We start from the raw sequence: 52,056 nt of genomic DNA on the forward strand, positions 1-52,056 counted from the left end.
TTTGTTACCCAAATTACTTAAAGCTACATAGAAGGAATTAAATCACCACGTGGAGGCTTTCAAATTGGATTTCCTTTAGGGTCCCACAAATGATTTCAAATTAGATTTCATTGACATGCTTCCAACGACTCCACTTAATTTGGAATTTCCAATCAACTTTCCAATCTGATTCCAATTTGGAATTCAAATTGGAAAGTCTAGTATGTTGGAATCGGAGCCGATTTAGTATCGGTTCTAGCAGTCAAACTCAAGATTTACACACACCGTTGTGTTCGTCTCGTCGAGCTCTTCAATTTAGAATAAAAAATCGTTCAATTCCGATTCCGGATGAATGAGATATGCTCGATCGAAGTTTGATAGAGTTATGACTTGATTTAGGCGCTAGGTGGGCACAATTCGGGATCATCCAACGGATGAGGTTCATCCCGCCCTTTGCACTCTCAATCCAACGGATCTTGATGAACCGTCACTTCTATAGTGTAAGCCGTCACCAATAGTGTCCCAAATCCAACAGACACGTCCCTAAAGCATGTATCCATTCAATTCCTATTTATATGACCCAATACAACTCCGAATTTAATTCTGTTTTTTCCTATGAATTTCTCATTAGTAAGAGTATGTTCCAGAGTACTTTAGGCAAAATATTTCATCCAAATTCATGGGTCAATTCATCAAAGAAGTTTATAATACTTGGTTAAGTTCGCCCGCTTTCAGACATTCGAAGTACCTTCATCGTCAAACTGAAAGGTAAAGCCGTTGTATCCTGGGAGACAAACACCGTACTGGTTTCGGTACTAATACCAGGGTGTTCACTGTCTTAAGGAAAAAGACAACTTGCCTCGGCTATTTCTATCATACATCTAAGTTTGCATTTTGATATACGGTAATCATTTCTGTTTAATTTTATTGTGTTAGATACCCTATAAACAACATAGTATACCTTACCCATGAAGCCGTGAGGTATATTTTACAGAGATCACAGAGAAGGAAAAAAAAAATCGCTAAAGAAGGAGATTAATGAGAGAGAGACGGTCCACTGAATATTTTAGTGAGAGAGAGTTTGGCTGAAAATGGTAGGAAAGATATGTGATTGAAGAGGGATAGCTGGAGATCTTGGTCAACATGAGAGAGATATTCTCTCGGAAAAATGAATGGTTGCGGCTTATAAAAAAAACAGAGAAGGAGACGTGAAGGGATACTTTTTAGACGGCAACAGTCAGGGGGGTTGAGCTCCATTTTTGAACTGAACTTCTCTCTGTTCTTCTTCTTCTCTGAGTCATACCGAAATATTAGAGAGAGAATGAGAAGAACAAGAGCATCTCGGATTGAAACAAAAGAATTCAAGAGACATCCTTGAAGAAAAACAGAGAACAACTTATCTCCATTATTTTTTTATCTTTGTGAGAGAGAGAAGAGGGTATTTGTAGAGTGAGAGAAAGAGATTAAACAGTGTAATATCAAGGAGTCAATATTATTTTCTTCACATTCTTTATCAAAGGTTCTTTATTTTTCTAATAGTTTTGAGAGAGAGAGAGAGAGAGGGAGAGAGAGAGAGAGATTGAAGAAGAACAAATCAGTAGAGAGAGAGGAATTTTCTGTTGGAGAAGAAGACCTTGTTTGGTTTAGAATTGCTACTGGAAAATAATTTTCTCCAGGGGAATGTTTGGTTCACAGAAGGAAAATAATTTTTCTGCGAGAAAAAGTTTAGTTGTTCTTCCCTTTTCCTCTCTTATTTGTCATATTTGTTTTAATCTCGTATTATGATTAGCTAATCTCTCTAGTTTAGGGTTTTGATGAAGTTTTGATCATGTTTAACGTATATCTCTTTTTCATCATAATATCGTTGATTAAACTCTTATCGTAGTTTTAGTGATCTTCTTTCATTGTTTATACTTCTAACTTGATCCATCATGATTACATTAGGTTCTATTATGATTGATGTTTGATAAGTTGATATGCAATAGTTAGAAATCCGTGATTTGATAAATGAGTTCACTTTTGTCGATGATATAATTTTCATTAGTTATGCCTCCGACTTGATCTATCATTATTAGGTTAAATTCTTTTATGGTTGATACTTATCAGGTGTAACTCAATAGTTGATTTATCATCATTCGAGAAAGCCGGTTACATAAAGCCATTGATGATTAGGCTGGTATTTGACCATGATTAGGCGGATTCGAAACCCTAGGCCTTTCCCCCATTGACCTGTTTACTGTTATTATTTGTCTTTATTATTTAATATCTATCACCAAAAACAATTTTGAAAAGAAAACACTTTTAGTTCTAGGTTTAGAATAGGTTTCACTTAGTCCCTGCGGATCGACCCGGTCTTACCGAAATTATCACTTGACGCCCGTATACTTGCGGGTGGTGACCTTCTAGGGTAACCTTCTAGGCCCATCAAGTTTTTGGCGCCGCTACCGGATAAAATTTGGAACCTTTTTGTAGATATTCGTATTTTCTTTCCCTTGAATTTCCTTTGAGCTGCTCCTTTCAAACTTATGGATCCACTTTGATTTTCAGACTTTATTGTAATTGGGGAAAAATTCATCATTTTCTCTATCTTGGGTCTTTGGCAAATGATCTAGATTATGTTGATATCCACCATGAGTTGTAAGTACAATTTCCGAAGAGCAAAGGATTTTGATAGGTTTCATTTTGCAATTTGGGTATGGTTGCTATTGTAGCTGCCTACTTGATCTTTGTTTTATGTTTGACTAATGTAAATCTCTGTGTAATACTAAAATAGATGTATTTTTCACTGAAGTTCACAATGAATGTAATCTTATTTCTTACTTGAAAGTCTCACATATAACGGATTTTACAATCTTCAAAATATCGTATATGAATGGTAAGTGGTCTCATTTTTAGACACCAAAGTTTCGAACTCTTTGGTATGGCATTAAGATACTACGCTAAGCACTCTCCATCAAACAAAAGGAAGTGTTCACCCATACTTTTTAAACTTTATTCCTTTAGCATTGGAGGTTGCATTCATGGTACATGACCATTCTTCTTTTTTCTTGCCCCATGACATGTATTTTTGTGAGGAGGATATGTAATAGAAAATATAGTTTCTATAAGCTTTTTGTGCCATTAATAAGTTCATCGAAATTGAAAACCATCTTTATTTATATGTTGCTTGATGGTTAGTATGTTTGTTGAGAGAAACTTTAGAGTTCATGTATTGTATGGATAATCACTTGAGTTCTTTTGGTAACACTTTAATATGGAGTTTCGTAAGTCCGAACCTATGAGATTTTTAATGGATTGCAGAAAGATATTGTTGCTTTATTTATTAGACATCAATATTTGTTGACTTCAATATTATTATTGTTAGAGGCCTGCAAGTTCCTTGATTAGAGGTGGAAACCTAAGTTCACTGTGATGGTTGCCATTGCACAAAAATATATCACACTAAATTCTCCTAGCCTGGATATCTTGAAAATGTTCGGCTACGGTAGTCCACTCACAAATTACATAATAAAATAAAAGTTCCTTCCTGCTTAAACTTTGTTCTTCGTTTTCACTTTTACAAGCATTGTTGTCTATGTATGCTTTAATAAGTTTCCCAGTTACTAATCCCCTCATTCATATCCATTTTTAAATTTCTTCGGTTTTGGTTAGTATTCTTAGTCGATCTCCATCTGTACAATAACCATCACTTTCTCTTATTGCATCCTCATCTCCATAGATACATGTATGTTCTTCGATTTATTTTGTAAATTTTAGTCCAAATAACTTCATTGAGAAATTTTACTGTTAAGTTTCAATAGTCGCCTATTTTCTTATGCGATGTTGAGAAATTTGAATTTTTTTTTGTTTACTAAAAGTATTCAGAATGTGTTTTTTATGCGATACATTGTACGATTAATGATTTCATTCAAGGATTTGTTTGCTAATTCTATGTATGTGAGTATGTCGATTCGACTTTTCATCCAACTACTTCAATCACCTTGGATTGAATGTCTTCATCTTGTGACCTTGTAATATGGTCATAGACAACTGAAAAAAGTAAAATACTATCATTGATGTTTGCAACTTACTAGCAATTTGACAAAATAAAGATTAAAAAGGAGGACATGAAGCTGGACTGCTAAATCATGCAAGATTTCGAATACTTAATAACGTTAACCTGCACAACTGGAAAAAAAAAAAAAAAAAAAAAAAGTAAAATGTTACTATTGATTGAAACTTCTTAGCATTTTGACAAAATAAAACTACAGATTAAAAAAGAGAACATGAAGCTGAACTGCTAAATCATGCAAGATTTCGAGCACTTAAAAACGTTAACCTAAATCAAGTTGAAAGAATTTATGAATTTAGGAAGGGTCGGAACGTCTAGAATTTATGCATAAATGATGTACAATAGTACCTATATGTATATGAGCTAGGTTGATTTGTGAACTGTTGTTGTCATTTATTGGGTGTAAGCGTTTTATTCTCATCACCATGAGTCCTCTTAGAACTACATCCCTACCCCTAACCCAAGAGGTTACTTACTGGAGACTTTAGATACAACTTTGATGTACATCGTATACGGACCCAGTAAGTTTCTCAATCACATAAAAATTCATATTACTTTACTTCGAGTATATTCTAACATGTGGTTTAACATACGAGACACAAAAGTAATTAAGAAATTTTCTTTCACTCAAGGACTTCAATAGCCAAAACAACCAAGAAGTACATAAGTGTACATTTTCTTTTACTGTTACCATTCTTCATGAGACATGCAAAGATTATCGGTTCATAAGATACATTAATCTCTCGTGTAAAGGGTAATTCGTCAATTTTCACTTGATACCGCCAGTGATTGACAGATTATACCAGAAAAGGAAAATCAAATATATTCACATCAAATGAATATATATATCCAAAGCAAGACGATGTCCATGAATGAAATTCAAGCACAAAAGTTATTTGGAAACCAAACATCATAGGATCTCACATATAAATTTCTGAAATTCCTCCTATGTTCATAGTAGCACAATTCGTAATAAAATTACTGAAATTCAACATAAATAAGACAACCCAAATCCAATTAAATTAAGAGTGACAAAATTACACAGAGAGAAAGTGTCTACAAAATTCCTGGAAAGATGATGAGGATGAAAGATGGAGAATTATTTAATGGAGAAGATGAAGATGATGAGGATGAAAGATGGTTAATGGAGACAGGGGATTAACGAGAGTAATCGAAAGATTGAAAATGAAGAAGTTGGAGAGGTTTGTTTTTTTTTTTTGTATCTTGTTGAGGGAAAACAAACATATATAGACCATACAAGCGAATCTCGTGAAAAAAGTTTTAGGGAGATGTATCTAAAGGTCATGATTTCTCGTGCAATGAAAGGGACGGCTGGATACAGTTGGAAATGTATCTCTATAGTTGGACTTGTTGATATTCATGGACCTGTTGATAGGGGTGAGCAGAAACCGAACCAATTGGCCGAACCAAACCAAGTCGAACCGTACCGACCGATTTTTAGGCCGAACCGATCACCGTTCGACTCGGTTCGGCCGAAAAACCGAACAACCCTAATTCGGCTTGGTTTGGCCTCGACTTGAGTTTCTAGAAACCGCCCAAACCGAACCGACCGAACCCTAAGGAAAAATGAAATAATAATTTTGTAAAGTTAGAAAGTGCTAAACTAAAAAGTAAAAAAAATTAGAAAACCCCTAATCGAATCTTCCATACTACTATCCGTCCTCCTCCCTAGTTGTTGTTGTCGGCTTCATCAACCACCTATTCAACTTGATTGAAAAGTTTTGAAGGTAAGTCTTCACTGATTTTCTATTTACCACAACTTATTCTTAGTTAATAACTTACAATTATAGATTTTCTATTCGTACTTCTATTTATTTATTTATTTATTTTTGTAATCGTGGAAAAGTACGATGAATTTTTAATTTTTATTTTCAGCATATGTAATGGTGGAAAAGTATGATAAGTTCTTAATTTTTATTTTCGGTGTATGCAATGAAATGAATGACATTAGTTTACAATTTTCTCTAAATTGTGATCGGTTAAACCGATCAATCGAACTCAACCGAGCCGAACCAAACCGAGTCGAACCATGTCGGCCGGCCGAATGTTCGGCTCGACTTCGGCCGAAGATTTAGTCAAACCGTCACTTATTGGTTCGGCTTCGGCTCGAGCCAAAACCGAAAAAAACCGACCGTTGCGGGGAATAAAGAAAAATCTTTATTCCCCGTACTTTTCCTGACTCCTTATCTCTGTACTTTTTCTTTATTCATGACATTAAAGTCCTCGGGACCTCAACCTTATCTCTGTACGTTAATTTTCATGAGTTTTTATTGGTGGGGACTGCGGGGAATAAAGAAAAATCTTTAGGGAGTAAAGACATAGTCAACCATGATTGACTTAAGGAGTCATACTGTATTTATTTTTTGATCTAAAAATTAACTAATATGTTCTTACCCCTAATCTTCATCTTCCTCAAACCTCATCCCACCACAGATAAACTTTTACATATTCTGATTTTAATTCTTGCACTATAGATTGGGAAGTCCCTAGAAGTGAAACCATAATACTATTAGTTATGTTGGGATTCTTAGGTAATTAAATACCCCAACATGAAATGGTAGTCTGATATCTATACTGCCCTTATGATAAGGAGATAACTTTCCTGTTGGGTTGAGTACCCAATCGACAAATGTTTGGATAATAGATAACTTTAATACGACAGTGAATACATCATTATCTTCGAAGCAAGAATCTGAATCGCTTTCCTGTCAAAAGAGGGGGGAGATTCTCAATTTTTTTTACAAATAGATCTACAGAGATCATGTAATAAGGCGTTGACATTAAATACCACTTTGATACTTGGGTTTCTCTCAGATTTCTAATTCTTGTAAGAGTTTATCTTGTTTTCTTTGAGAATGTTGAAGAGAGAGAAAGCTCCCTAAAGAAAGAAGACAGGGATGTTGGAAGGGGTTTCGTTCGCCGTCCATTAATAGAAGACCCTTCATCTTCTTCAACTCATATCTGAGTTGAAGGAATAAGTTTTAGAGAGAGAAAGAAAGGAAAAAGAGGAGGAAGAGAGAAGAAGAAGGGAGAGAGAGAGAGAAAAAAAAAAGAAGGTGAGAGATGAAGGCATAGGCACGAATTTGTGGTGGGATGAAGTTTGAGGAAGATGAAAATTAGGGGGCAACAGACAAGTTAATTAATTTTTGGATCAAAAAAAAATATGCCCCTTACTAAATCTTTATTCTCTAGAGATTTTTCTTTATTCCCCAAAACCGCGGCCTTTTTATATGACCAACGCTTCGGTAAAATCAAAATAGTTTTTGGGTTGTGAAGACTTTGTCAAAAACTGGTCAATTTTGGTTGATCAGTATATTTTCTAAGGCTAACGTTTTGGGGAAATCAAAATAGTTTCTGGGGTGTGAAAACTTTGTCAAAAACTGGCCAACTTTAGTTGGCCAGTATTTTCTAATTGTCAGGGGAAAGGAAAGTTTTTGGCCATTTCTTCTCCGGAAATTATTCCCTTTAAAATTTCTAAAATTTCAGATATTTCCTTTAAAATTTAACACCCCGAAATTATTTTGCTTTCCCCAAAGCGCTCGCATTTTATATTTGTTAAGAAAACTCAATCAAACTTGGGTTTTCCAATTAGCACATAATTTGCAAATCCATTTTGTGGCAATGGACGAAATTTCTACAACAATTTCATAGGTGTCTCACGAACAAGGACATCTTTTCGATTTAGGTGTTTGAATGAAACGTTAGAAATCGAATAATCAACAAAGAAAACTAATCCGCTGCAGCCTCGTAATAGAGGTCATGAAGTTCAAATTATGGATTTGTCCGATCCAGTTAACTAATAGGACGATTTTGGAAAACAAATTTGACGAAAAACCATAAAATTCAAAAAGAAAATACACCCCTTTTTGTGATGTATCGTAGACAGCGGATTGTTTCCCTTTCTTTGCTGTAGTCATGTTCAATAGAAACAACATAAATTTTTTTCAAAACAATCATGAAATTCAACAAAATCTTATAAACTAGTGGCCTTTAAATAGTTGAAAACTTCTGTGTAAACACTTCTCTTGAGATGGAAAAGAAGGAAAGAGTACAATTCATTTGTAAGAAGAAATATAGTATGTTTGATTTCTTGTGACTACTAACTCAACAATATGAGAAATTCACCGATGTTCATTGCGCATTTTAACACTCACCGACATAAATATCGTCCGTAAAATCATCTCAATCGGGGAAAAAAGTAAAAGAAAAAAATGAAGCACAATACAATTCAAAACTAATAATATCGTTTCTCTTGAGAAGATAACAAGCTGAATACTTAAGCAGTAGCAGGTTTGTACGTCTTCAACACCATCTTCCTATATTCTGCAATACAAAACGAAAAAATTTATAACATTAGAAATAACATTTTCAAACACGAAAAATTGAACGAATATCAAAACAGAAATGAAACCCATCTCTCTACCTTCTTGGTTGCTCCAGAGTTGTGCGGCTTGAGTGTTTAGAGGTGAGCTTGTGTTTGGTTCTATAAAGCAACAAAATAGAATAAGAATTAACTCATACTCTTTCTCTAATTACTTACTGATAGAACAGAACAGAAGATTCTTGATATCTATATAAAATTACCTCCGAGTAGACTTTGGATAGATAGCAGTATAGTTCTCACATCATATGCCGATGACCATTTATCCTATAAATGAAGAAAAATACATAGTTTCTTCGGGTTAGATTAACAAGCGAAAAACAGAAAAACCCAAACTATTAAACTAAAAGATATTATATATTCTGCTAGCAGAGGCAGGACTTAGGAATTTCTTAGACGGAAATGAATAGCTACTCGGTATAAACAGGTGAAAAAGTCAACCTAATGCCGCCTTAGAGGAAAACATCCTGTCAATACTTAGCACTACCGATTTATATATAATCTTCTCCCTGATCAGAATTACATACAAAGTCAACAAATGATAAAGCTAGATCATATTCTAGCTAGGTCATATTCGAGCTTGATCATATTTGAGCTAGATCCCTCCTAGTAATATTGCTACTACAAGTCTATATCTTTATGAATATCAATACTAACCCAAGAAAGCCAAGAGATATACTTAAGTTCATCTTCACTGTTAGATTTAAAATGAAAACCGAACACACACAAACTAGTAAAAGAAAGAAACCTTGATCCCCTTTATAACTAAAGTTTTACCTGAAGTATGTCCAAGCAAATGTTTCCATGGAGATCTACATTAGGATGAAAGCATAGAGTTTCGAATTTCACAGTCGGAGATTTGAACGGGTAATCATTAGGGAACTGAAGAGAGAGCTTGTATTCTGTTCCTTCGAATACGGTTTCTTTGCTTCCACAGATGGTTCCTTTCCAACATAATATATTATCTCCATCTGGGAAAGCAGAAATTCCTGGATCTCCACTCATCTGTGATTACCCATAATTCATATTGTTAATTGCAAGAAATAAAGAACTAATTTTTATCAATAAATGAAACAAAACCCTAATCCAAATCATGTTTGCTTACCATAAGAGACATCAGTTCAGATTGTAACCTGTTTTCAGTGACCAAGAAAAACTACATTAGGAACTTTCACCATTATTTGACCTAAAAGAATGCATTTATTGAAAAAAAAACCTAATTGAACAATAAAATTCATTTCAGTGGAAATCGTCAAATTATCTAAACAGTCTTTTATTCTTTCTAAATGTAAATCCAAAATCAGACAAAACCCTAAAACAACCAACTGAAGAATCAAATCTCAATTCAGGACAAAACCCTAATTGAACAATAAAACTCGTTTCAATGGAAACCCTCAAATTATCCAAACAATCTTTATTTCTTTCTAGATCGAAATCCAAATTAAAACAAAACCCTAAAACAACCAAATGAAAATCAAATCTCAATTTAGTAAAAACCCTAAAGAAAGGGCATACCTTTTAAGAACAGATTGAGTATCGACGGTCTTAGCAAGAGAGAGAGGATTCTTTGAGGAAGCTGTAACAGTAGGTGCCATGGCAGCAGGTGTGTTGTCTTGAGTTTCTGAATAACCATTGATGGTAGCCATCTTAACTTTCAGAATGAATGAATTGAAATCAAGAAACAAGAACTGAGATTGAGAAGAATACAGAAGAAGAAGATCTGAGATGGAATCTTCTTCTTTGCAGAAAATTGAGAAATAGAAAATCAAAACCCTAGACAGAGAGAGAGAGAGAGAGAGATGAATTTGTGTTTGATGTGAAAGGGCTGAACAGGAGGAGAGGGGTTGATATAAGGCGATTATTTCCGTAAAGCAACAAATAAGTGGGCGGAATTCAAAATCTTTTGAATCGTCTTTATCTCCAACGGCTAGTTACACTCAGATTCCTTTTCTTGATTTCAGATTCAATATTACCAAATCCAAGTAGGGGCCATGTGTCTTTAGTGGTGGGAAGATGCCAGAGGAGGACTCTTTGGTACATTGCCCCATATAGAACAAGGGGTATTTTCGTCTTTCCACCGTATGGAGAAAAGACAAAAATGTTCTCTATCTTATTAGCCACTTAAGCAAGGGAATGTACCACGTAGTCTACCGAGTAGGGTCATATAGCATTTTCCTTAGTGGTGTGAGTTAAGATGGTCGACCCTTTGAACACGGGACACGCCCCGCTTCACCAAAGAACCGACATGGCGTGTCATGTGTAATCACTGGAAATTCCAGGAAATATGCCTGGTGTGCATGTCGTTTTTGGATGTTTTAAGAGATAAGCACGACAGGACAGGCTCGGTGAAACATGACAACATGTTCTGCGTAGTGTTGGACCGATGACACGACACAACGCAGAAACGTTGTGTTTGAGGAAAAATGGGGTCCGAATATAGTGCTCATGTCCTGTTGGATGTGATGGGAGACTAAATATAAATAGTAACCTCTTTTTAAATTTTATAAGAATCCCCGAAATACACTTTATATATTTTCATGATTGTGAGTACCAGTCGCAACCGCCAATGACAGTAAAACGACTAGTAAGGGTACTTTTGGAAAATCTCTTTTAAATTACAAAAATAAAATAAAATTTAGGTGAATAAATTTCCATCCAAATGAGTGTCAAATTGAGGGGGTCGGTGGCCAAAGGGGAGGGAACAGTGCATATACCTCCCTCACTTTTTCTTAATAGTTAGCATTTGTAATAAAAAAAATAATTATACGCTTATACTTAAAGGAGATGTCCTTCGACCAAAGATGCAATGCGATAAATTTATCGGATAGGACAATTGATGAAGAAGATCATCAAGTCCGGATGATTTAGGGGTCATAGTGTTTAGCTAGAAACCAACTACGATCGTCGAATCACGAAGCGATTCGCGGCTAACTTCGTCCGGATCCTTCAACGAATTACACCAAAGAGTGTCAACTTGATCAGAAGATATGACTTGAGGGATGAGACACATATGAATGGGTAAGACTAATAGATATTTCCAAAAATCCCAAAAGAAGTTTAGGTAAAGATAGTACAAAAAGACCAAAAAAGGAAATTTGGGTCGGGGCACCAAAAGAAGATTTTTTTACCCAAAAGAGGACCGGTCATGCTTGGCCGTGTGCCCCTATAGGGGCCAAAAGAGAGAGGGAATGGGAAAATAGCAACTAGTTGCTATTTTTGACTATTTCCTAAATCTTATTCAAAAAGGTTTTTCGGAGAACCTAATTAGGATTTTACTCTAACTTAGGGTTCTATATAATGCCTCTTGAGACTTAAATAAGGTGTGGGAAAATTCTCAAGAAGCTTTCTAGCTCTACAACATCAAGTAGAGAAAGAAAGAGAGATAATTCCTAATACTATCTATCTAGTCAAAAAAGAAGTATTCTTCAATCTACCCAACAATGGAGTTCTAGCTAGCAACAAGGTGGGAGATCAAGGTGATTGCTCGGTGTCCCAAGTAGAGGAGCTACAAATGGAGCTCTTGGTCTTCTCAAAAGTGACTGGAAAGGTTCGGGGGAAAACTAGCGATTAAGGTAATCTTCAAACTAGTTAACTTAGTTATAACCATTAACTTATGCATGAGATCCTGGGATACTAGTGTTAGACATTAGATGTCTGAGATTAGGGGTGTGCTCGAGTCGAACCGAGCCGAGTAGTAAGATGTTCAAACTCGGTTCGTGTATTTGACTGTCGAGCTCGAGCTCTAGCTCGTTCGAGTAATTGTCCACTTGTTCAAGCTCGGTTCGTATAAATTTCAAAGAGCTCGAGCTCGAGCTCGCATTCTTTTACACTCGCTTATCAAAATACTTCAAATTAAAACTTTCTAAATTATCAAAATACTTCAATGATCATTTGTCACATACAATAATAATGATTAATGGTTAATATTCCGATAAGTTTTTAATAGTTGATATTTCATGTACAAGTTTCAATACTAATACATAATTATGTACTACAATATTATAAGAATATGTTAAACGAGTTGTTCACTTGTAGCTCGCGATACACTAAAGAATGATCAAGCTCGGCTCGTTTACATAAACGAGCATGATTTTGGGCTCGTGTTAAGCTCGTGCTCGTTAATATTCGAGTCGAGCACGAGCAATAGTCGAGTCGAGCTCGAGCAACTCGTTAAGAGCTCGGCTCGTGTACACCCCTATCTGAGATTCCGCTACCAATACTAGGAGACTCCATAACTCCAACAGTGGTATCAGAGCCTCTTGCACATAGCTAGTTATTTGCTAAGTTTCGGACCAATCAATGCTTGTTTAGATAGATAGTTGTGTCTAAAAGTGTTTTAGGCATCTCAATTTGATTGATTTTTTAATATGATTTAAAGTTATTCAAGTTGATTTCAAAGTTGATCATTGAAAGCTTTCAAAAAGTTCAATTTTGATCTATTTTGGTTTTTGAAAAGAGTTGTTTTTATCAATTTTAGAAGTTGTTTAAAAACAAAATTTGGGGTTTTTAGAAGTTTCTAAACCATTGGAACAACATCTTATGGAAGTTTCACAGTTTACCCAACCTAAGTCCTAACCTGAACTGACTTCTAGGGCAGATAACTCAACTAAATGGGCACAGTTTGTTCGAGCTTTAAGTAAAGCCTAAATACGTAATTTCTGGAAGTGAAAACTCTTAAAAGCTTGAAAGCTCGACTTTTGTAGTATGATTTGTGGTTGAGACTTACAATATTTTCACCTAACCCAAACATGGGATTTACCCTTGTAAAGACAGAGTATGTAATTCCTTAAATTTGAAAATCCTTAAAGCTTGAGAGCTGGACTTTTGTAGCTTTTTGACATATATTAAACCATTTCACGTTATTATATTCATGCATATGTTTGGGTATTCTTTGAATTGTTATTGAAGGAGGCAGCGTTAGATCTGTCTGAGATAGGGAGCTCAAAATTATTAAATTTTTCATATTTTCTTGCGTGCAATGTATTTTCTGCTTTTTTTCCACGTGCAGTAGCTTTCTCGTAATTATGTAAAAATATTTATTTTGTCCGTAATTATGTCAAAATCTGGCCAGGATGCTTCCGGGATGCATCTCAGTCTTTCTGACCGAGACCTCTATGAAGCTTCATGGACGCGTCCCAAGACAGACGAGCATTTCTCGATCTTAGAGATCGAGACGTTGTGATCTCGGACTCGACCAGATGCATCCTAGACGCGTCTGGGATGTCTAATGGTGTCTCGGTCTTAACCGAGACACCCAAATTAGACTAGGTCTTTGACCAAACGCATTTGCGCCAAAGACCAACATCCTAGTTGAGCCGTCACGGATCAGAACATGTCGGCCTATGACAGTGCCATGCCCGACCTGTGCCGAAGGCCTTCTTTGGCCTAGGGCGTGACAAGTCCTTGGGCCTTGACTAAGACTTGTCTCGGGCCGTTTTGAGCTATTTTATGGGTCTTAATTCGAGTGGGAGTTTTTGCGTCTAAAATTCGATTTTACTCCCGGTTCCACCCAAAATTTTCCGAAATTCACCTGGGCCATCCGAAGGCCCAAACGGATTTTTTCTTAAAATTGATTTTGGAAATCATAAAAGATAAAACCGATACGCACCATTAGTTAAATCCTTTGAATATAGACTTAAGGTCTGTATGTGACATAGAGATGTCGACAAAAGTATCTCCCAGATTATCATGCATATATCATTGATAATATTGAATATTATGTGAATGCATGTGATGTGAATACGGAAACTAGTATGGCCACAGAAGTTATTTTCTTTTATTCTTGTTTTAAGCACGGATGGGTGCAAATTGTAATAATTTTAATTTCAAGTTTATACGATCTGTGCATCGTTCGAGTCTTGTAATTAGAGTTTAGGGTCTATGGGTCCATTGAAGAAGCTCAAGACTGCGATCCAAGTTCGAGTGGGAGAATTCAATGGAGGTTCGAGTATGGTGATCTAGGCAAACTAAGGCGAAAACAAGACGAATCCTAAGAAGATTAGATCTTTTAGGACTAGGGGTCATACTAGGATCCATATGTGTTTGATTTATTTTCTCGCGCGCATTTACATATTTATTTACGTTTATGTCATGGACGATTAGTTTTTAGTTCACTATAATGCATGCAAAACAAAATGTGGAAGTCCCTAAAAGTAAGTTTTCTTCAGATTGTCAATCGAATAATATACATGAAAAATTGATCTCTGCCAAACTTACTTCTAGCCAAACCAAACAATAACAAGATTTTGCGATTACGAAGAATTACGTTACCAGAATGTTATTATTGGTAATCTTGTGTTTATTTTCGTGCTCCAAACAACTTTAGAGTTTACTCAAAGTTTGACTTAGAATCTAAGGTATATCGTTAATTATAGTACTTTTTAAAGTTTGCGCAGTCGATGAATTAAGCCATTAGGTAAAACTCTAAAAATGATTGTGGCACTCCTCGAAAGATATTGGCTAAAAGATGTTTTGAAAATTTGGTAGTGAAGAAAATTTGTGTCAAATAGGTTTTGACTAAATCTATCTTATTTATAAAAGTTGCGACTTTGCGACATCTAACATAGTCTCCGCGAAATAAATATTGACTTAGTGGACGTCTATATTTTCAGTCTAAAATGAACTTGATTATATTTTAGCCTCTCACTTTCATCTTCACCTTACCTCCACCATCACAACTTCAAATTATGGAATCTGTACTTGATTCAAATCTCAGCTCATCTTCTATTAAGTAGAAGAGTTTGAGAGTTAAGTTAAGATTGAAGAAGAGAAAACACCGAAAGAGTTAGAATTGAAGAGAAAAAACTCAATCAAATTCATAAACCACCAATACCCATGTCTTCAAAGTAAGAAGAAATTATCAATTCAAATTCATTCTCTAATTGATCCAAATCTCACAAAACTGCCTCTAAGTAGCTCTCTCGTCTCTTCCTTTATCTTCCTTTACCAGTATATCTCTCTGTAAAAATCTTGGATACGCTGGAGTACATCATCTCTAACTAAAAGAAGAAAAAGAAAAGAGAAAAAAATGGTGGTGGTCGGAAGCTGTGGTGGTGGAGGGAGATGAATATGACGATGAAGATTAGATCCAAAATGTAGATGATTTTATGATGTAGATTGTTGCGGAAGCGTAAAAGTAATGGAATCCACCATTATAACAATGATAAAATACGTAAATAAACTGATAAAGTAAAGAACAAAACGATAAACCTGATTAATAATAAACTCGATTGATAATATTCTCTGATCTGAATAACAAGGACAAACCTGACTTCCTTTTATAGGAACTTAGAAACTTCTAGATAGACTCAAATTAGGATTCCTAAATATCAAAGATACTCAAATATAGAAACTTCTAAACCTAGACTTAGTAGGAAATACTAAAACATGGAAACTCCTAAACTCTAACCCTAATGGACTCGGCTATGAGGCCCTCTAACTAGTTCGGCCGTGAGGCCCATCTTGATGGTCTCCATCATACTCCCCGACCGAGAACGAACTTGCCCTCAAGTGAGACTCAACAATGCAATCCTTAATTCCCACTTCGAGCGAACGGTGCATTGGGGTCGAAGGACACCCACTTGGACGAAATCACTAGCTTCAATCTCATAGTGCAAAGAATCTTGCAAAAATAAATGTAGGAAAGAAACTTCCAACAAATTGCAACATCTCCCGTCATCTTTTAATTTGATGAAGAAGACCACAAACACCACATAATATTTTATGGAAAAATCAACCTGGAATTTCTTCACTTGAACGATCTTCCCACATTCATCTTCGTGTTGCTTATAAACCAAACTCGAATATGGCTTAATCAAATCTAAACTAGAATGAACTGACCTTTTCAAGCTAAAAGAGGATAATTCACTTTGTTCTTCTTGTTCCTCCGTCATTGAGAAAAATTTATTTTTTTGTCAAGAACTTCTTCAATACCATCGAACACGGTAACCGAAGTAACATTCGAGAACTGTCTACTGGATTCAATCTTTGTCTCCACATATGAAAAATATTCATCTAAAGGAAGAAAAACATACCTAAAGATGCTTTTCAATGTAGTCCAATCGTCGACGAATTTTTTTCCTTGATCAATGAGTCTCCATTGCATCTCGTTGAATTTTTCATAGACTCTTTTAGACAAGTGTTGTTCGATGACAAAAACTTTATCTTCGTCATGGACTTCTTGGTTTATAAACCAATCTTCCATCTGTTGAATCCAAAAATCTATATGATATTAATAATCAAACATAGGAATTTTGGAATCGACATTAATTTTGTTTTGATCTTTTCGATCAACATAGAGTTGTTGTGCATCTCTGAAAGGATCCCAACCTAAACGCGGAAGATTATTCCAACATTCAAGATGAGAAGTATTTAAAAAAAATTATCTGTTCCCAGATTCTTAAAGCTCTGAATACCAGCTGATGTAGATTGTTGCGGAAGCGTAAAAGTAATAGAATCCACCATTATAACAATGATCAAATACGTAAATAAACTGATAAAATACTTAAATAAACTGATAAAGTAAAGAACAAAACGATAAACCTGATTAATAATAAACTCGATTGATAATATTCTCTGATCTGAATAACAATGACAGACCTGACTTCCTTTTATAGGAACTTAGAAACTTCTAGATAGACTCAAATTAGGATTCCTAAATATCAAAGATACTCAAATATAGAAACTTCTAAACCTAGACTTAGTAGGAAATACTAAAACATGGAAACTCCTAAACTCTAACCCTAATGGACTCGGCCATGAGGCCCTCTAACTAGTTCGGCCGTGAGGCCCATCTTGATGATCTCCATCATTTTATTTTTGGAACTAAGTATAAAAGGATTTTTTGATGAAAGCCCAAAAAAGCAGACCCAAATAGGAAATTAGGCCCACCGAAAAAAAAAGATTTAAGAACACCCGTTTTTTTTTTAAATTACCTAAAATCATGCCAAAACACGGTTGTGTTGTTGTTCCTGTCTCGAGATCGTTCCATTTTTTCTTAATCTCTTTTCTACCCTTCTATTTTGTTCTAGTTTGTTATAAATTGTTGACAACATATATAATTATATTGTTAACAAGACTGAATACGTTAACTGTTTTTACTGTTTTTACAGTGTTTGTCAAACTGTTGTTTTGACTTGTTATAAATTGTTGACACATATATAACTATGTTGTTATCAGTTGATAACACAATTATGCCTTGGCTTGTTATAAATGGTTGACAACATATATAATTATGTTGTTACTAACATGTATATTGCATTAGCCAAAATATTATTTGTCCATTAATGGATTTGTCAATTCAAAGTTTAATATGCATAAAATTTTAGTTTTTGCAAAAGATAAATAAAAGAATGCATCAGTCTAAATTTTTATGTCGAAAACAAAACAAAAAATGCGAAAGTCATTTGTTTCTTTACAAGACAAATCGAGAAAATTTTAGTCATAATGCTAGTGTCAGTCAATGTGTTTGTCAAACGCAACAGTTTTTTTACAAAATAATTTTTGAGCAAAAACGAATTTGTTTAGAAATTTACAAAATTATTGAGAGTAAACTAAGATTTTGTTCAGAAATTCTCAAAAATGTTTTTCACGTTGATTTGCAGGAATTGTAGTAAGGACGATTTCGACCGCAAATTTTATTTGGTAAAGTTGTACTTTTACAAAATAGATTTTTTTTCAAATATTATTCAAGATTGGGTCTAATTTTCTAGTACTTTCCAAATTTTGGGTTTTTAGATTATGGACCCAAAATAAAGTGCCCCTTAATTTATTTTTTATTTTTTTGAGAAGTCGACTACAATCTACGTCAATCATTACAAGACACTGATGCATTATCAAAATGTGATAAGCACGATAATTGCCTAAGTTAAACCAATAATTAAAAAAGGCCTAAACCCCAACAACATATAGCCGAAAATCCGATAAACTTATTACATTATTTATATCTTAATAACCCAAATTCCTAAACCATGGATTTCAAATCCACTGAGAAACGGACGTTGAATCTCATGAGTTTTTTAGTTTATGTCAACACTATCAACCACTTGGGCAACCAAGTGTTTACCTCTAATTCAATCTTGACTGTTTTTATTCATAGAGACTATTTTAGAAGTGTCAAAATCGAGACTATTTTATAAAGGGTTATTTCTCAAATAGCCCCCTAATTTGTAACCAGCTTCTCGCGCAACTCCTTAGTTTATTCAAGAATGCCGTGATGATCCCCTTTTTTACGTCACCGTCCAATGACCGTTAACTTTTTTTATTCTCTTCCAAAGCTACCTTTTCTCTTATTCTCTGACATACCCAACTTTCTCTTTCACTCTCTTTAAAACCTTTCTTTGTCTAAAAACAACATCATCGAACACTTCAACCATCAAAGAATCATCATCATCATCTAACACTTCAACTATCAAAAACATCATCATTATCATCATCATCTAACACTTTTCTCTCTAAAAACATCAGTATCATCATCTAACACTTCAACCATCAATATCATCATCATCATATTAACACTTTAACCTTAACAAACATTAACATCATCTAACACTTCAACAGTAACTCAAGAAAGACACTTTCGATCACTCTCTAAAATATTTCAACAATGGCGTTTCTAATCTGAGATTAATGTTGTTTCATGATTGAAAACGGAATCAACAAACACATTAGAATAAACCCTCATCTGGTTCTGACCACAACCTTCATTTAAGTCAGATTTTGATAAAAAAAAATTCATTTTGGTATAGATCTGTCAATATCCCAGATGTCATCATCAACAATAGGGATTAAATCCTATAAATTCATCATCATCAAAAATGAACCCGATATGTTCATCATCAGAAATGAACCCGAGATGTTCATCATCAAAAATTTATCATCACAAAAAGTTCATCATCAACATTCATCATCGTTAACATTCATCATCATTAACATTCATCATCAACAACAAACAAAATTTAGGAATTGAATCCCAACATCATCATTCGTCATCAACAACAAACAAAATTTAGGGATTACATTAGTACACTAGCACTAGCCTTTAGATCTGAAGAAAAAGCTATCACTTAGCGTTATCTTAAGTTAGTGATTTTAGAGAGAGAGAAACAACACGGAATACTTTAGAGAGAGAAATAAATGGTGGGTTGGTTTTATATCTTTCTCTCTTTACATTTCATTTTTCAATCTCCAAATCCTTAGGCCTAAAGATTTTATCAACATACTGAGGTGTTTTGATGAGAGAGAAAGAAAGTGTTTTAATGATGAAAATATGGATTAATGAGAGAGAGAGAAAAAGTTTTTAGAAAGAGAGATAATTTGGGGAAGATGAACCATAAAGGGTTTTTAGAGGAGAGAGAGAGAGAGAGAAGAGAATTAAAAGAAAGGTAACTTAAGAAGAAAAAAATATGACTTTAAAGGTCAATAGACGGTATTTTCGATAAACTAGGGGTTATGCGGTGACCTGGTCATAAACTAGAGGACTATTTGGGAAATAACCCTTTATAAAACTTCTATTCTTCCATCGAAAAACAACAGAGGAAGCATGGCGGGAAAAAGAAAGCGCCTTTCGTCTTCGTCTCTCCAACACTTCCCAATCGGTATCACCACTGAACCCTAACTCTAAAAAAAATAACTAGAAACCCTAATTACTTCTCCCATCTTCACTTATACATTTCATCTTCTTCTCTCTCTCTCTTGTAGGAAATTGTAAGGTTGAGGTTGAAGGAGGCAAATTCATTTACGAATCATCGAACCAAAATACTCTCCAAATCTCAGTCAATCAAGCCGCCAAGATCAAAATTACAGGTATGCTCTCTTCTCTCTCTCTCTCTCTCTCTCTCTCTCTCTCTCTCTACATATATGATAGCAATCTCCATCATTTCTATTTATACTGTGAATATCAAATGATCCGTCGTTAGTTCAGGCGGTACTTATATTGATTTCAAGTGAGAGATCTCAAGCAAGCAGCCATGATTTGAACAAATCCTACAAATGTAGGTTCTTTCAAGGTTTTTTGTTTTGGATTTGAACATTTCTTTTGTTTTCAGTTGATGAAGGGGGGGATAAAGATTCCAATTTTGGAGATCACTCGGTCTTGGTTATTAATCCGAAAGACATAGATAGCAGTCAGAAGTCACTTCTTCAGGTATATTCTCAGTTTCTCTCTCTAATTAGGTTTTTTTGGTTTTGGACCATGTGATCATGTAAAAGAGAGACTATTTGGGATAGTATGGAGTCGTGTTAATAATTGGGGGGTATAATGAAATCATATCAAGTATCTGTCATAACAATTAATTAAGGTAGAGTCGAATTGGGAATATGATAGCCGGTAACCTAGATATGAATCATATTTTGGCGTTTCTGATGCTTTTCGTGAAACGATTTGATGATGGCGATAAAGTTAGTTGTTCCATTGGTTAAACCAGTCTCGTATTAAGTGTTTTTCCAATACAGTGATTCAACCAACACGAATCTGATCGAGCTCGAGGGTAAGTAGTTATTATGATGGAATCCATTACCAATACGTAGAATCCATATCCACAGGGTTTGACGTAAACTCTTTCACTGAAGCTTATAAGGAGATTTACTTCAACTAATTATGAGATAAGCTCAACTTCAATTTCGTACAGAAGATACCTAATAAGCTTAGGATTTTTTTTTTCTGTAGATATAAAATAAATTAAAAATGGCGTCATGAACTTAGCACTATTTGTAAATGTAACTTGACTTAAACATAGCGACTAGCGAGCTATCTTTAAACAACCCCTAACAACTATTACGCAAATTGGAGTTTCAAAAAAAAAAAACTATCATTAAAATTGTTAAATACCAATGCCTGTTTAAGAATATAGATACAACAAAGAAAATAGATACTGGTATATGAGATATTAGAGATAAATGAGGCATAATGTCGTCAAGGGTTTGTGGCTGTGGACCCATCACCGACGTGTATACATCTTATTCCCGTGATGGAGTCAAAATTATTGAGTAGCGAACTGTTAAACTGAACCTATAACTATCCTCTTTAAGAATATTGCAAATTTTCTTTACTCGGTTTGATAAATTGTCGATCAACTCTCGTTTAAACCGGTAACTTTCAGGAAGTGCTAAGAATTTATGAACAAGAGCTACCTGCGATGAATTATGCTGCTAATACTGGAAAGCAATCACGGTTCCTTGAAAAATGCGTATTTAACGGGTAAAGAAAAACCCTTTCTGGTTTCACTATTTTTCTTCGGAATCAAATTTCTGAAAGTTCTGAATTCATCATATATTGGAATATTAATTTCCAAGAAAATTCCCGAAATTAACTCAAGTTATCTGATTAGATGTAAAAAAAATTCTCTTGTTATTGCAATCTATTAGAATGTTAAGAATGCTGTTTGCTTAGTTAGACGCTATTGTGCTCATCATCTTTGCAGGAAATATTGTACGTTACTGTTAAAATCAAATGCCAGAGAAGGAACTGGACAGGTTAGTTGGCTCTTTTGTTCTTCTTGATTTGTATTTTTTCTAGTCTTTGAGGGATTCTTGCTATCTGATTTTAACGCCATAAGGCTAAAAGATGCACATTGATGTGGACACTTGAATAATGAATGCGTAGTTCTTTGCTTGCTAAAGACCAGCTCATGCGGACAAAGCAAAAGCTGCTGCCTTCTTTTGAAAAAGGGGGTGAGGGTATGGGTATCTGGGATATGCATAGAGATTGAATTGTTATGTATGTTCACTTTGAAACTGCGACCCGCTATAAATGTGTGGATGTCCGTCTCTGGAGTAGGATCTGCAACTCAAATAAAGCCATGAAATACCGCAATTGGACAACTAGGATGATATGTTACTCAGGCAATGTGTATCCAAAGGCTTATGTTGCAAGTCAGCATAGTACTTTCTAAACTTTCCTGAATGTACTACATCCGCTGGCCGAAGGATGTTGGATCGAGAATGAACAGGGTTTGGTTGTAATGGTTCCTCAGTCACACCTTGTTCGACAATTCAACATCTAATTGTGAACTTGAAGAATTGCAATTTTGTGGATATCACACCCATCTACCACTATTTTGTTGAGAAAGTGCGGATGTTGTTTCATCTTCTGCTGTTTGATACATGTCCAGCTTGACATCAAAGGTAAAAAAAACAGCCCTGTTGTGACTCATGCCTCTAATTGGGTTTCTTTTCTTCTTGTTTGTCCCCATGCAGGTAGTTGCTGCAGTAACTTATCAGATACTCCCTGCCGATACTCAATATGCCGAAATTCCTCTTGCTGCTGTCTGTTCAAACTACCAGCATAAGGTGTACTGGAGTTTCAAACTTTTCTTTTTTTTAGAAAGTACAAACTCTGAACAAGGCAACAAACACTATGTCTAGTTGTTCTTTAAACTTGATAATAATGTATTAGGTTTTGAACCATGTTAAACTGATAAATGTGATGATCGGAGAGGCAAACTGAAATACTGAAGAAGTATTTATGTGGTTTGGTTGGAGGATCGCGTCCTACATCGATTTCAAATTCATGGAGGCTACATATATTGTTATGTACAACTTTGGGATCGATCGGTTATAACTAAATGAACCCTATGAGTAATTAAATAGAACTAGCTCATATTTATAGGGTATTGGTGTCTTAGCTGCATAAGATCTCTATGTAGTCTAGGAAAAGAGATCTATATTTATTATTTTTGGAATTGTCAGCGTGCCTCGAATCCCTGACTTCTAAAGTGGAGGACTAAAGAGATCTATATTCAACTCCAATTTGGTAACTACGAATAAGTCCTCAATATCTGGGAACGATATCTACACAAGGTTTCCACTTATCTAGGAAAACAGAACTTTTTGCAGTTTTTATATATATTTCTCTCATTTGAAGTATTAATTGTGACGTGTAAATCCGACTGACATTTCTAGAAATGTTATGTCCAAGTTATTTATGCCTATATGAATCATTATGATTTTCAGGGAATAGGTATCTTCCTTTACGTCGAGTTGAGAAGAAGGCTTCAAAATATTGGTATTTGTACAATATTTTGTTGGGGAGACAAGGAATCCGAAGGTTTTTGGCTTAAGCAGGTACATCAAATGGAGCTTGAGATGATGGAACTTATTTATATTGATGTGTTGATCTTTTTGGATTTTGTATGATAGCGGATAGCCTTTATGTTGTAAACTATAAGGCAATTAGCGTGCAAATCTACTCAAATGAATCTATTTTCTCCATGTCAGAAAGAAATCACTTTCGTCATTTTCTTTCTGGAGTCTGATAACCTTTAGCATGTCGAAGTGGGGTTTGAAACTGGAACGGAAATATGGGTAGTCACAGCATGATTACCTTTGTTTCTCAATCAGTTCTTGGGGGGCTTTCATTACTCTCTTGTAATTCTTTTTTGTGCCTTTTCTCTTTCTTTTCACTGTGTAAATTCTCATTCTCCTTTCAATTTAATCAAATTATTCAAAAAAAAAATAATCAGTTCTGATGGATCTACGTAAGAATGACAGTATGACACTTCGAGAACGGGCTAATGGAGGCCCATCTGAAGTTGTTGGTGCTTCAGTGAACTGAAGTTTTACGATTTCTTGTCACTTTTTGTCTTAATGAAGCTACATATTGCTACTACGTTTGTTATAACAGAGTGTTTCTTTGGAATTTGATGATAATGTACTGCAATGCAGGGTTTTTTGCCAATAGCAGAGGTAGACAGCAATGGTAAAGCTTGCAGACTAAAACTAAAAGCTAGCATTCGGAAAGCCTTATGCTTTCCAGGGGGTTCAACTCTCATGGTTTCTCATTTGAATAATGATATTGGCTGTCTGAAGAGCTCTTCAAATAATTCAAATGGGTGCTTCCCTTTAACAGTTCAAATGCACTTGCCAAAATTTACACCTTCCAGAAGCCAAGAACTACAGGGTACCCGAAATTCTTATGAGATTCTGCACAATAGTTCTGTCAAGGAAGGAGCATTGTTGAACGTAACTGTTGCCCAAAGGCGACAGACTGAAAATCCTAGACCCCTAACGGTAATCAAGGATGGATGCCCACAAAATGATAATAAATTTGACGGTATGTTCAGTGTATATATTACCAGCTTTTTGTATTCTTATTTCTTTCGATTGTAACGAATAGTAGAATTAGCATGTCAGGTGAAGTCACTTCACGAACCAGTTTGCTCTTGTTTATCATATGTCGTTGTACCAACTGTCCCACTTTCGCTGTTTGGCAGGCTTTTGTCCTGATTCGGTAGATGTTTGTGAAACTTTGTACGTAGATGGGGCTGAGAGTGATAGGAAAGCCACTGTTGTGGGATTAACAAACAATGCTAATGATGCTGATGGAAAAGGTGGTTCTTGTTCCGGACAAGGTGTACAAAAGAGGATATTGGAGGCTTCGTTGTCCTCGCTGAAGTCTAAAAAAATAAGAGCTGGTCATAGTAATGACTGTCAGGTAGATTATAGTTGTGATCGTAGTTTGGAATGTGACCAGGCAAACAATTCTTGCTTTAAGACTCATTCCTTAGGCACTTCAAACAATTCTTGCTTTAAGACTTGTTCCTTAGGCGCTTCTAGAGACAGGTCCATTATGAAACTTACTTCTAGAGATACATGGGGAAATAGCTGTCTAGCAATCTATTCTGCAGACAGTGGATCAATTCATAGCATGTTAAACACAAATCATGTTAAGGAGGTGCAAAAAGGAGAGCGCCCTCAAATTATGTTAATGAATATTGCCGACGATGCTAAGAAGACATTTCTTACCAAGGTATGTGATTTTCTCCCCGATGCTGTGTGAACATTTTTTTTTCAGCAGTAGTTTGTAACCCTATTGCCAGATTTAAAGAAACTTGGCTATTATAATTTTGTGCTAGTTTGGAAGAAACAGTGCTAATTACAGTAGGTTGAAACAACCAGAAAGCGGTTTCTTTTGTTTTGTAATTTTTTAGGGTTTCCATGTGTCATTAAATGTCAAAGCATAAATTTTTACTTATATAATATCTTACCAAGGTGGATCACGGTTTCTACTTTTCTAAGAGCAAGCAATACTAAATTGGTATTTATCACATTTAGCTGATTATTGCCAGGCTGGAATTTTTCTGGCCATGCTTAGCTGCGGCTGGTGGTCCCAAGGGATCCATGCCTATATGTTCATAGGAAACGAGAATATTCTCATTTTATTAGGCAGTCATAGTTTCTTGACATCAGTGATGTGCCTTTGTCTATTTGGCCTGTACCTGGTTGTTTCTTTGACGCTACGCCAATTTTTTTTACGGTTTTCAGAGCTCCACATATCTTGGAACATTGCAGTGTTAAATGGTCTTTTAATACATGGTTCTTTTTAATAAACCAGTTTTTTTTTTCACGACAAGCAAGAATCGATTTAATGTACTGTCTGTTGGGTTTTGAGTTTTTTCCCCTTATATATGTTGCCTTCTGGTGCTTCTAGTTTATGACCTTTTAATTGGTTTTGATGTCAAGAACAGATAATTGAAGATCTTGGTGGTTCTGTTACTTCGGATGGAAGCTTATGTACACATGTTGTCACGGGAAAGGCAAGAAGGACAATGAATTTCTGCACAGCTCTGTGCTCTGGGTTAGTTAGATATTATATTTTTCCTGCTCCGAAACAGATACTATTCCATTTATGAGAATTAAAGAATTAAGAAATTCCTTCTTGGCTGTTGCTCTGTTGTATTCATTTTCGAGTTATTCATATTTTACCTCCTGTTTTGGTGTTTCTAGGTGATTAGCTCAAGCCTGGTAGTTTATATATGTTGGTCTTGGTTGCATAGATGTTTACCATCTTGTTTCTTTACTTTTTATTTCCTCATCTTTCATCTACAGTAATTTATTAACCTAGTCGTCTTCATCAACCAAATTTGTGTGATAACGTGTCGTTCGCTCATATTCATCATTAAATAACATAATGTGTAAAAGTAAACTGCTTTAAAGTATTTACAAATTTGGAGGTATATGCGCATAAGTTCTGAACTTTTATAGGATAAAAATGATATAGGAATTTATAGAAGTAAAACAATGTTTATTTGGTATCTACAATGACACCATATGGCATATTCTCTAGTCCTTCCGTTTTGTGTATTTCTCGTCCTTTTTTCTATCATTCTTTTTTTTACCATAATTTACTAACGGGACAAGTTGCTTTTACGTACAACGATATTTACCTTTTATAACAAATTATTGCATGCCATGCAGAGCTTGGGTGCTATCTACGACTTGGTTAAAAACAAGCTTTAGGGAAGGGATATTTGTTGGTGAGTAAAAGACATCCAGATACCATAATATTTTGCAATACCTTCCCAAGTAAATTTTCTAAGCTTGCTGCTTTCTCACTTGTGCCACAGATGAATTTCCATTTCTTTTGCAAGACGAGGATTATTTGTCTAAATACAAGTCAGATCTGAAAGACGCTGTTCTTAGAGCAAAGGCTCATCCTCAAAGTCTGTTAAAAGGTTATGAAATTTGTCTTGCCAAACATGTTCAACCCCCCAAGGACGTTTTATCAGCCATTATCAAGTCCGCTGGTGGACAAGTAAGTTAACAGAATTTCAGCTTTTAACTTTCAGGTCCTCTTTTTTCTTTTGAAAATCGGATACGATGGTCATTACAAGGCATTGATACATCAGGAAGCGATAATACAAAGATACATCAAGATTATTAATAGAATATGCACTATAACTGCATGGCATGCGCATCATCGTATTTAAATGGAACGACGTACATTCGTGTGTTCCTTCGTATGCTAACATTTTTTGCGCGCATATGACAACCGATTAGTCAAATGGAAGAAGTTTCTTACTCTGGTAAAGTACAGCACTATATTTGAGCATAAATTTTGTATTGCCAGGTTCTTCATCGACTTAGTGAAGTAAAAGAATCATCAAGAACGATCTTTGTGTCCTGTGAAGAAGACATGGAGGACGCACTGGTAGCTGCGAAGAGAGGGATATGGACTTACAGTAGTGACTGGTTTATGGGTTGTGTCATGAAACAGGAACTTGATCTCGAAGCCCCTCAGTTCGCAGAGTCGCTATAGCCTATAGTGGTAATCGACTTTGTAGTTTTCCATGCACCACTCTATATGTTACAGAAGGAAACTGAATTTTCTTATGTGTATATACCATCTTCCAATGCAAATATCATGTTATGACTTCTAAATTATGAAGCAATAAATGTCATTAATTTTGATTTACTGATTGTCCACAAGTAAATTTTGGTTTTTCGCCCTAGAAAATCCTCCTTTTAGCTTTCACATTCATCTCACTAATACACGAAAAGTAGGGTTGAGCTGAATGCATTTTAGGTAGATAAAGATTCAATCAAGGAAAGGTTGGACATTCCAGTAAGGTTTACACAGTTCACACATAATTTGCACTCAGGTTTGCAGAAGTTTGTATGGATTTGCAAATGTCTCAAAGGTGTTTGCAGGGCTAAGCCTAAAAATTAATGTACATAAAGCCCTACCAAAAAGATATTGAAATGACTTCTTGATGAAGATTGACAAGACGAAATATACTATCGGCCTACTTCCCTCCTACTTCCCTCTTTTATGTTATAATTGCTTGGATCAATTTATATTACGAACAATAGCTAAAACAGAAAATCTATTCGGTCGAGCTAATACCTAAGCTTGGCCCGAGCGATGAGGTGGCTCACTATATTGAGAGGGAGTCAGAAAATACCTAAGCTTAGCCCGAGCCATGAGGTGGCTCGCTATATTGAGAGGGAGTGGAAGATGTATGGCGCCAGTGTGCCTTGGTTTTTCTTTCATGATGAACTGACAAGGACCCGAGCAGTACTAGGTTGTCACACAGAACTTACAGACCCAAAGCAACAAGGTAGAAAGGGAAAGGCAGTCAGCCTAGAGTAGCAGCCAACGAGGGCGAAGTTATAACTAGGTGATAGCAGCCTAGAGTAGCAGCCAACAAGGGAGGGCGAAGTTATAACTAGGTGATAGCAGCCTAGAGTAGCAGCCAACAAGGGAGGGCGAAGTTATAACTAGGTGATAGCGATGTCATTAACTCAGGCAGTTAAGACTTTCGGTAGCTAATATGGAGTTATTTCAATAAACCAAGATCTCACACACCTCTAAAAGGCTAAAAGCTGTTAACATGCTGTAAAAGAGAGAACAAGTGAAGCAGACAGAGGGAGGGAGGGAGAGAGAGAGAAGCATATTTCAGCAACCAAGAATAGAACTAGATAATTGAAACTCAGACAAAAGAAAAAACTGAGTTCTACCATCTGACAAAACTGTTTAATATATAAATGAAGGAAAATAGTACTATATGATTGGATGAAGAGAGAAAGAATCCTAAAAACCCAAAATGAATCTTTGTCCATCTCTATTTAACATCTTCACACAACCTGGGGTTGTACCCCACGACTCATTTCTTCGCAGATAAACAATGTTTTGTCTTAAATAAACCACAGAACGGCTTCGCCTTTACTCCACAAACTCACCCCAAAATGTACTTGAAAATGGTCTTCCTAAGCAATTACAAATAACGATAATGGAAGCTCAATAAGACCATTTGTAGTTCACCTGAGTAGAATCATCTTTCAAGGCTTCTACTGTATAAAACTCTCCAGATAACCATAACACTAATACGGCTTTCTTCCTATTTTTACAAGATGAGTGATGTATAGCCGCATAGAACAATAAATAATCTCCTGGTGCCATATTTAGACTTGTTTGTAGAAAAGAAGATAGGCCTGGTCGTGCAAGACTTTGTTAGTACCCACAGCAGTGACAGAAGCATCGTCGTAACGCAACCACTGGCCATCAGTATAGCGAGTATCAGCTGTATAATGGCCCTTAAAAGGGTCCCTCCCATGATGAGTTATTGTAGCAACTAGTTCATATCTTCGACCCTGCAATAATGAGTGGTTAGTAAAAAAAACATATAACACAAGCAGTTCATGATCAGAGCACTAACTGTTTGTATCTTCTGATATTTTAAGCTTAATTAGTGTTTAAGAATTATCCGCATAAATGGACACCAAACCAGAGCCCAAGGATCAGAGAAATGAAGAGAAAAACAAAGCTAACCTCGGATGACGGAGAAACAAGCAACTCACGTCCCAAAACCAGCTCAAGAGGAAACCACACAGACTTATGTAGTTTGGTGCTACCACGACTTCCATAGCTAAACCTCATAAGGTGCAATATCATTATCTTGGGAAGTGTTTCTATCTTGATAGATTTGCTAGCACTCACTGATGCAACCTGAAAATGTCACACGTTATTAATAAAGATGAAATAAATTTTTTGCATCAAAACAATGTTCTTTTTGTTAATCCATCCTTGCATGGAAAAGAAAACAGAAACCCGCGGTACAACCGATGAAGTAACCAAGTGAAGTACCTTTCCAGCTGCAGATGGTTTGTAACCTTCCAGTGTTTCTGGGGCAGAAAACAGATGAAGTGCATCCTCAACATTACGAACAGCATCTGGGAAAATATCGAGGTGGAGCAAGAGATATGGCTGAATAGTTGCAGATGGCGTGTTACCTGCTTTTCAAAACGGAAATTGATAACTAAGGACTTCATTGAATAAATCAAGCCACAAAACAAGAATTCAACTAATTGAATACATTTGCATTATACCAATGAAAACTGGTCATATTTTTTCCAACTCCCAGAGTGGATTAATTACAAAATTGTATGAACTACAAAGTAGACAGATATTCTTTACAAACAGGTCCAATTCAATTCAAAAGGATACTATGTCACAAGCACATAGATAAACTCTTTTTTGGAGTTCAACTATTTACCAGCAATTCATATTCTTTCTTGTAACTTCTGCATGAAACCCATATTACTCACACATTATTGAACTTTTCTCTTCATTTCTCGAAAATCTGGTATAAGCATATAACTTCATTGATTTTTTTCTTCTAATTTTAGCCACAGCCATTTTGGTGAAAACATATAAAAAGGAAAATTGCAGGTAAGATTTTCTGCTCATTGAGTCTCAGTGGACACTGTATGTTAGCTAAAATTACTTAAAGGAAATGGGAACACATAGATTGTCCAACCATATTATATTTTCTGTTCTATTGAATTGAGATGCTGAAAAAGTTAATCAGGCATGGACAAAAACACATTAAAGTAATATATTGCTAGTATGCAACTAGGTATGCATTAAAGGTGTAAAGTGATAAACTATGTTTATAATATAACTTCACAGAATTGCAAAAATATCCCCTACCTCTTGCCTTCACAACGCTTTTCAGTTTTCCTCCAAATATATCGCTTAATTTTGAGGGAGTGAAGCTTTGTGTTCTGGTCACTGCAGATTTGTTCTTCGGCCCCACAGTTACCCACCCGTCATCTTCTGAAGATGAAATCGTAGCTAAGTTTCCCCCATTTGAGCTTGAAGAATTCCCATCACCCTTGAGTGATTCATTATGCATTTGATCCATGACAAAACTCAGAAACTCCTGAGCATCTTCTTGCCTAGAAAAGAACAGGAAGTTCATCGCCAATTAGCCAACCTTGACTAAGTATTTTAAAACAACATAAATAGAAGTTGTCCGCACAATAACCAAAACTTTATAACACGTGTCATTCAAAAACAGAAATAACAACATGCAACAAAACGGATAATTCTTAAGAAGAAAATTTGAAAACAATACTGTGGTCTGGAAATGGACAGTAGATGCGAAGATAATTGTAGAAATCAGTCACAAACCTTGGTCTGCCAGATATGCTATTCGGTAAATCTGGAGTGAACTTTCTCAGAATTGGTTCAAACATGGCAGGAAGGAAGGAAATTCCAGTCTCATGAACCACCATCCGGGTCTTCTTTGAGTTTGAATCAGCAGGCATGTCAAACTGGGATATAAACTCAACAAATGCATGTAATGTTGGATTTTCCATCTGGAAAAAGATATCAAAATCAATAATATGCAAATTGGTGAGATAAATCATAGATATTCTGGTCCAGGTACTAATACATATACACTCTATGTTGAATCATTGAGCTTAATACCAGAAACCATATGAAATAAAGAACCAGTTCAAGAGGATCAAACCTTTGGAAGATCACGGGTTCTGAGCTCTTGTAAAAGTTGAACAAATGGAGAGCAAGAGAGAAGAGCCTGCAGTGTTGCATTGAGAAAGCATAAGTTCCCCGGGTTGATTAAACCTCGTGGCAGTAGACCTTTGACAGCTAGAGTTCCCCCATTTGATGCCTTGTGAAGATCTTTTACTGAGGTCGTAACATCCGACTTATGAAGTGTCTGCTTTGGTAGAGCGTTAGAAGTTAATATTCCATTCCCAAGGCCTGTCCATACAGACTGCTTAGGAGCAGCATTATTTTGAGCAATATGTGATGAAGGTAAGTCCCCAGAGGTCCTCTTAAGATCAGTTACTCCATTACCAATGGAAGAACCATTGGGGTAACCAATGACACTTCCATTCTCCTTCATAGTTGCCGAGACACTCTGGAGATCATCATTTGCCGTCTTTACAGCTGCCTCTTCATCTCTGGTCAACTTTGGCGCGCGGTCACTCTTTGAACCTTCGGAAACACCATTCTTCTTGGGATCAACACTCAAGTCAGTCAAGGCTCTAATAGTTGCAACATCTAAGGAACCAAATTGTAATTCTTTCTTTTCTGGAGACTGACTAGTGCTTCGCGGTGACTGGTTTTGGATTTTCTTGATTTCATCTTTGGTGAATGACCCGAATACTAGTACCTGCTTACACCATTAAAAAAACAATTAGAATAGAACAAGCGTAAAAGAGTAAAATACTCGGTCAATCAGAAAAACAATGCCCTTGATATCCTACTAAACTCGATTTTTTAGGCAAATCTTTATTAGTCGAAATGCATCATCCAGAAATCCTGTAAGCAGGTCCGAAAGATACGCCCACCAGAAAAAAAAAATGGCATACATTTGCATATTGCAATCAAGTAAGGTGTATTGAAGGTCCAATACTATAACTACATCACATTGAACTTATATTTGTACTTATAAAAAGAAAGCATATTCTCGATGACCACGCACTAAAGGGAAATAAAAAGGAAGGCCTTAGATCATTGGAAGATACAACAAATTACTTGATCAATTGAGTAAGAATAGTGTTTCTTTGAAATTAAACTAAAGAAAATATAAATACATTGGCCAAAACTCCCTAAGATAGTTTTCCTTTTCTCAAAAGGGATCTACCCATTGTTTTTAGACTTTCAGACGCCCGGTCGCATGGGTCTGCTTAGGGTTTAGACAAGTTTCCACAGTTTAAAAAGCCTAAAAGAATATTGGCATAACTTTCCAACCAAGACCAACACAAAATTGGGTCGTAGACCCAAGTTCCTTTTTATAAAGTAAGGAAAGCAGTTTAAAACCCTAAATTTAGCTTCTGAAAACAAGTCTTTGGATAGAAAACAGAAGTACTCATAGGATCGTTAATTCACATGTATAAGTGTATTAAAATCGATTACTTCATCTAATTAAGAAAGGGTTGGCTTCTACTGAATCTCTAAAACAAAATCAATACAGCAAAGATAACTAGGGTAACTAAATTTCACTCAAAGTTCATACCCAATAAAAACCCATCATCCAAAACATTGAAACTGATTAAAAAAGAAGTCTTTTTAAAATCTTCAGAGAGAAACCACCAACAAAACAATGGAATCAGGACAAATAATTAAGAATAACAAGAGAAAATAAACGCATCAATACCTCAGAATCTGTCATCCTGTGAAAGAGAGAGGGATAATGAGGACGGAAGCAGGAATTTGGGTTTTGCGAATTGAAGAGTTGAAATCAGAATGGGGGTAAAGAATGAGAGAAGGAAGGGGTATAAATAATGGAAGGGTTAGGGTTAAACAGTCAAAGTTTCTCCTTTTAGAACTGGGATTAGCAGAGGAGAGATGCTCCTCCTACTACCGACCGACCATCGAATTAATACGAGAACAAACTCTTCTGCCGTTTTAGGGTTTTTATTGCTAAAAAGGGAATACAAGGGTCGAGGGAGTGGTATATCTTTTTGTTTTTTGAGAAACCCTAGGATTTCTTTTTTTCTTCAATATTTTTTTTATATAGAATTAATATATGAACGATTTAAAATAGGCCAACTACCCTTGGCTACCGTGGTAAGAGGTTTGATCTTTCACGGTTGCAGTTGATATATGAGGCTCGGCCTTCAAGATATTCTGGTTATCCAATTTGATTGATGGTATGTTTGGGTTGTCAGTTGATATCTGAGGCTCGGCCTTCCAAGGCGTTCATGATATTCTGGTTATCCAATTCGATGTTAAGATGTTCAACGTTTGATATTGAGCCCACTGAATACGGAGACAGGCTGCTTTCGCTTCACTTTTTTCATAGATCGGGCTCTACGGGTTGAGGCTTAACTACGATGAACAAAGATTCATGATGACTTGAGATGAGACATATGTCAATGGCTTCACATAAGTTGGTAAATGAAGCGCCTACATTCACTTTGATGGAAGGAGTTTGAGGCGGCAACCGTTTGGTCCTCAACATAATTAATGTAATTAACTGAATGTGGTCTGACATGGAAATTTAGGAAGTCAATAAACCTCCGATGATATTTTTGGTGGTTTCTTCAATACGTTGAAAAGTATAAACACGTTGAGCTTTCTATATATGTCATAAGATGACTGCAAAATCTACATTACGACTAAAATGGTATTCATTCTTCCATTAAGAGATCCATTCGTGTATTGAGACAATCTTGTCTGGGTTTATATTGAAATAGAATCATACGTTCATGGTTGACCCGCATGCTCAATAGATTCTTCTATACCACATTTAATACATGTTAAATCTATATCTATGTAATTATTGTCAGAGTATGTGAGATGTGTTAAAGGTATAGTCCCGCGTGGGATTAGATAGTCTCACATCGCTTACGAGAGTATCTGGAGCCTGAGTTATAGGTCGCTCAAGCTTAGTAAGTGTGGAGGCCTTTTGGGGGGCTCATGCCTTCGCCAAGAACAAAATCTCGTGTCTGTGTGAGGTGGTAAATCGGGAATAATATCGACAACTACTAAGGTTTAGGGTGTCACAAGTGGTATCAGAGTCGAGGATGGCTTTTCGTTGAGGGTGGGGGGGATTGTGATAGCTCACAAGATTGTCTGGAGCCTGAGCTACAAGTAACGCTCAAGCTTAGTAAGTGCGAGGTCTTTTGGGGGGCTCGTGGAGCCTTTCTCAAGAACATAACCTCGTACCTGTTTGAGGTGCGAAAAGTGGAGACAATATCGTTAACTGCTTAGTCTTGGGGCATCACACTGGTAGAGCCATGAAACAAAATTTTCCTAGAAATATTTTCATACGAGGACTCGTGTTAAGGCCAAGCCAATTCAGTAATCATTTTGTGATCTTTAGACATAACCATGAAATTGTAAACAGAGGATATCGTAAATTTTCTTGTGTTAGTGAGAAGGACCATTGAAGTTTACTACTTTCCATATTATTTAGATCAATATGAAGAATCACATTAACAGATCCAATGGCCAGACCAAAAGTTAATTTAGTGGTCATGGTTAGGGGTGGGAATGTTGCCCGCGAGCCCGAAACCGCCCATGGGTACCCGAGCCCATGATTGACCACGGGCACCCGCTACCCGTTGCGGATAGATCCCGCCCGACCCGATGAAATTTGGTGGGCGGGCGCGGGTAAAACCCCTTGCCCGACCTCTTGCCCACACCCGAGTCCGATAGGGCAAGTTCGGTTGGTGCCTATATATATATATATATATATCCGCCCATTTGTGGTCCATTGGGAAGCCTTTAAGAAGAAATTCACTTCAAATCTTCACTAAGGGGAGAGAACGTATGTCGTTAGATGAGGGATCTATAAGATATCGCTCATCCGTTAGATTTAGGGTTAATAACTCCATCACTACCCTATTATATATACCCCACGTTCCCTCTAAACTTCTGCCTTTTCCACTTTTCTTTCTGTCGTTCTGGTACTCTGCTAATGTTTCTCTTTCTTCCATTTCTTTCTCTCTAGTTAATCTTTCTTTCTTTATCTTTCCTCTATGAGTTTCTGATTATCTATAACTAAGATCAATACAATTCTGTAAACAAGATCTATTACTAAGACCAAATACAAGCATATATATATATATATATATATCCATTAACAATCTACTGAAATATGAAAGAAGAAATGAAGTGATTCCCTAAACAAACAAATAAAAAAATCATTTAGACTTGGATGAAGAACTATGCCCGATATCCGAGCCGCCCGTTGCCCGTCAACCGACGCCTTTAGTGGGTGTGGGCGGGCTTTGGGCAGAGGAAAATTAAAAATTACCCGCCCGATCTACCCGACCCGCCCGAGCCCGAAGTGTTTTTACCCGTGGGCGCCCATACCCGCCCGATTCCCACCCCTCGTCGTGGTGTACCTTCTAGCAAATGAGAGGTTACATCACATTACCATTATTGCTAGTATTTTTCAGGTCCACGAATGATTAAGTTTCACCCATTCAGGTTTAGGAGATTTTTGGAAATATTTAGCTTGTAAGAACTTTTCTCGTATGTTGGAGGGTTCCATTTTGAACCTCCAAGCGAGTTTTTCGTTTACCAAGGGAAGCAAGATTGTCGAGGAGGAGATTGTGAAACGTTAGTCCTACTGGTGCTTAAAAGGCCCGATCGGGCCGATCCGACAGAACAGGTCAGGTCGGTCTACTGAACGGGCTCAGCTAACCCGGGTTGAAATAGTCACGGGGCGGGCCTCAACTCGCGTTGGGTATACCGTGGGCCAACCCGAGACTGAAACCTGACCCACCGCAAATTTTTTTAATTATATTAAATTCTAAAATAATAAAATATGGATCCATAATTTATTTTGAAAGGTATAAATCCATAGTTTAGGAATGATTTTATTGAAAGATTTTTTGGGATTATCTTAGATATGATTTGTTGAGAATAATTAATAAGATATGATTTACTTTAATATATAAGTTTAGTAATGATTTTTTGAAATAAGAAAATTGGGAATAATTAATAGAGCATGATTTACATAAAATAAATTTAGAAAAGATTTTGTTAGAAAGATTTTAGAAATGACTTTTGGGGAATAATTAGTAGTGTTGGAAATAATTAATAGGGCATGATTTACATAAATAAGTTTAGGAAAGATTTTTTGGAAATGAATTTAAGAATGACTTTGTTAGAAAGATATCTTGGAAATAAATCTTTATTCAAATTGATCCTAAACTTAAGGATTCCTAATGCTTAAAATGAGGGATTTTAAAAATTTATGGACTTTTAAAAAAGGAAAGAAGGGAAAAAATGGATCGAACCGAGGCTGTTGTCAGGTCTGACCCGTCAACAAAACAGAGGCCCAGACCGGGGACCGAAAAGGAACTCGGATTAACCTGATTCGTTTTCTGTATGGGTCAGGTTGGTCCTGCACAGATCGGGCCGCCCCGAGCTTTTAAACACTACTACTTAACCCTCATTGACGTTTTGGTTAACAAATTGATAGGAGGCAATGCCTCAACCAATGTTTGAGCTAACGAGACAATTGACGTCGGTAGGTCAATAAATGTTTTAAAGAAATTTTTTCTTCTTCCTTTTCTTTTCTTCTCTCTTCTTCTGGCCGGAGTTTGGCTGACGACGTTAATTTTTTTTTCTTTCTTCTTATTCCTCCATCCTTCATCTTTGTTCTTCTCTCATCTTTTTCCAACTTCGCCCCTCTTATGTTTTTTCCCGCTCTACTCTCTTTTTAAACTCTCCGGAGAAGGGGTTTCCCTTCGCCGAAGGTCTGGAGAACCAAACATTCATCTGGATTATGCGCACTAGATATAGACAAAGGGTCTGGTTTACCTGTCTCGTCATCTAGTTCTCTAGACCTTTGAGTCTGGAAAACTAGACTTCCGGCGAAGGGGAAACCCTTCGCAAGTTTAGAGAGAGAGAAAGTAGAGAGAAAAGATAATAAGAGAAGAAGAAGAGAAGACGAACAAGGAAGAAGGTAAAGAAAATTAAGGTCGTCGACCTGAATTCTGACCGTCGATTTTTTGCCGAAAGAAGTGAAAATGAAGAAAGGGGTGATAAAAACTCTCCGATTTGATTATTGCTTCTAACCATACTAGGTCAACTTGTTTTGACCAAATTTTAGATAAAAAATACATTGTTATTATATGTTTGGACATTACCTATAAAACATTATTGCATTTACTAGTGACTGGGGGCGGGGTAGCACTTCCAAGTGATAATAAATCCCTCTACTTTCAAGAAAACTTACAGAACTGCTTTCAAGAGAGAGGGAAATCCAAGCTTTTGATTGTCTTTCCGGCGAAGGAGCCTTCCTTCGCCGGAGTCCCCTTTGACTTTGAACGGCATGATGTTCTTTTAAGTTATATTGTGTCTTAGATTTGATTGAGAAGTTATTCCTTCTCTCTTTGAGAGAGAGAGGTCAATGGGTATTATATCTCATTGGTGAAGATGTATAAGAGAGACCCAAAACAAATTAAAGTTTACTTTTAATTTTAAGTCCTCTGTCCCTCATCAAACCCACTTCTCTAAACAATGTGAATCAACTTCTTTCATATATCACTAATAATTGAAAGGTAAGGAGAAATCTAGAGAGAAAGTAGTTATATAAGAAGTGAATCTTAACAAGTAGTAATTGAAGGAGGGAGAAAATGTGTAGTGGGTGTTCGATGTGCAAGATCTGCTTCTCCTTATATTGGTGGTTATTTTGATTGGGCTTATCTTTCGATTCGGAGTATTTAGTCACGAGTTCGACAAAGTAAGAGAGAAAAATAATGTTTCTGATCCAACCAACAATGGAACTTCTCATGAGTTTTTAGCAAGACAATTTGCAAGAACAAGAGTTGCTTCTGTCTCTGTTCATGAAGGAGTTGGAAGGCCTCTTAACATCAACTGTCCTCCGAGAAACTTAGTGGTGTTCTTGATGCAACCGTAATTCGTCTCTACTTGGTTCATTCTTCCGACATAAAATTAAGTATAATAAAGTTCTCGACCTTTAGGGTCTTCTCATTCGTGATCTTTAGGATCTTTTTCTTTGTGACCTTGGATCTTTTTTATTTTGTTTTTGCAATATTGTACTCCTTTTCTTTCATATTGTCTTTACTTTTGTATGTTTCATGTTGTAATTTACCTTAGTAAAATAATAACTATTTAGGTCAAAAAATATGCAAAATAGTTGGAAAGACACAAAACATTTGGAAATTATCAAAGAGGTCAAAAAAATCCCGAGAGTGTCCCAAAACAGTGAATTTTCTTCCTTACCCTTAACAAATTTGCAAATGACGCGCATATCCAACATATATAAGGAATTTTAAGAAATAAAAAAATTCAAATCTCTCTTCTTTCCCTCGCGATTATCAGAGACCCTTGAGTTTCCCTACTGAACTCTTCGTTCATCTTCTTCTTCCTCGAATTTTAGGGTTTCTAAAGCTTACTATTTCTCTACAATCCACTAAATCAACACTAAAGTTAGTATGTCCTCACTAAATGTTTCGATTTCTTTAGGTTTCTTTCCAACTTTCTGTCTCTCACGAAAATAGGATTTGTAAACCCTATTTATTTGGTTTTGGGTTTATGAATGTGGTTTACAAACAACTTTTACAGCAACCGATTTACCTAATGTCTTTAAAACCTAATATTATCTTTCACTAGCAAACTTTATTTGCAGTTGTAGATCTGCAAATAGGGTTAAACCCAATATATTTGATCGTGGTTTTTGAATGGTTTCTGATAACATGATTAGCAAAAATAGATCTGCAACTAGGGTTTGCAAACCCTTTTTTGTCAAAAGCTTTGGGAATAGGGTATGCAACCCTTATTTGCAGTATAAAATATGCAAATGGGGCTTCCAAACCCTATTTGTTCTTTTTAAATTGGTTTGCTAACACTATTTGTAATAGTAAAACTGCAAATAAGGTTTAGAAACATTTTATTGTTTTAGTGCTATTTTAAGTGGGTTTTGCAAACACCATTTGCAGTAATTGAAATGCAAATAGTTTCTCATGTTGTGCTTTTTTAAAGGGGTTTGCAAACACTGTTTGGAGTGGTAGAACTTGTTGTTTAAAACTATTTTAAATAGATTTTGCAAACACTATTGCAGTAATAAAAACTGCAAATGGTTTTGAAAACACTGTTTGCAGTGGTAGAACTTCAAATGGGTTTGAAAACAATTGTTCTGCTTTTTTAAATGGATTTGCAAATACTGTTTGCAGTTCTAAAACTGCAAATAAGGTTTAGAAACATGTGATATTTTAAATGGATTTTGCAAACACTATTTGCAGTAATAAAAACTGCAATTGGTTCTAAAAAACAATTTTGTTTACTGCTTCTGCGAATAGGTTTTGCAAATAGGTTCTCTTGATTGTTTATGCAGAAAATGGTGAAAGGTAAAATAGCAGGAAAACAGATGATGAAATCCGATAGTACCGAGGCTATGCAATCAGATAGGTTCTCTTTGAGAGAGAGAGGTCGATGGGTATTTTATCTCATTGTTGAAGATGTACAAGAGAGACCCAAAACAAATTAAAGTTTACTTATAATTTTAAGTCTTGTGTCCCTCATCAAACCCACTTCTCTAAACAATGTGAATCATCTTCTTTCATATATCACTGACAATTAGTAATTGAAGAGAATCTTAACAAGTAGTAATCGAAGGAGGGGGGAAAAAAATATTTTCTCTCTCCTCTCTCTTCCTAAATTTTTTTTTTCTCTCTCTAGAATAGATCTAGAGAGAGAGGAATCACGAACTAACCTTGGTCTGTTCGTGAAGAACACGAACGGACCAGATCTGTTCGTGAAGAACACGAACAAACCAAAATATGTTCGTGATTCCTCTCTCTCTAGATCTGTTCTAGAGAGAGAGACGAAAAAAAAATTAAAGAGAGAGAGGAGAGAGAAAATAATATATATTTTTTTTTTGTTTGAAGGTCGCCGGGCGGAAAATTGGCCTGCCAACGACCTTCGCCGGTGAAGATGATGAGGTGGCGATAAGATGAGGTGGCCGAAAATAACCCGTAAAGGATTCTATGCATTGGCAGACAAGAAGTAAGTACATTACTTTTTTAAGTTTTACAAGTGAATTGCAACTCAATGTCAACTCTATTTTTCTGCAAACATTGAGTTGCAAAGTGTCTGCAGGCAGTTGCAACTATATAACTGCAAACAACTAGTTGCAACACTGTATGTGCAAACAGTTGATTGCATCTCTTTTCCTGCAAACAGTTGTTTGCAACTCATTGGATGCAAACATGTGGTTGCAAAATCGTGTTGCAAGTGGTTGCAAAATAAGTGATTCTGTTGAATATTTTTTTGTAGTTCAATTGCTTGGGATAAAAACAAAGAGTTCATGATCTGTAGAGACCAAATCGAGAGTTTGATTATGAACGAATTTGTTGATAGTCAAATTATTGATTGGTATCTATAATACAAAGTGGGAATAGTCAAGGATATTTCAAACAACTATATTTTGTATTTAGTTTTGGATTATTTATCTAGTTAGATGAACATTAATTTACATGTAGACTTTAATGAAATTTGATGCTTCGCAACGGTACATATCAAAACTACTTACTAAGAAACTCAAAGAAGCTTTTAAGAAGAAACGTTACTGGTTCCTATTCCGATTAAACACAAGTGGTGATGACAATAGTCAAGAAGGTTGCCATTTGCATCTTGTTGTTTTTTATAGAATTGATGAAACATGGTTTCATTATGATTCCTTGAAGAAAACTCCAAAAATAAGTATAAGAAATGAGAAGGAAGCCAAGAAATTCACAGTCAGATCGGTGAACATAATTAATTCAGCTGGACTAACTAAACAACCACTGAAATCAAGTCCAAAGCTAACCAAAGTTAACTGCCCAAAACAAAACAACTCGTGAGTATAAAATTCATTTTGATTTCATTGTTTTGGCATATAAATGATGAGTACTAATTAGTTAATAATATAATGTAGGATTGATTGTGCACAGTATGTGCTTCTGTATGCTGATGTAATAAAAAATGGAGACAGTCCTTTGTTTAAGGCAAACTGGCGGGAAGAAATGTCAGAGAAGGCTTCAAGGAAGAGAGCTGAAATTGCAGCTGCAATTTTGAATAATTCGACAAACAAACCTTGGGTTGAAGGAACAGTTAGTGATGATGAAAATGTTGATTGATGTTTTAACTTGATGTATGTGAACAATAGAACAAGTATACAGAAATATGCGACCAAGTGTTTGCATATTTGACAATTGAAAACTATATTGATGTTTGCATAATTGAAAACTAGTATTTTTACTAAAAAATGTTTATAGGTTTTAAGTCCAAAACAATATTTGACAATTTAATTTCAAGATAATCGGGGATACGCCCGCGAACCCCCATAAAAAGTATTCAACTACTTACTTTTTCAAATGGTCAACCCCAATCAATGTACTTTTTATAAAATTTGTTAGAGCAAAACACTGAAATTTATTTTTCTAAAAAAAATGGGGGCTACGCCCCCGAACCCCCGTAAAAAATATTTAACTTAAATTTAAAAAGCGAGGGAAACGAAACACCCATTAAAATTTATGAAAACAAAACATAATGATTATGCAAACAACTCAAAATTTTTTGTACACATATCTCTTCATACATGTTTGCAGTAGTTGGAAACAACCTCGTTAACATATTTGCAACATATAGATGCAAACACGTTTGCAGAGGTGGAATGTGCAAACACGTTTGCATGACATTTGCAAACACGGTGCAAACAGGTGTTTGCATACCACACTGTGCAAACATTTTGTTTGCATACCACACTTTTCCAATCAGGTGCCTGCATACAAACCTAAAAAAGTGTATCTGCAACAGTTTCAAGGAAATTATCTATGCATACATTTAACTAAAAAAAACTCCATATTCAAATGTCAAATAATCCTTTAGATAGAGTAACAATAAAGAAATGAATGTCAATTAATCTTAATTCAATATTGTTGTACATGTTCTTTTGTTGTGATAAGATAACTTGCCACAATGTCCACATTTTCTCTTCTTTTTAAACTTGGTTGCTCCAACACTCTCAATTCTCACACTCTTGGCCTACTAGGTAGTCTTTTATTTGACGGTAGATTGATTATCGTCTCATTTGCTGCAAACTCCTTGGGTTCATCACTGTTTGGAATGGGGATAATGGCGTGTTCATAAGTTTTCTTGAAGCTCTCGGCCGTAAAATATTGTTCAACAAATTTATCCATTGGTCGTCCATCATACTTGATAGCTATAATAGCATGCTCACATGGGATGTATTCAACTTGCCATTTCAAACACGAACAGTAACGAACTCAAATCAACTAACTGGCTTGATGTTGAAAAGATTTCATATACAAATTTCGATAATTTTACAACCTTCCATGTAGAACCGAATTTACGCCTTTGTCTTATGATTTAATCTATCTCCGGACATAACAAACTAGTCCATTTTTTAGCTAATTCAAGTCTTGTTTGCATCATTTCCATCATTCGTATACGAATAGTTTCTAACATTAGAACTATCGACATGCCCCTTTCCTCCCTAATCCATGAATTATAACTCTCGCATAAGGATGAACAAACCTCACCATACCTTTTACTGACAAAATAAGAGTTTGCCCATTTTTCATATGGGCAATTCTTACAGAAATCCGTCAAACGTCTACCACCTACTAACTCCATCTCTTTAAAATGAATGATAAATTCATCCTTAGTCAACGCACGAGCAGCCCGATACAACAAAGACTCAATGGAATCTACTCTTTGAGCACCATAACCAATTGCATTAACTAAGTTGTTCCTAATATGCCACACACAATAACTATGGTGTGCATCTGGAAAAACATCACTAACTCCTTTGATAATACTCGGGTGATGATCAGACAAGAAAGTATATGTACGACTTCTATCAACAACACGAGCCAAATTTTGCAAAACCCAATTCCAATTGGAATTTCAACACTATCAACAGTTAAAACAATAGTAAAAAATCCTGAAAAGAAAACCTAGTTAAATAAATAAATTGCAACTAAAAGACTGGTTAAACAAAACTATATAAGTTCATTAACTTAAGAAACCATACCAAACATGTTTGCATGACATATATTTGCAAATATGGTTGCAAAACACACAGATGCAAACAACTGTTTGTATAAGAGCATCTCCAATGCAAAACTCAAAAAAAAATCTCTATTCATCCTATGTGTCAAGTTCTATTTGAGATTCTCACTCCTAGGTGGCGTTAATAGAGATCCTCAATTTTTTTTGTCTCCAATGCAAAACTCTAAACTTATCTTATTTAGTTATGTGGCATAGTTATTTTTGTAAATAAATAATAAGTTATTTTAGAAAATATAGAAGACTCGATTTCTATTGGTTGAAAATCAAATATTGATGAGTTAGACAATTAAAGATATCTCAAGAGGACACTCTAGAAATAGAGTGTCCTCTTGAGATAACTCTATTCCACTCTCGACACGTCATCTTAGAGATCCAAATAGAGTGTTGCATTGGAGAGGATTTTTAAGAAAAACTCTAAAAATCCTAAGTGGCACTTGAAGTTTCGAAGATTGAGTGTTGCATTGGAGATGCTCTAACAAACATGCAAACAGGTGTTTGCATACCACACATTGTTCCAATCAGGTGCCTGCATACAGAAGCCTAAAAAGGTACCTACAACAGTTTCAAGCAAACTATCTTCACATACATTTAACCAAAAAAAACTTTATATTCAAATGTCAAATAATTCTTTATCAAGTAACAATAAACAAACAACTATTTATAACACAATACTATATAAATTCATTAAGTTAGAAATCATACCTTCGTTACCATTCTTTGCACAAGCTGTTAGCAAAGTGCCCTTATATTTGGATTTAAGATGCGTCCCATCAATCCAAATAACATGCCTGCAGTACTTAAAGCCATGATTACAAGCCTCGTATGCTATAAAAACCCTTTCAAACTGATAAGTGTCCATATCAAGTTGTAGCTGCACATAACTACCAGGATTCCACTTCATAATAGACTTCGTATATCAATCAAGTGTAGCATATCCAAATTCTTCATCACCAAATGCAGAATCAAGTGTTTTTTTCTTTGCATTGTAAGCAATATAGTACGGAATTTTAATACCATAATCTGATTGAAAAGTAGTAATAATATCATTGTTTTTCTTTTCCGGATCAACCTTTACTTCACTTTCTATCAAATTAGATACAACCCTAAGATGAACTACGAGCTTGTTTATATTAGTAAAACCTCCACCACAAGTGTGCTCAGGAACATATTTCTTCAAATAAAATAACGATGATATACCAAACCTTGAACAACCATGAACCTTCCACCCACAACCCTCAATCGGACATACTGCTACTACCCGATGAGCTTGGTTCCTCCTTCAATTTTCTGACCAACTTCGGTAAACACAGATCCCCAAGATTCAGACCGGGGAGGATGTTGGAACAACTTCGATGAAGAACCAACTTGAGTAAAACAAGATGAAGCACTAGATGACTCAACTAAATCCATGATGCAAATACAAAAGCAATGTTCTATCCAATTGTGCAAACACCATTTGCAGAACAAATCATTAGAAAATAAATGTGCTCATTCATCAGAACCAACAAACCATGTATGAAAATAATCAAAACACAAAACAAAGAACAATCTATAATAACATCAAATAAACAATTCAGATTTAGGTTTAAAGATTCATAAAAATCTGTTAACAATGTTGCAAATACAAAAGTAATGTTCTACCGAATTGTGAAAACACAATTTGCAGTTCTACCCTAATTGTGCAAACACAATTTGCAGAACGAGTTCATCAGAAATAAATAGTTACTCGATCATCAGAACCAACAAATCATGTATGAAAAAAGTCAAAACAATAAACATAAAGCAATCTATAATACATAAAATAAACAATTCATATATAGGGTTGAAGATTCATCAAGTAGATAGAGGAATATAAACAGCAAACAAATCAAAAGATAAATAATAATCTATTATATAAATAAAACTAGGTTAAAGATGAAGAAAACTAACTTACAGTAAAGAAAATGAAGAAGATGAACTTAGGAAACGAATGTGAATAGTTGATGAACAAATTACGGAACAAATCAGTGAAGTAGAAAACTTCGGCAAGATGGAAAAACCCTAATTCTTTGTATAAAAAGAAAACTTAGAGAAGATGAAGACCTAGAACTACATATGAATCAGTGAAGGAAGAAAGAAAACCTCAAATCATCGTCTTCTCAATCGAAAATCTCTGCCCTAATTTTCTCCCGTCAAGTTGCAGTCGTAAGGGAGAGAGAGAGAGAGAGAGAGCAAAATAGAATAAGGGTATTATTGGAATAATGAAAAAATTCTTTTAAAATTTTGACCTGGAAAATAATTAACGAAATTATTTTAAACCTAACCTCTAGTTAGCCTTAATATTTTGATAGGAAATGAGTAATAGTAAAAGATTAGGGCTCTTTTAGCTATATTGAAATTATTTGGGTTATTTCCCAAATAGCCCCAAATTTTGTGACCAATTTCCCGCGTAGCCCCCTACTTTGTCAAAAATACCCAGATGACCCCTTTTTCAGATTCCGTTATAACACCGTTAACTAGTCATTACCTGTCTCTTATCCAACTAATCGCCTCTCTCTGCCACCTCATCTTCTCGCCACCTCAACTTTTCCGCCTGGCGACCTTCAAACATAAAAAAAATTCTCTATAAAAAAAAATATTTTTTTTTGTCTTCTTTGCTCTCTCTCTCAACTGATCTAGAGAAAGGTCTGTTCGCAGACCTTGAAGGTCTCGAAGACCTTCAAATAACATAAAATAAAATCATAAAACCGGATCAAAACAATTCTTAAGTAACACAAAATACAACCTTTAAATTCTTTAAGAAATAAGTATTCATCAGTTTACAACAAACAGAAAAAAAACACAAACAACCAATACAGATCTATTGATGATCAGAAACAAAAAGAAAATTGAGATCTACATTCTTTTCAGACATCCTTCTACTTGTCTGGAAACCCTAGATCTGTCTGTACTTTCTCCGGCATTTCAACAACCAATCCAACCCAATCCAATCAAGTGGTGGTGATGGTGGTGTAACGAAAGACGGGTTGAAGCATGAGATGGAGAAGCTTGAAACAAACACATGAGAAGGAAAGAAATACAAATGAATAAATGACCTGAAGTGCCATAACAGATTTAGGGAGAGAGATACTAGTTTTAGAGAGAGAGAGATGTGGAGAAAAGTTCTAGTTCTATCTCTCCATGAAAGAAATTCTGGTTTAACTCCAAAAAAAAAAGTCAACAATTGGTAGCCCAAGTGGTTCCAAGGAGTTGACATAAACTCCAGAAAGCCTTGGAGGTCCCAGGTTCGAATCCCTGACAAGGTGGAATATTATTTGAATTAGGATTGGGATTAGGGAGATTTGCTGTTTGGACTCCCTTTCGCATAATTGACTTGCTATTTGGACTCCCTTTTTCCAGAGTTGCACTTTAAACTCCCTTTTTCAAAAAAATAGTTAAATATAACAGTTCAAAAATACTTTGTAGATGAAAATACTATATTACCCTAAGCAGATACGAAATTACAATTTTACCCTCTCCCTAACTTAACCCAACTTCTTTTTTAACCCACAAGTTAACTAAACCTAAACATCTGACCCTGGGAGAAAGAACTCGTATCCATCTACTGCCACAACCCAGAAATCGACTGGGAGAAAGAAACGAACCTTCGTCTTCTCCATCGGTGATCAGCAGCATCAAGGTCGAAAATGGCGTCAGGTTCAGCATCAGCCTCATGGAAGCAACTCCTTCTCAACGCTATTGACTCCAATGCTCACTTCAAACATTTTACCTACTTTCAATTTGTCTCATCGATCTTAATTTGATTCAATTAATTTCAACTACCCATCCTTCATTTCTCTTTTGTTTTACATATTTAAGTGTCATATTTGGGGTTTATGGTTTTCAAGCAACAATTGGATTTAATGGCAGACTTGTTAATAGTATCATTGTTTTCAGATCTCTCTCTACTTCCTCTCTCTAAAAGGGTTTTTCAAATAACCCATCATATAGTTGAATCTTGATAGAAATATGCTCAAACTTTAGAGGTTTTGAAGAGGGTTCTAACATAATACAGATTAACACATGTTGTGATTTGCTGATGTATTAATAAAGCTCCGATTGTCTTCTTTTTAAAAAATTGTTTTCAAGTTGAAGAAATAAAGAGGTATCCATTTGAAGATGTAATATGCCTGTTCAGTTTCAGTGAATTCTCAATATGTTATCACTATCAGAAGCTTCTTCAGTCAAAGCTTTTATATATGGCCATTTTGGGTTTGTTTGATTAAGTTTGAATACTTTAGCATCTAAAATTTAATGAGCTTGTAGATATGTTGTTACTTCACTGACTCTTGGGAGCAATTCAGAATAAATGGAACATTTGATTTGATTTACAATCTTTAGTCATCCTCTTCAATGGGTGAATTGGGTGATTAGGGCTGTGATGGCGAAAATGGAGAAGAAGAGCGGGAACCCACTGTGGAAGGTGGAAGAAAAAGTAAAGTCTTCCATTTTAACCAGGCTAAGAGTCGGGTTTTGACGGGTCCCTTTTATATGGACTGAATCTTTGGACCCCAATCTCCGCCACATCAGTTTGTCAGTTAATTCCGTTTTAGCCCCCGATTTGTGACCAACTGGCCGTTTTGGCCCCTAATTGTGTCCGGCAGTTCGTTTTGGCCCCAAAAAATTCCTAAATGACCCCAAAATTTTTCAACCTCCCAATTCTACCCCCATGGCATTTCTGTAATTATTTTCTTTTTCTTTTTCTTTGTCCACCTCATCTAACAATTGACACATCACTCTGTCCACCTCACCCTTCTTCTCCGGCGAAAGGTTGCCGGCCGGAATAAAAAATTCCGGCCGGCCACCTTTACCAAAATATAATTTTTTTTTTCATTTCTCTCTCTTCTTCATGTACTTCTTTCTCTCTCTTCTTCTTCTCTCTCTTCTTCTTTCTTTACCTTTCTCTCTCTCTATAACTCCGGCGAAGGGGCGGAGCCCCTTCGCCGGAGAACCAGACCTTGAAGGTCTGGTTGGAAACCAGATTCGGTCTGGTTGGAAACCAGATTCGGTCTGGTTGGAAACCAGATTCGGTCTGGTTGGAAACCAGATTCGGTCTGGTTGGAAACCAGATTCGGTCTGGTTTTTTTGAAACCAGACCGAGATCTGGTTTTTTTGAAACCAGACCGAGATCTGGTTTCTACAACCAGATCCCGGTCTGGTTTCAACTAACCAGAACGAAATCTGGTTAATTGAAATTGATTTTTTCTCTTCTTCTACAACTTCTGGTTTTTTCTCTTCTTCTTGAACTTCTGGCTTTTTCTCTTCTTCTTCAGCTAGTTTTTCTTCTTCAACTTCTGGTTTTGGTTCTTCTGATTTTGGTGGTGGAGGTGGAGCAGTGAATTCATGATTGTTAAGAGCTTGTTGAACAAGTTGTTTAAATTCATCTAGGGCTTTTTTCTCAGGATCTTCAAGATCAGCAACTATATTACTTTCTTCTTTGAATGAAACTGATTGAGCAATTTCTGCTCCTTCAACTTCTTCTTCCTCCTTTGGTTTCTCTGTCTCAACTTCTACAGCAGCAGCAGCAGCAACAACAGTAACCACTTCTTCAATGGTTTTCGTCGGTTCCACCACCACTGATGGAGGAGGAGTAACAGCAACAACTGCTTCAGTAACCACCGCTGCTACCACCTCAGTTGCTGGTGGCGCCTCTGCCGGTGTTGATGGTTTAGTTTCCTCAGCCATAGATGAACTCGATCGTGAGTATTATGTATTGATCTGACGGTGCAGAACAAATGATCAAAGTAGAGAGAGAAAGTGGAGAGAGAGAGAGAGAGAAAGGGATTTGGGTTTGGCAAAGAAATGAGAAGAGAGAAGTGCTTTTAAGAAACAGAGGAAGGGGGAGGTTCAACGGTAGGGGAAGAAGAGTGGTGTCATGAGATACTCAATCGTCCCGAGAAGAAAGAGAAATGAAAAAAAAAATATTTTGGTAAAGGTGGCCGGCCGAAATTTTTTATTCCGGCCGGCAACCTTTCGCCGGAGAAGAAGGGTGAGGTGGACAGAGTGATGTGTCAATTGTTAGATGAGGTAGACAAAGAAAAAGAAAAAAAATAATTACAAAAATGCCATGGGGGTAGAATTGGGAGGTTGAAAAAATTTGGGGCCATTTAGGAATTTTTTGGGGCCAAAACGAACTGTCGGACACAGTTAGGGGCCAAAACGGCCAGTTGGTCACAAATCGGGGGCTAAAACGGAATTAACCCTTAAATAAACTAGGGGTCCTAAGTGCAATATTAATTATACAAGGATAATATGGGAATTGGTTAAAGTATAACTTTAGAGACGGAATATTCTTTTTTGATTCCGTCAAAAGGGAGTCCAAAGTGCAACTCTGGAAAAAGGGAGTCCAAACTAGTGATGTTATAAAGGTCGAGCTGGGCCAGCCCGGCCCGGGTCGGGCCTAACCAGCCCGGGTTGAAAATTGCCGGGCCCCAACCCGGGTTGGTAATACAAGGGCCCAGCCCGGGACTGTTAACTGGCCCGGGTTTGACTGGTCCGGGCCAGGCCGGCCCGCGGGCTTCAAAAAACGGGCCAGGTAAATTTTTTTTTTTTTTTTTTTAGGAACACAACTTTTTTTATTTGAAAACACTTTTTCTTTTCATAAAGCCTATAAGTTGTGTATTACTTTTTTTTCCTTAGTTTTTTTTATCTATATTAGTTTGTCTTTTAGTGGTTTCAAATTAATTGGTGTCACTTTTAGTGGTCACTCTTTTGTCTTTTAGTGTAATTCTTTTAGTTTCTTTATTCTTTTGCAAGACAACTAAATTAATTGGAAAAATAAATGAAAGACATTCAAATGGTAGAAATAAAGTTATTTTTTATTTAATTAAAATAAAATGAAATAAAAAAATTACAAAACAAAAGGTAGATAATTGGATCACTATAGATTAAGCACATCCCAACTAGGTTGGCACCCACTTAACCTATCAATCATTTCCAATTATCTTTACATTAGAAAAATAAAATTAAAACACAACATGATAAATAAGTAACTAATCTTCAATAATTACTTCATCTTCCACTTGTAGATCTTCAAATTCTTTTTGAAGTTCCTCTATGTAAGTAGTTTGTCTAGTTGCAAAATCATCCCAATCTTTCACGCATATAATTGCTTCAAAAATATCCCAATTTAACCAGTTCCTTCTATCGGTCAAAACCCGTGAACATGAACTAAAAGCCGACTCCGATGCAACGGTTGATGCGGGAGGACAAAGTAAATCACGTGCCATAATTTGCATAAGTGGGTAGTAGATTCCATTTTGTCTCCACCATTGTAGAACATCGAAGTTATTATCATTTATGCTTGTGTCATTGTCTAAAACACCTTGTAAATACATTTTAAGTTCAAAACATTCACCACAACCTTGATCACCTTGATTATTTCTTTTATTTAGTACCAATCTTTGCCATGGATGATTTTCACTAGACGAAGCAATATTTTCACTACTTTGAATCCTTTGAGTACCATATATCCGTTCATATTGTTCATATAAATCTTTTAATAAACCATACACATATTCGTCAATTGAGAATTTTGGGCGTTTACCAAGGTTATCATAAATGTTAAATAATATAAGAGAGGTATTTTCTACCTTTAATCTAGGATCCATGCATGAAGCTAAAATGAATAAGTTAGGAATTTCTTGCCAATATTTTTTGAATTTTAGCTCCATTTTACTAATTACTTTATCATGAATTTGATAATGCTTACAATTAACAAAAGCTTCGGTCATATCATATAGCTCTCTTAATACTAGATTTGTGGGAGGATAATAAATACCGGATAATATAGTGGTAGATTTATAAAAAATCTTTAGAATATTTAAAAATAAATCACATTTTTTAAAATAAAAAATATTCAAACCAAATTGATTTTCAAATCCAACAAAGTCCATAATTACATTTTCATAACCACTATACGATTTTAACATTAGATATGTTGCATTCCAACGAGTGGGTTCATCCGCCATAAATTTTTTGGGTTTTAGACCCCTAGCTTTACACATTTCCGAGTAATTTTGCCATCTACTATTTGAACTATCAATGAAAGTAAGAGCATCGGAAACTTTTTCAATAAAATTAAGATTCTCATCTTTTGAAATTGTTTTAATACCATCTTTAACAACTAAATTAATGATATGACATACGCATCTAACATGAGTTATTTTTTTACCGTAAAATTCATTAAAATGTAGAGTTTGAAGTAAAGACATGGCACTTGTATTAGCGGACGCATTATCAAAAGTAATACTAATACATTTTTTCATAACATCATATTCTCTAAGTATGCTAGATATGTGTTGATATATTTGATTACCATCATGAGGATAACTACATAACCGAAGACCAATAATACATTTACATAAAATCCATGTCTCGGAGTTAATATAATGTGCGGTTACAACTAGAAAACCGAGTTTGTTGCAACCACTCCATATATCCGAAGTAAAAGAAATACCTCCTTTCACATTTTGTAGTACGTTCATCACAAAAAAATTTTGATTTTTAAAAAGTTCA

The 52,056-nt window shown here is 35.7% G+C and overlaps 3 protein-coding genes across 4 annotated transcripts; 1 reads left to right on the top strand and 2 right to left on the bottom strand.

The window, feature by feature from the left end:
• Positions 1 to 8,109: 8,109 nt before the first annotated feature.
• On the bottom strand, positions 8,110 to 10,412 carry LOC147566933 (ubiquitin-conjugating enzyme E2 19-like). Its single transcript, XM_086653505.1, has 6 exons — positions 9,948 to 10,412; positions 9,538 to 9,565; positions 9,210 to 9,437; positions 8,636 to 8,699; positions 8,475 to 8,534; positions 8,110 to 8,374 (listed from the first exon to the last, which is right to left on the bottom strand). Exons 1-6 carry the CDS (start codon positions 10,076 to 10,078, stop codon positions 8,328 to 8,330), a joined length of 558 nt encoding a protein of 185 aa, XP_086509631.1. The 5' UTR covers positions 10,079 to 10,412; the 3' UTR covers positions 8,110 to 8,327.
• A 9,302-nt stretch (positions 10,413 to 19,714) lies between these two features.
• Positions 19,715 to 27,621, top strand: LOC147566934 (N-acetyltransferase). 2 transcript variants are annotated; one of them, XM_086653506.1, is made up of 13 exons: positions 19,715 to 20,026; positions 20,130 to 20,234; positions 20,477 to 20,574; positions 21,530 to 21,627; positions 21,851 to 21,902; positions 22,626 to 22,718; positions 23,382 to 23,492; positions 24,093 to 24,480; positions 24,641 to 25,176; positions 25,895 to 26,004; positions 26,625 to 26,683; positions 26,774 to 26,961; positions 27,277 to 27,621. In XM_086653506.1, exons 1-13 carry the CDS (start codon positions 19,972 to 19,974, stop codon positions 27,463 to 27,465), a joined length of 2,082 nt encoding a protein of 693 aa, XP_086509632.1. In that variant the 5' UTR covers positions 19,715 to 19,971; the 3' UTR covers positions 27,466 to 27,621. The 2 variants fall into 2 exon arrangements, with proteins under 2 accessions (XP_086509632.1, XP_086509633.1); XM_086653507.1 differs by having other exon boundaries at positions 19,948 to 20,026; positions 21,851 to 21,906; positions 22,630 to 22,718.
• Positions 27,622 to 28,671: 1,050 nt separating this feature from the next.
• LOC147566935 (ubiquitin carboxyl-terminal hydrolase 24-like) lies at positions 28,672 to 33,656 on the bottom strand. The gene is made up of 7 exons (XM_086653508.1): positions 33,119 to 33,656; positions 31,466 to 32,131; positions 31,123 to 31,310; positions 30,640 to 30,887; positions 29,794 to 29,939; positions 29,479 to 29,655; positions 28,672 to 29,300 (listed from the first exon to the last, which is right to left on the bottom strand). Exons 1-7 carry the CDS (start codon positions 33,131 to 33,133, stop codon positions 29,112 to 29,114), a joined length of 1,629 nt encoding a protein of 542 aa, XP_086509634.1. The 5' UTR covers positions 33,134 to 33,656; the 3' UTR covers positions 28,672 to 29,111.
• Between the last annotated feature and the right edge of the window lie 18,400 nt (positions 33,657 to 52,056).

This window comes from Eschscholzia californica, unplaced genomic scaffold, assembly GCF_041429995.1.
Source record: "Eschscholzia californica isolate CP2 unplaced genomic scaffold, dmEscCali1.0.p SCAF_1, whole genome shotgun sequence".
Taxonomy (NCBI): domain Eukaryota; kingdom Viridiplantae; phylum Streptophyta; class Magnoliopsida; order Ranunculales; family Papaveraceae; genus Eschscholzia; species Eschscholzia californica.

Excerpts from the sequence above, each read along its gene's own strand:
- LOC147566933 (XM_086653505.1), bottom strand. The coding sequence starts at position 10,078 with ATGGCTACCATCAATGGTTATTCAGAAACTCAAGACAACACACCTGCT. Across the intron at positions 9,438-9,537 it reads CTGAACTGATGTCTCTTATG|ATGAGTGGAGATCCAGGAAT; the intron begins GTAAGCAAACAT and ends GGGTAATCACAG. Across the intron at positions 8,535-8,635 it reads TATCCAAAGTCTACTCGGAG|AACCAAACACAAGCTCACCT; the intron begins GTAATTTTATAT and ends GTTGCTTTATAG.
- LOC147566934 (XM_086653506.1), top strand. The coding sequence starts at position 19,972 with ATGGCGGGAAAAAGAAAGCGCCTTTCGTCTTCGTCTCTCCAACACTTC. Across the intron at positions 21,628-21,850 it reads GAAAAATGCGTATTTAACGG|GAAATATTGTACGTTACTGT; the intron begins GTAAAGAAAAAC and ends TCATCTTTGCAG. Across the intron at positions 25,177-25,894 it reads AGAAGACATTTCTTACCAAG|ATAATTGAAGATCTTGGTGG; the intron begins GTATGTGATTTT and ends TGTCAAGAACAG.
- LOC147566935 (XM_086653508.1), bottom strand. Across the intron at positions 30,888-31,122 it reads AGCATATCTGGCAGACCAAG|GCAAGAAGATGCTCAGGAGT; the intron begins GTTTGTGACTGA and ends GTTCTTTTCTAG. Across the intron at positions 29,656-29,793 it reads AACCATCTGCAGCTGGAAAG|GTTGCATCAGTGAGTGCTAG; the intron begins GTACTTCACTTG and ends TGACATTTTCAG.